General features: G+C 42.7%; 2 protein-coding genes across 2 annotated transcripts; one reads left to right on the top strand and one right to left on the bottom strand.

Annotated features, from left to right (window-relative positions):
* Positions 1-12,179: 12,179 nt before the first annotated feature.
* LYRM7 (LYR motif containing 7) lies at positions 12,180-22,608 on the bottom strand. Its single transcript, XM_066617192.1, has 5 exons — positions 22,513-22,608; positions 20,286-20,358; positions 19,113-19,183; positions 16,989-17,070; positions 12,180-12,283 (listed from the first exon to the last, which is right to left on the bottom strand). The coding sequence occupies exons 1-5, from the start codon at positions 22,525-22,527 to the stop codon at positions 12,213-12,215; spliced, it is 312 nt and encodes a 103-aa protein (XP_066473289.1). The 5' UTR covers positions 22,528-22,608; the 3' UTR covers positions 12,180-12,212.
* A 1,323-nt stretch (positions 22,609-23,931) lies between these two features.
* On the top strand, positions 23,932-29,109 carry HINT1 (histidine triad nucleotide binding protein 1). Its single transcript, XM_066616009.1, has 3 exons — positions 23,932-24,124; positions 27,453-27,557; positions 28,783-29,109. Exons 1-3 carry the CDS (start codon positions 24,014-24,016, stop codon positions 28,945-28,947), a joined length of 381 nt encoding a protein of 126 aa, XP_066472106.1. The 5' UTR covers positions 23,932-24,013; the 3' UTR covers positions 28,948-29,109.
* Positions 29,110-72,089: the final 42,980 nt, after the last annotated feature.

Genomic DNA, 72,089 nt, shown 5'->3' with positions numbered 1-72,089 from the left:
AGAAGGAAGGTCCACAGCCAGGGAGATGCACCAGGGACAGACTGCACTTGCTCCCAGTGTGGAAAGGATTGTCACTCCTGAATCGGCCTTTTCAGCCACACTAGACGCTGTTCCAGAACCACCATTCAGAGCACGATACCATAATCTTTCAAGACTGAAGGTTGCCAACAACAACATTCCTTTCCATTTCCCTTCTATGAAAATGCAGTAGTTTGTTCAGTTAACATTCAGTGCTATTATAAATAAACACTACAAAAAGAGAATGTTGTTATTCAGCATTTGTAGCTCAGTTTGGACACAGCAAAGCCATTCATTTCTTGCAATTTCTCTTGCATCTCCCCAGAGGTGTCAGTAGGGTTCACGTCACCTGGTGTGGGATGCCAGCGCGTCACCCCCCCATGCAGTGGGTGGGGTAACACCCCAGGTGGTGGGCGTGGTGATGTACTATCACTCCGCCCCCACTGGTTTTTTGGCTGTACCTTTTGATAGAACAAAGATAGAACACATTCTGCATGAAATTACACATTGATTGATATATAACATGATGGTATTATTCCTCCAAACTGATTTTAGTGATTTTGGTCACTAGTGGTGTCACCCCCACTACAGTGTCAACTTACTAACACCTTATTGCAGCAGTTCTCAAACTTTTAGCACTGGGACCCACTTTTTAGAATGACAATCTGTCCAAGACCCACCAGAAGTGATGTCATGGTGGAAGTGACATCATCAGGCAAATTAAAATAAATCAGTATAAATAATTAAAGTAAAACAAATAATTAAATAAGCAGAAGCCAGCCCTGTTCCACCAAGTGAATTTCCTCTGTAGCCTGCCTGCAATAACACCTCCCCCTCCAAAATCAGTAAGGTTTCAGCCCTACCCAGTGCCCAGTTCAATTTAAAAACTTCTGTTTAAACCAGATCACAGTCAGGATCCACCTGGCTTTGCAAGTCTCAAAAAGGTTCACCTTATCAGCTGGAGCCTCTGTGTTGATCTTTTTAGGGGGGGGAAAGCTGCCTTCTGGAGCATTTGTTGAGCTCCAGTTCCATCAGATCAGGTCCATTCTGGTGGCTTCACATTCCCCTTTGCCTGGCCTGACCACCAGCCAAGGCATGTTTGCTTACTTGCTAGTAAGTGTGACCCTGAGGATTAGTTTTGCTTTCCATAGGGCTCAATACATTTGTCTGCTTGGAGGGAGGGACTTGCTTCTCAGGTGTTTTTGGGGGCTGCATTCATTGGATCAGGACCATTCTGCTGTCCTTGGATTCCTCTCAGCCTTCCCTTTCTGACAGATTAAGGCAAGGTTGCCTACTCATGAGTAAATGCACGATACGGCTCCTGTTCACTTTGCATAGGGCTTCATGCATTTTTTGTTTTCTGGTTTTTTGGCCATGACTTTAAAAAATTTTTTTTAAATATTTTTAAAAGACAAATATAAACAAACACACATAACACAAAAAACTCAACACATTTCACTACACAAAAAAGGGTGCAGGAAATCATATATCATTATCATATATCACTAAAACTAATAAATCATTACATGTCTTAATCAGTTTCCTCTTCTAAATTTACCTCTTAGTATCATTTTTCATTCATCATTCATCTATCATATCATATCAAGTAATATATATGTAGTACAATCATATAAGTGCCCTTTCATATATGAATGAAAATGAAAACTTCATTTTCAACCAAGTGTAAAAAGATTTCCATTGCTTAATTTGTATCGGTTTTCGTTGATGATCCAAAATTTCTGAAAGTCTGTCCATTTCTGCCACATTCATTATTTTCTCTATGAATTCATCTTTCATTGGTATTTTGAAGTCCTTCCAGTATCTAGCATATAAAATCCTCACTAGTTTTTTGGCCATAACTTTTGAAGGAAAGGAGATATTTCTAGTTTTTTGCATTGCATTCTGCTGGAAATTCCGCACCCACTGGTATATAACATGACAGTATTACTCCTAACCACCACGATTTTAACGTGTCACATCCGAGTGCACATTGCCAGGTGTGGCCTGCACCACCTGCACCCCCTAGCGCTGCCACTGCATCTCCCTGACCTGTGTCATGTGAACTGCAAAACTGCTTCCTTTGACCAAAACTCTCCAGATTAAACTTACAACAAATGTTTTGTTACTGGTGGCCCATTTATTATTTTGTTCTGTACTTTGCAAGCTAGCCTGCATAAGTTAAAATATAAATTCTGAAGCCTTTCTTGGTAAGAATTCCACTGCCAATCCAGCCTTTTCTTAATTCTTACTCTCTAGGACAGTTCCCCAAACTTTTGATACCTCGGGGAACAGAGTTCTCTTTGGTCTGTATTGAAACTGGAGACACACTTCACTCTTACAATTAAATTTTTTTTTTCTCTCAGTCTATTCCAGTACTTATCCTTCTTGAATTGTGGGATAGCCTAATTAATAAAACAGCAATCAGATGAGTACACTGCAAACATGGAAAGTGGGATCACGGTCCATATAATCCTTCCCTTCCTCTCAGGTCAACTGATTGGACCCTTCTGACTGTGCCGCCACCAATAGAGATGAGAGGGATGGCGGCTAGGAAGAGGGCCTTCTCAGTGGTGGCACCCCATTTACAGAATTCCCTTTCCCTGGAATTAAGAACCTCTCTGGAGATTTTTCGGCGGGGCCTCAAAACTTTCTTATTTATGAAAGCTTTTAACTGACACTGAGGGCTGGTGCTTTTTAATGATTTTTGTCAATAACTTGGGTATTTTAATTACTTATAATATTTATCGTTTTATGTATTGATTTTATTGTTAGCCGCCTTGAGTCCCCTTTGGTGTAAGAGAAAGGTGGGATAAATATACTATAGATTAAATAACTAAATGGCTGCAGGTCCTGCCTCAGACTCCACACTCTCAACCACACTGCTGTTCAGAGCTACACATATTCAACGTTAAATGCATGTATGTTCATGTTGCATTTCTGAGGATGGATTTCCACCTCTGCTAGATTCCCGCTTGCCCACATAGAGACTATGTACACATGTACTGTATAGATTTGGCTGAGCATGCAGAGATCAGAGGTGGGTCTCCCACAGAGATTCCACTCAGGCTTACCATTTGTTGGCATACTCTATTCTCTGAAAGAGCCATTAAGCAGGCATTCCACCCCCTTACCCTGTGAGCCACGTCTGAGGGATAGAACTATCCTTGCTGGGCACTAGTGGTGTGTTTAGGATTGTCTTGCATCTAACTACAGGCTGCATCCCAGAATCCTGTGTGCCCTTATGCCCTGTCTTGGGTTGATGTCACTAAGTAAACTCCAAAATTGCTTGCTGCAGAGGAAGAGAAACTATGGATGCTACCTGTTTTATTGTGGAGGGAGGGAGGAGAATATTAATGCTGCATAAGGCCTCCCTACTGTGAAAAAGTGGTGGATGCATCCTCTGTTGTGGCTTCATTTTTCAGGACACTTTCAACCCCTCATGTGGCGCATTAGCGTACTCTGGCTCAGTTTAGGATTCACTGGTTTGAAATATTGTCTTTTGGGGTGGATTCATTTGTCTTTTATGATAAATTGCTTTTCTTTCTAACAGCAGCCTGTGAGATGTAGCGGTTAGGTTGTTAGGACATTGGAAAGCCCCAAATACTAATCCCAACTTAGCTACAAGGCTCACTGGATAACCTTAAGCTGGTCACTGTGTCTCAGCTTAACATTCTCACATAGCTGTTGTGAAGATAAAGTGTGTGGGGAAAACAGGCCAAAACCGATCTCTTTGGAAAAAGAATGGGATAAAAGACTTGATAAATATACAGCTCTGCTGCTACAAGTACAGCAATAAGGAACTTTTCTTTACACTTCTGAGAGCCACAGAGGCAGGGGGAAAGAGGAGGATTTTCAAGTTAAACCTCTATAGCAGCAATTTTCAAATACTGTGCCACAGTACTGAAGTCGTGCTGCAAATAGTCTGCAGGTGTGTTACATGGGATTTTTGGGAAGAGTCATTTATTAGTAGGGCCATAGGGGAAGTGAGCCCCCCCCAGCATGGTGTACTTTGTCAATTGTCAAGAAACAGATGGTGTGCCTTGACAATTTTAGCACCTTGTTGGTGTGCCTTGAGGTTAAAAAAGGTTGAAAATCACTGCTCTATAAAATTGTTCACACTGACAATATTAAGAGAAAAGTGGAGGGAAACAGCTGTCATCAAGTTGCTTCTTCAGTTCCAGAGGGCAATGCTGTATTTTGTGTTCTTTGGTTTGATCTTGTTTTCCTGTTCTCTCAGTGTTAAATGTTCTCATCCATGTTCATGTTCTCATTTGTTTTGCATTACTGTTAATGCCACAGCACTGTTTTCTTTGGTCAACTGCCCATTTTTCGAAGCAACGACTACAGAGCTTCACATACATTATCTATTTGACAGAAGGCCACTGCAAACTAACATTGGACTTGAGCTCATTTCAGATTCAAACTGTGGCTTGTCCCTGCATATCTAAAAGCAAGACTGGAAATCTTGGGGAATTTTTCTTAAAGAACTGCATACATAATTAGGTAGCACAACTGACCATTTATATCAACAAGGAGACATCTTAAGGGGTGATTTCCAGATGCAAGAGTCCTGTCTTTTTTCCCTTCCCTGCATATGTTCTTATGCAAGATATAATTTCTTTACTATTTTCAGTGACATGGTGGCTGAACTTCTATCCTTCGAAGCTATGCAAGGAGAGGTTTGCAGTTTCTGTTTCTGGAAGACATGTTTTGGTACGTGGAAGAACACTGCTACTTATCTCCCTTTCCAATACATTTAGAGCCCAATACTATGCATGTCCACTCAGAAGTTATAGTCAATGGGGCTTACTCCCAGGTAAATGTGGATAAGATTGCAGCCTGAATTTCATACATCATATTTGAGTCATAAGGGTTCACCACAAGAAACACCACTGGTCACTGAAATGGAAACCATACACTATATAGAACAAAGAAAGAGAAAAACAAAGCTACAATACTCAACCCAATTCTGTAGTCTGGTCAGGAGATAAGCAACCACTTAAAAGGCAAATTGCTCATTTTGTACATATTCAGCATCACAAATTATTAAGAATTAAAAGGAACTCAAAACTTTTTTCATTGCCAGTACAGATTTGTTAAGATGAGGGAGGCATAAACAAAGACACTCAAGTTGCTAGGGCCCAAGGGGAAGGAAAAGGGCACTTGAAGTCAGGATCCAGTTGGAGGGGGTACAAGAAGGGCATTTACCTGGACCTTGGGATCCAGTGGGGCTTGGCTGCAAGCCTTTTACAATGAGAAAAATTGAGGCTGTTATAGAAATTAGTTTTTTTTCAGTGATCACGAAATAATACCACTTTCTGCACGTTTACATTTTTGTAAACAAATAAAAACCCCAAAATCTACAAAATCTGATAAAACCCTTCTCTAACCCCTCTATAAGCATGTAGCTGCATCTACTGATATTATCTATACCATCTGTATCACCTACAAAATCACTTTTCAAGTGATTATAATTTAAACTTATAAAAATGCACCATGAATAAAAATGCATAACGCTGCTTTTTGCACTTCTGTGCGAAAAAATAAAATCAAAAAAGCACACCAGGTCATGTTTGAGGATGTCTATGCAAACTTTTCTCCTTATAGCTATATGGAATGTCTAGACTCCAGCTCTCATGAGACTTACTGGACTGAACAAACAACACTCTTCAGTGACCTGTCACTCCATACCTTCCAGCATCTACAGGAAACTCTAGGATTTGCCTGAGAGACAGTACTATGCTATGCAACATCTCTCTGAAAAATGACAAGTTTTCATGACTGTGCATTTCCCATTCATCAGGACAGAATGAACTGATGTTTTTAACGCTAAGCAATAGGAAATCTTTTGGAAAGAGTTGTCTCATGCAGGAAAATGCAAGGACTCTGCTCTTCCTGAAAGGTTGGTTGGCCTTTTTAGTTTTCCAGCCTAATATTTTTTTCCCCTTTTCATAAAGGAAGCATAAGAAACTGCCAGTCCTGCCAGTCCTGCCAAAAATGCCTTATTTACAGATCTACAATAATATGATGCAAACAGTCACCGTTAAGTTTTCTAATGCTGAAAGTAATTCTGCTTTTTTCTTCCAGAAAATAAGACATAAAAGCTCATACTTATACAAATCATATTTTTCAAAGACAATTCTGTAGCATTTGTGCAAGCCGAGACACAATAGGAAGCCTAACTTGATTGCTCAGTAATCAGGGTTTGGTAATCTGTCAGTTATTAAGAACATGATGGTTTTATTGGTCCCCAAATGCACACAATATTGAGAGCTGGATGAGGAAATCTATTTGGCAGGTTGTATCAGAGGATGAAGCCGCTTACTTTTTATTGAAAGCATGAACAGAGATGGCAATTATCTTAGTAATAATTTCATGAGCACATGGATAAAATGAAGCCATTAACAACCATCTCCCCATGATCAAATCATGATTTGTTCAACTTCTTGCCAACTCTGGGGATTTCTGTTTAATCAAACGAGTCCACACACTAATAGAATATTTTAAAAGATGCCCCATAGGTCACACCCATACTCTCATTTATACAAGTATGCACCCAGAGCTTTGCCTCAGGCTAGAAGAGCAAGTTGAATATGGCATAATCTTGACTCCATGCAGGAGTCCAATTACTTTCAATGATAGGAGTGGCACACTTGTAATAACCTATGGCCTGAAATAAAGTCTTTTTTTGCCACAAATTTGTAACCATTCAATTTTTACTTCAGGACTGAGATTTTTAAAGAAAAGTGGCAAACCTTGACAGAAGACTAATCTTCTGTATAACAGAAACTACTTGATTCAGAGAAAGTTATATAAAATATCACATCATTTTTCAGAGGTAGTATCAGTTGGAAGGATAAACATTTGACCGGGAACTGCTTTGACCAAGGTGTCACTTCCCAGTTCAGCAGCTGACAGCAGCACTGGGAGAACCCAATTTTCACATATATTGAATAAAAAGCTTCAACAGGCCATATCCAGCCCAGGGGCTTTATTTTTGACACCCCACCCTAGAACTTAGATGCTATATATATGTTGAAGTTAATGTGGGTTGAATGGGGAATTAGTGTAAACACCAGTTGTGCACATAAACCTGAAAGATAATGTGAACACACACCTAACAGCAGCATGACCCAGAAATTATGTACATTGCCCAGTCAATCTGCATAATCTCCAGGTAATGCTGGAAGATATGAGAATTTCACACATTGCCTAAGGCATGTGCATAGTGAACTGATAATATGCTTAGTGACCAGGCAATGTATGAAAAGTCCATGTGAACTAACCAATATTGTTGGAACACTGCAGATTGTAAACATGTAAAATTTCCCACTAAGGTTGCTCATTTGTGCATGGCTTTTCCAATCCTGTAAATGTGTACTATTATTGGCGTTTATGCACATGCTCCCAGAAACTCACATTAATCACAGCATCTGTAGTTGTGTGCTTCTAGCATGCATGTACTCATGTGCCCTTCTCCCCCTCTGGTGAATATAGCAGAAGCAAAATACAGTCACAGCAGCACGGACTGAATTATTGCAATCTCATTTCCAACTTCTAAGTTCCACAGACCTATTCATTATTTTTCTGTAGCACCAAATTATATTCTAAGTGAACAATACTACAGATGATGAATGCTGGTACAAAAACCTCAAAAAGCTACAATACAAAAGATACTTAAGAAAGTACAGACCTTGACATAGCAGAAATAGGAAACATAATGCACTTCAATATTGAAGTGCCCTTGGATTAATGTTTTCCTTTCTGTGTTTTCTCACTACTGACAAAGTTCCTTCAGAACAAGACAATGCTAGGGCTTCCTCTACCAGCAGCTGTCCCTGATCTTTCCTTGAGAGCAGCCATGTGAGAGAGTCTTCACAGGGGATCAGGAGAGTATACACACATCTCTGCCATTATCTGAATCTTCCAACACTTTTCCAGTCAACAATCCAGATACTCAAAGACACCGGCTATGAAACAGTGGCCCACAGGGCAGAAAGAAGCACACACAGCTTCTGATCAGGGGCTACTACATTTTTTTTCAAATATTTTATGCACGTAAAATATTCTTTAGCGATGAAAAGGATGGAACAAGCTCTGAAAGGTCCATTTAGTACAGCCTCCTAGGCAGGTGGTGTGTTTGTGCTAGATGGTGTGCTCTTTGCCTGTCTCCTGCTATGACTGAGTGGTTAGTGAATATCTTTGTGGACTGGCTGCTGCGGGTTCTAGATCAGCTTCCCTTGTTTTTCGTTCCTGCCATGGGTGTTTCTGACCAGTCACGTGAAAAGCAAGTGCCTTAGTGAGGTGAACTCTCTTGTCTAGGCTTGAACCTGTTTCACTTGGCTCTGAGCTTTTGTGCAGTAAGCCACCAGCACCCTGCTTTGCCCAAGTACTGTTAAGGCTGTCCTTGAGACTTGTCCCCATCCCCTGCCCCTGCAAAAGGGTTCCTTCCAGGCAGCAGATGCCTCCACAGGAGACTTGAATCTTTGCCAGGGAGAGACTTGTGTATTTCACATGGTGCCCTCTTCCAGAGGAGCTCTCTTTCTACCTGTCAACTGCTCAAAAGGTATACCTTGAATTAATGTGTTTATATGGGCACAGGGGTCCCTAGCAGTTCTTTGCTTTTGCATTGTTGTGTTGTGTGTGGTAGCCTTGGGGCACCTCCCCATGGTTGAGGTGATGCCTATGGCTGTGTTGCTCATTTCTAGAAGTTTGTGGGGGGGAGGCTGTCTTTCCCTCATTGGCTGTTCACTGATCCTACCCCCTTCACCCCAGCAGCACTTTCTAGCTGCCAGCATTGAGGCTAACTGGATTCAGTGACTGGTTTCTTGGACATCACATGGATGTTTTAACAATGATGTGCTGCTGTCAGGACACTGCTCCATGGATAACAGGCTGTGTAGGTGTTAAAAGAAAAATAAAAAGATAAAGTTAAAGATAAAAAGGTGCCAAGTTATTGTTTCCCTTTCTGCAACTATTTTGTGAGCTCACATTTTCTCTCAACAGAAATGAGTATGGCTGGAATAATTCCATTAAGTCTGTAATCTCTGCACATGGAACCAAGCCTCAAAAAAAAAAAAAAAAGTCTCCAAGGCAGTTTACTTCCAAGTAAAAATGCATGGGATGCAGCTTAATTAGGTAGGTAAAGGTTCGCCCTGACTCTATGGGGCGGTGCTCATCTCCATCTCAAAGCCAAGGGAGCCAGCTTTGTCTGAAGACATCTTTCTTGGTAATGTGGCCAGCATAACTAAATGCCAGAAGCATACAGAACTTCCCACCAAAGTGGTATCTATTTATCTACTTGTATTTACATGCTTTGAAACTGCTAGATTGGCAGGAGCTGAGGCAAGTAACAGGAGTTCACCCTGTTCCGCAGTACAAGGTCTGGAACTACTGGGCTGCCCACCTTCCAGCTGACAGTCCAGTGTCTTTAACCTGCTTTATTCCATTTGAGCTCTCATCTCCAAGTTTAGTTCCTTAATACAATATGGAACAGCACCATCTGCTGTAGACATCAGTAAGATCTTTTAACAAGCTTTGTCTAACCTCTTTGCAGATACTAAGCATTACACTCTCACATAATACCAGAACCAGGGGACATCCACTAAAATTGAGTGTTGGGCGGGTTAGGACAGACAAAAGAAAATATTTCTTTACTCAGCGCGTGGTCGGTCTGTGGAACTCCTTGCCACAGGATGTGGTGCTGGCGTCTAGCCTAGACGCCTTTAAAAGGGGATTGGATGAGTTTCTGGAGGAAAAATCCATTATGGGGTACAAGCCATGATGTGTATGCGCAACCTCCTGATTTTAGGAATGGGTTAAGTCAGAATGCCAGATGTAGGGGAGAGCACCAGGATGAGGTCTCTTGTTATCTGGTGTGCTCCCTGGGGCATTTGGTGGGCTGCTGTGAGATACAGGAAGCTGGACTAGATGGGCCTATGGCCTGATCCAGTGGGGCTGTTCTTATGTTCTTATGTTCATCAGAAAGAACATGTTTAGGACAATACAATCAGGTTCAAGTTCCAATCTGATTCACAATTATTTGGGTAGGCATCTCAGGGCCCAATCTTATTCAATTTTCCAGTGCTGGTGCTGCTGTGCCAATCAGGCACTGCTTCCTGTAATGGGAAGGCAGGCCTCCTCAAGGTATGGGGACATTTGTTCCCTTACGTCAGGGCAGCATTGAGGCTGCACCAGTGCTGGAAAGTTGGATAGGACTGGGTACTCAGTAAGTCAATAAGTTCTGAATAGTCATGTGTTGGATTTCACTGCTGGCAAATAAAAATCAATGTAATCAACTAATGGTTAAAGTAAAAAACACAAAGCAGTTATTTATCAGTAATAAACATGTAGTGGAAAATACAGAAACTATTAAATGTAATAATAAACCAACAGAAGAGGAAACAGTACAAAAATGTAGTGTAAAACATGAAAGGTCAGGAAAAACAAGGAAGGGCTTTGCCAATAATGCCACTCACCTTTTAAAAGTTTTGCAAAGTCTCTCAAGAAGGAATTTTACAAAACAATTGCAGCCTTAATTCTGGTTTGGGGGCCCATTAGTAGGTATAAACACCATCAGATTACAGTTTTTAGGGGAAGACTTGTACAGTAAAAAGCATTCCCTCAAAGGCTCTCGGCCAACACCAGTTAAGGCTTGAATACAAGACCAGCACCTTGAGTTTACACCAGAAACGAACTAGTAGTAAGTGCAGTGCTTGCAAACTTGGTGCAATGTTCCCATGAGCAGTCACAGATTTCTGCATGTACTACCTCATGTAGAAAGCTGAAGTTTCTGTCTTAAAAACCCACACAGAGGGTATTAGTCAAATGAGGAAGCCACCAGGGCATGCAGCAAACAAGATCAATATCATTTAGAAAAAAGCACAGCTTGCACATGAAGCGGGATGATTAAAAGCACTCCTTGCCACAGGGCCCAATCCTATCCAACTTTCCAGCACCTGTACAGCTGCAATGGAGCCCCAAGGTAAGGGAACAAATGTTCTTATACTATGAGGCAGCCTCTGACTGCCACTCCACCACAGGATGCAGCTCACGTCCCATTGGCATGGCTGCACTGGAAAATTGGATAGGATTGGACTCACAGTCACTGCCTGGGAATCCAGGAGTAAACCCAAACCAAAAACTTTAGGCCCAAGCTATTCGAACCTGCAAATGTGTGCCACAGATGCATGCTTTTAAAAAGAGGTGCCTCTTTTTTCCTAAATGCAGATGGGACTTTGGTATCCACTGATTTAGCATCCACTGATTTGACTCACTGATTTGACCTTGATACCAAGGTCCACCTTTAAATGTCTTATAACAAGGAAAAAAGCACCAAAATCCAATTTCCTACTTTCATGCTGTTTAATTATGATGTCATTCCACTAGATTCCATTATTCACCCCATCTAGTGGCTGAATGTGGTATAGTGTCTATACCAGGGGTGCTCACACTTTTTTGGCTCGAGAGCTACTTTGAAACCCAGCAAGGCCCGGAGATCTACCAGAGTTTTTTTTTTTACAATGGTCACGCCATCATAACATATAACATTTATGTGTACAATGTATGTTGGTGTACCTTGAGCCCCACTGAGTATAACAGGACTTACTCCTGAGTAGACATGCCTAGGATTAGGCTGTGAGGCTGCAATCCTAGCCACACTTACCTGGGAGTAAGCCCCATTGAGTACAATGGGCCTTACTCCCGGTGTTTCCTCCCAGAGGCACCTGAAGGGGGGGTCGGCACTCCGCGATCTACTCATTTTGCCTCGCAATCTACCGGTAGATCGCGATCCACCTATTGAACACCCCTGGTCTATACCAATGCATTCTGGGGTGACAATGGAGGAGCAAGAAACCTGGAAATGGGTCTTTAAAGGCATTTTCCCACTGATTTGATATCCACTGATTTTTTCTATCCACTGGAGGATCCAGAACAGAACGCCAGGGGATGACCTGTATGGCCGGGGTGGGGGGAGAATCTCAGTTGGAACTATGCACTTGGAAAGGAAAAGCAGCCCTGCTGAAACAGGAAGTAAAACTCAAACTGCAATCCTATGCAAGTGTACCTGGAAGTAAGCCCCATTAACTTCAATGGGGCTGTCTGAGTAAACATGCACACATTTTCTTGTACTATCAGTTTGCAAGAAAAAAATCATGATATGACAGAAACATAAAATGTTTATTCCCTCAAATTCATGACTTTTGCGTAGGTATGTCACAGAAAGGGACGTTATCCAACATCAACTCTTTTCTTGGTATAAGCACTGGAAGAGAAGAAGATTACATGTAAGACTTTCAACGTGCAGGATCAAAAAAGCAAAACATTAGATAGATCAACTGTTTATCCTATCAATTTTTACAATCAGCAAAGCTGTAGAATTGGGAGAGGCAGCAATGTTTTTTTTTCTTATGACAAGTAAATAGACTTGCACAGCTTTCTGCTCTTTGTTCATTGGTAAGAATAGTTTATATTACAGTGTCAAAAATGTAAAGAGGAGTTCAGTTAGCACCTTACCATTTATCCACAAGCAACTCTTAAAACTGAAAACAAGCTCTTAGAACAGGGGTGTCAAACTCATGTCATACAGAGGGCCGAATAGCATTCATGATGCCTGCTGAGGGCCAGAGGTGATGTCATTACACAGAAAGTGATGTCATTAAACAGGTCAAAACCAGAAATAAACACTCTGTTCTCGTGTAGGAACTCATAGGCTGCTAATGACAGGAAAGAAAATACACAAATCTTGATCATAATTTCAAGATATGGGAGAGCCCAATTATCATGTAGGCCACCCTTTCAGCAGTGTCACCTCAGCATTGCTCAGCAGCTGAGAGCCTGAGGGACAGATAAAAAGCTTCTGCAGGCTGCATCCGGCCCCTGGGTCTCATATGTTTGACACCCCTGTCTTAGAAGTTACATCAGTTTCACTCTACAGTTTTGTTTGCATGTGTTGTAGAGGTTTTCTTAAAACAAAAAAAGAGAGAAGAGCAGCCAAGTGGGTTTTGTCTAACTGCGCCATTAAGAGACCTCCTGTCTGTATCCAAGTTCTGACCATCTGGCATCTTAAGCACCCTCTTGAGAGCTCTGCTTTTCCAGGCTGTCAGATTAATTGATTGGAGGTGCAATGGCAGAATGTACAAGTCAAAAGAAATCTCTCTTAAGTTCCAGTATCTGATTAAGTTCTATAGGAGTAATGCTGTACATGCATGCTTTTCATATACATGGTAAGGGCCCAGAAGGAGGACCCAGATGGACTGTACCAAAGTCCACGCAGCGCAGTATTCCATTTTGCTCATTTGTAATGACCTCATTGCAAGTTTCCAATCAGATGATCCAAAAAGTCCAAAAGCAAGGACATGTAAGCAAATAGCCCTCTCCTGCTGTTGCTTCTCAGCAGCTAGTGTTCAGAGGCAAACAGTCTCTGAACCTGGAGGTAGCATTTAGCTTTCTGAATGGAGCTAAGATGGGCCAGTTCAGGGACACCAATAGCATTTTGTTTGTCTGCTTTTGTTATCTTTTCTTTTTCTATTTTAAAGTAGAAAAGGAAAAGAAGGAAGTAAAGGGTTGGGTTCTAAGAAATAGTCACAAAATTGTGATGCAACCACAGTGAAAGAGGCTGCTTGCTACACACATCAAGCCAGATTAAACTGTGCCCAGAAGACAATGAAGACTCTCTGCAGATGCTACTGCATTGATTTAAATATATTCCATATGAAGCTGCCTTGTAAAGAATGTGGTTACTTGTCCATTTAGCTTGACATTGTGCATATGGACTGGCAGAGGCTCTCTGGGGTTTTGGACAGGGATCTTTCCTCACCATACTTGGAGATTATTATTACAGGGATAGCAGGAATCGAACCTGGGATTTTCTGCACGCAAATCATATGCTCAACTATTAGGCTACAGCTCCTCCATGATTAGGCTATTTCAGGAGGGGAGTAATTCAAGGGCCACTTTCTTCTATGCGTCCCCCCCAACTTTTATCCAAGGCCTTGCTTAAAGTGTCCAGTTTGTCAAAAGTGAGAGGGGCATCCACAAAAAACAGTGCCTTTTTGGAAATAGCACTGGCTCTTTAGGTCCAGGTAAGATTATTTAAGAAGCCTTTTGTGGTTTGTTTAGCTGCTACTTATCTGCTTAGCTGCTACTTATTGACTATTTATTATTCATGATTTTATTTTACACTGCTATGTTTTGTCCTTTGGGAGAAAGGTAGTACAAAAGCCTTTTAAATAAAAATAAAGGACAGCCTTATGATCCCTTGGAACCAAAGTCTGGTTCATTTTAGGGTACTGCTGTTACAACATAGTTCTATATGACCTAAAAAACATTTTGTGCCTGGTCTTTCTGCAGTTGTCAGAATAACTAAATTAAAATTTGTTCACCAGCCTCTTATTCCAGAGGAACAAAAACTAAAGCCAGGGGGAAGAAGAAGAGATGCATTTGAAATGACGGAAAGGACACTACAGCTAATTCTCCTTTCCCCCCAAATAAGATCTTTGCACTCATGCCATTGTCTTCTGTGGCAGATGTAAAATCAAATGCATCAGGATGCTCTCTGTAATTTGGACATGGCATAAGAAAACTATTTATAATCAGCTGGATTTCCAGAGTAAAAACAAACTGAACTGAGCAAGTACCCTAGTCTGCCAACAGATGACTTGACAAATTATGCAGTGATGTTTTAACCACCTCCTAACTCCTGTTTTATTAAACCAAAAACTGTTTAACAGAAAGCTGTCTAATACAAAGACTCTTCCTATCAAAGCTTTTTGCTATTAAAAAAAGGAAAGTTTTATAGTGTAAACCAGGGGTGCTCACACTTTTTTGGCTCGAGAGCTACTTTGAAACCCAGCAAGGCTCGGAGATCTACCAGAGTTTTTTTTTACAATGTTCGCGCCATCATAACATATAACATTTATGTGTACAATGTATGTTGGTGTACCTTGAGCCCCACTGAGTATAACAGGACTTACTCCTGAGTAGACATGCCTAGGATTAGGCTGTGAGGCTGCAATCCTAGCCACACTTACCTGGGAGTAAGCCCCATTGAGTACAATGGGCTTTACTCCCGGCATTTCCTCCCAGAGGCACCTGAAGGGGGGGGTCGGCACTCCGCGATCTACTCATTTTGCCTCGCGATCTACCGGTAGATCGCGATCCACCTATTGAGCACCCCTGGTGTAAACCTATGCATACCATAAATCCTGGTGTGTTCATTTGGGTCTCAGTCAAGTTGATAATTTAAAAGTTTGTCATATAGTAATGCTCAAATTCTCTTTTTATTAAATAGAACAATGGTTCCCAAACTTTTTAGCTTCAGGACCCTCTTTTTAAAACGCTCTGTCTGGACCCACCTAACATTAAAAGACTTAGGGCACAATCTTAACCAAGTCTACTCATAAGACATGAACAGACCTACTATTTTGTTCAATGGGGCTTACTCTCAGGAAAATGTGGATTGCAGCCTTTAAAAATGTTTCACTTTACCAGTGGCTCAAGCCAATGTTTTTATTCTTTTCACTGTGTGTGTCACAGATCAGGACCATTCTGGCGGCCTTCTGTTCCTCTTTGCCTGGCCTTCCATAAGAGCCGAGGTACTGTCACCTACTCATGAGTAAACGTGATGCTGCTCTATTTCAGTTTCCATAGGACTTAATATATTTTCCATATCAGTTATTAAATTGTCAGTTTCATGACCCACTAAAAATCAGGTTGGGACCCACTGGCCAGTCCCTACCCACAGTTTGGGAACAACTGAAACAGAATAATAGTGCAAGGAAATCTACCCTTTTACCAAGTTAGGTTGGCTACACTATACAAGGAAAATTGTATTTAAGGTAAAATACATACACAGTGGGCCCTCATTTGTGGGCTCAGCATCTGTGGAAGCTGAGCCGGCAGCTGGAGGGTTTCAGAGGACCTTCCAGATGTGACTGGAAATTGGTAGAGATCTGCAGATCCTTTAGTCTACAATGTCAGCAGCGTATAGACACTAATGGGGAACATTTCAAGCACTTAGTCTAATTTATTAACTAAATTAGAGCCCAATCCTATCCAACTTTCCAGGGCTGATGCAACCACAGTGTAGGCCCAAGGTTAAGGAACAAACACTCCTCTACCTTGAGGAGGCCTCTGTGACTGACCCCCCACCGCAGGATGCAGCACATGCCCTGTTGGTACGGCTGCATCAATTGTTGGATAGTTGGATAGGATTGGGCCCTCAATCAATTCACTGGGTTAAGCAACTACTTCTGTGTACATCATATGCAGCATGTGTGAATTATAACATAATATACCTGACATTATAAAGTGTCTGTGTGTTTTCTTGAGACTCACTGTATATAGTTTCAATATTATAGAAATATTTTAAACTTGGTGTATGCATTTTTCTAAGCTCTTCATTGTGTTGTATACACCGGGGTTAACCAATTTCTGCCTGACCCACAGGTGGTGTACATGCAACTTTGGGCAGAAATGGCTTAAAAAAAAAGTATTGTTGTGAGACAGGTCACTAAAGAGGTAATTTAGAAGAACAAGGAATATTTCCTTTGTTTAGTTTCCAGGTGTGACTGTTCAAGATTTAAAAAGAATATGCAGAGGAAACTAAGGAAACCATTTCTATGATATAATTTCAAAGTTATGCAGATGCATCTCAGCTTTTCACACAATTTCAAATCTGAATAACTCCATAACACTGAATCACATTCAAAAGTGCTAGGAATCAGCTGGATCGTGTACCCAGTATTTTCTGAATAATCATTGGTCCTGCACCCTGGTCTTGAATGAATCCAGGACACATTCTGAAGAGAATTTAATATTAAAAATCTCATTTGATCATTAAAGACTAACAAATATGATGAAATCTGTCATAAATGTGTCTGTCCATGCCTAATCACAAGTTTACAGTATTCAGCATCAAGCAGCATGTCACATTCTCTACCTTTCCAAAGAAAAGATTCTTTACTTACATAGTTTGTTGGCGTCTGTATGAACTCCCTGAAGGACAGATGTCCTGAGTATAACTTCTACATCTGAACCTAATTTAATAAGCTGTTGAGAAAAAGAAATAGAATTGATTTAATGGCATAGAATTGTTCTTAGTCAGTTTCTGTGTTTGCCAAGTACCTGAAAGCACCAGATATCTTTCCATTTTATTCTATCTTTCATCTCTGAAGCTTCAAAGCATATTTTCATTTTTAATTGTGAAAAAGATGACTATGTTAAGTTCCACAGGTGCAAAAATAAGACTTTCTAGAAGTGACAAGGCAAATTGAGGCAGCTCCTTGTGTGGGAAGAATTGGCAATTTTTAAGAAAAGGGCACGATACTAAATGTGGGAAGACAAAGAGGAAGAAACCTCAGGGTTGTCCTGACAGGTGGAAAAACAGAACATCAATAGCTTACATAGAATTCAGCTCATGGGTGAATGAAAGGAATTCATCACATAGAGCAGTGTTTCTCAAACTATGAGTCGGAACCCACTAGGTGGGTTGAGAGCCAATTCCAGATGGGCCCCCGTTCGTGTTGATATTTTATTTTTAATATATCAGACTTGATATGTGACTGCATTGGAGAAGTGTTACAGATCTGTACTTTTAACAGGCTACTATATGCTTTTTAACAATGATAGTCAATGGAACTTACTCCTGTGTAAGTGTGGGCAGGATTGCAGTCTAGGATTGTTAAAAGTTTTCCTGCTTGATGATGTCACTTCAAGTCATGACATCGCTTCTGGTGGGTCCTGACTGATTCTCATTCTAAAAAGTGGGTCCTGGAGCTCAAAGTTTGAGACCACTGACAGAGATTTGTTTTTAACCATAAGGAGAGATTCAAATTGTATTTCAGTTTAGCTTTGTTTTGCTATTCAGCTAGCTTTTACTCTAACAGCAAAGAGAGACATTAGTATCAACAATGGTTCAAACAGAAGATTTCCCAACAGACTGGTATATCCCCTCTATAAGCTGCTGAAAATGAGTGTCCATCATGGACACCCCAATACATGTGGGTTGTTGATACTCAAGAACAGTTATTCATGCACTCAGTGCAGGTGCAAATATAAAAATAAACCCAGGTAAGTCATTCACACAGAAATGCATACCCAGGTACAGACTTGCAAACTGCCCTCAAGAGGGGTGATGCAGGGGAAAGGAAACCAACAGGCTGTCTCTGGCAAACACGACATTTGGGATTCTTTAGGAAGAAATTATTCTTTCCTAGCCTACTTGCAATATTATTTGGGAATGTCTTCCTTCTAGCTGAGCTAAGGACAACAATCACAGTGAGGTGTGCATAGTCTTGCAACACAATCCTAAGCATGTCTGCTCCGAAGTGTGTCCCAGGAAAGCGTGTATAGGATTGCAGCATTACATGTTACCACTTGGTTTTCCTTTGCAAACAGATAATAGCACACGTGTTCTCAGGCTACATCTATACTACAGACAAAGGGCCAGACTAGATAATATGATTTAGCAAGGCTTTGTCACACGCATGAGATTTTTGCTTTCAAGTGGACACTATGTGCAAATCAAACCAGATCAGGACCACAGTTCAAATGGCGGGAGCTCAGATCCTTGTTAGCATCCCTGCTGCTTTCCTTCCAAAAACTGCTCCCTCTGTGCCCCTAACAGTGCCAAGCAAGTAGTACTTCAGAGTAGATATTGTACTACCAAGTAGACACTGCTGGGGGAGAGGGAAGGAAAGTGCACTTTTATTTATTTACTTATGTATTTAACAAGAAAATCACAGGGGTTCAAAGGGTCAAAGTCTTCTCCACTTGCACTGCAGCCTCCAATCCAAGACTATTAGAAGAAAATAAAAAACCTTTACAGAAGGGGATACGTTAAATGCCTTGTCCAGTTTGACCATTAAATTAACTTAAACCAAGTCTAACTGCCACAACTTCCTCTTTATAGGGGAACTGTGAGAACCACAATTTTCTAAGGGTCCTCAGAGTTCTCTGCTAAAAATCCTAGCGCCTGCCCCACTCCCACACAACCTGGGAAGGGAGGAAAGAGATGCTGTAATAAAAAGGTTTAGCTAAGCTTATAGAGCAGATATGCCTGCTATGGTAGAAAGAGAATCATAAGAAAGTACCTCTGCTATTCTTTCAGAAGAAGCTTCATCTTTATTATTTTTGAATTCTTCATTGATCTTAAGCCTTGCAGCTGGGTAAAAGGGTAAAAAAGAGAAAAGCAGGTTGATTTTTGTATTAATTTATTCTTTGCAAGTAGAATCTGAAAACAGCAATAGCAGATGACTTCTGTCACTGACCCAGTGCCCCTAACTGAGAAAACTTCAGCTTCCCAATTCTATTGCCAGAGCCATACGTATGGGCATCACTAAGAGAAGGGCAATAAATGATGGCATTTGCCCTCCCAACCAGATAGCAGCACTAAACCGCTGACTTCAACCCCACCCAAAATTGCTTCTGCCTTCAATTCCATGACTCCAACTCCACAGCCCACTGGAGTCATGGAGTTTGAGTCAGAAGCAATTTTGGGTGGGGTTGGCAACAGAGTTGGAGGTTTTATGTAAGAAGTCCGCAGTCCTGCTCCTAACAACATATTTAGAATATAAGGTACCATAATTTGCTCAAAATGATGCTCTTCACAGTGAAGCAATTGTGCAAGTTTGACTCTGGTTTATGGGATGATAATTATGATGGGATGTATGAGACATTTGTCCCCTTACTCTGAGTAAAGCCTCATCCTGCTCAACGGAACTTCTCAAGCCTGCATCAGCCATTTCGCTGATATAGACTCGAGAAACCCCATGTCAAGTTTCCGCCCAGTGCATAGGATTCAGCAGAGAAGGTCTCCATGGGTCCCACGCCCTCCTGGGCCTATCCCTCTCCCCATTACATCCTCTCTCCACCCTCCTCCATGTCCTCCTGCCACCCTTCCCAAATCTCTGTATCCTTGGCACTTATCTGAGCTTTGGTGGAGACCAGGGCTCCCACTGCAGCATCAACGGGACAATGCAGGCCTCCCACCAGTGCTGCTTGCTCTCTGGGTGGCACAATTGCGCCTTATGGCACATTTGCAACACACAGCGCCAGCACTCAGGTACCATTGGATTGTGCCACTTGTCTGGAAATCTATGAGGAAAACCAGAATGTTTACACTGTGGCGTTAATGGGGCAGCAGTGCTGCTTGCTCTCTGGGTGTCAAAATTGTGCCTTATAGCACAGCGCTCAGTACCAGCGCTCAGGCAACAATGAATCAGGCTGCCTGTCTGGAAATCTATGAAGAAAATCAGAATGTTTACCTTCTAGGGCTTTGGAGTCATTTTTGAAAACTTGTCGACTTGTCCTGTGCAAAGATTTGAAAAGCTTCAAGACCTATAAATTCAACCAAATGTTAAAAGATTTTACACTGCTGTTATCAAAGTAATTCTTATGTACCTTACATCTTGGAAAAATGAGTAACCCAGCTCATTGCCATACCTGGGGGGGCGGGGGAAGCTAAAAAAGAAAACAACTTGCAAGAACAATGTTTACGTGGTTTAAGGGGTAGCCATATGGAGCACAGCCACATGGGTTAACCCCTGAATCCCCAGTAGTGATGTTAGCAGTAGCACCCAATGTACCATTAGTGGAAAAGCAGACGGCATCATTGGGGACTTGATGCAGAGCTTTGCCCCAGGAACCCCAGCAACGCCAGTGTTGGTAATTTTCCAAACCAGGTTTCAGTAACATGACTGTAAAACCTAAAGGACAGTGTTACTTTCTAGTACAAAACCACAGAGATTATGATGAACTGCATCTCCAATTCTGTGTATGCACACATATTCCCATTTAAATGGGAATAAGCACAGTGCCAGAGGTGTAAACATAAATAAAAGAAAATTTGTGACAAAACTTGCCCTTTCAAACTGGTGGGAAAAGGGCATGCCTCTGGAAGTGTACAATTTGGTTTCTGGCTAAAAGGTTGCTACCTATTGCAAGAGCCCAGAAATGTCAATCCAAAACAGGTAAAAGTAATATAATTTTATTTTTTTTAAGGGAGGAGAGAAAGAAAAGAGCTCCCATGAATTGGAAGAACTGCCCATTGAAGAACAAAAAGATCTCTGTCCAGAGCAGAAACAAAATAAAGAATAAATGTTACAAATTATATTCCATATAGTTGCTTATACTCCATACACTGTTGAACCCTCAGATTCTTGGAATAGATACTGGTCTTATCTCAACAGGTTTAGGAAGGTGTAATTAGCCTACCACTTTTTACACAGGCTATCAAAAGCACAGCCCTCATTCACACTGCGCTTGCTCTGAAAGCAAAGTGTCAGTGATTTCCATACTGTATCTTTTAAACATCAAGGCAGCTCAAACTGATGCAGGTTATAAGCCTTGCTAACTTGGCACCTTTTACAGTGGTTTCCTCTTATATTTCACAGGGGGAAACTGGCGTTCTTCACTCCAGCATGGTGACTTTTCCAGTGGCTGTTGCTGGTCAGTCTCTTTTGCATCATTTTCAGATTGGGAATTGCTTTGTGAACTATTTTATATTGAAAAGCAGTATATAAAGATGCTTAATAATTATAATAATCCTCACTGAGGTAAATGGAATTTACTTCTAGAATTATAGAAAATAAGCATACAGGATTTAAACCTTTACTTAAGAACATAAGAAGCACCCTGCTGGATCAGGTCAAAGGCCCATCTAGTCCAGCTTCCTATGTCTCACCATAGCACAGCAGGGAGCACACAAGACAAAAGACCTGCATCCTGGTGCCCTCCCTTGCATCTGGCATTCTGAGGTAGCCTACTTCTAAAATCAGGAGGTTGCACATATCCATCACAGCATGTAACCTGTGATGAACTTTTCCTCCAGAAATCTGTTCAATCCCCTTTTAAAGGCATCCAGGCCAGATACCATCACCACATCCTGTGGCAAGGAGTTCCACAGATGAATCACACTCTGGGTAAAGAAATTTTTTATTCTGTCTGTCCTGAACACTCAGTTTTAGTGGGTGTCCCCTGATTCTAGTGTTGTGTGGGAACATCCCTCTATCCAACCTCTGCATGATTTTGTATGTCTCAATCATGCCCCCCCTCAAACATTAAGTGAGCCAGGGAAGAATAAGTTCTTGCTTTCATCTAATTGCAGTAAAGCAGAGAAGCAATTTTAAACAGTCTGCAGCAAAGGGAAAAAAAAAGGTTACAACCAAAAATATAATTCCTACAACACAACCCCATGCACATTTACTCAGCTGTTAGTCCCACTAAAGTCAGCAGGACTTACTCTCTCTAGTAAGTGGGGTTAGGATGGAAGGCTAAAGGTACAAGGGATCTCTAAGCACACCCGAGTTCCTTCAACACAGTTGGCTGAGCCAATGCATTAGTCTGAATTGTGCTGGAAGAGCCCAGCCTTGCAAGTCTACATCCCACCACTGCACTACACAACCCAAGGCCATTTAACGCTCCACATGACCTAAAACTAGCCTTGGCTACCCTGGCCACCCTCTGCGCAGGCGCAAAAGATCAATCTCGTACCTCCAGACTTCTCATTGCAAGAGCAACTTCTCTAGAAACAAGCTGAGTAGCAGTCCCTCCAGGAAGAGAGGAGACCACGCCCAATCTTGATTTCACCGGAGCCAATCAAACACCTCGTCGTGACGAGAACAGCCAATCAGCGACCTGCTCCCTTTTCTCCTCCTGAGGACTATCGAGCGGGCGTTAGAGATAGAAAGGCTTATTTATGCTGGTGAAGCCGTGGAGAGAGAAAGGCTAGAGTGTCCAAAGAGTTATAAGGACAGAGTACAGTTCAAGACAGTCACAGGTCACTTCCGAGTTCGTAATGAGTGCGACGCCTTTTTTTTCCTCGCCCAGAGCCGAATTGAGAGCTGCTCATAAAAACCACGGCGAATACGAAACAATGGTGTAGGTGTGTGACTGTGATGTCCGTGCTGATTCTGATTCAGGTCTGACGTCATCTGCAAAATGTAATTGTCTTGCATTTGGTAGCTTGTCTGCAGGGAGAAGGGTTTTGCTACCAGATTTGGCTGGGGGAATATCTGAAGAGATTATTTCAGTTGCAATGCTAACCACACTTACCTGGGAGTAAGACCCATTGACTATAATGGGACTTACTTCTGAGTAGACATGCTCTAAGGTTGCCATCCTAACCTGGAGTCGCTTCAGGCAAGCACATTTTGCATGTCTTTATGTGCATTTTTCTGGGGAGGGGGTGGGGGGTCCATACTTTTCATCAGATTCTCAAAGCTGTCTGTGATTCCCCCCAAAAAGATTAAGAACCACTGTCCTAATGTGTAAATTGCTTTTAATACAGCAGGAATAATAGGCAGAAAGGCAGGGACTAAGCCCAATTCTAAGCATGTCTACTCAGAAGTAAGCCCCATTGCAGTCAATGGGACTTACTCCCAGGAAAGTGTGGATAGTTTGTTTGCATTAAACACATTTTTGGGTCCCATCCTATCCAATTTTCTAGTGCCAGTGCAGCTGCACCAATGAGGCATGCACTGCATCTTGTAGCGGGGCAGCAGTCACAGGGGCCTCCTTAAGATATGGGAACATTTGTTCCCTTATCTTGGAACTGCACTGTGGCTGCACCAGTCCTGGAAAATTTAATAGGATTGGGCCCTTTGAGAGATTAATAATAATAATAAAAGCACTATAGCAATTCATGGTTTGCTTGATTTCTTTACTACTCCTTACACAGCATGTCCCCCAAGTTTCTAAGGCTGCAATGCTGTGCAAACTTTCCTGGGAGTAAGCCCAACTGAACAGCATGGGGCTTACTTCTGAGTAGACCTGCACAGGGCTGTGGTGGTGCCACGCCAGCTCGCTCTGCTTGATTTGCTCTGGTTGGAGAAGGCGGGGAAAGAATGATGGACAGGAGAGAGAGCCAATAGGGCGGGCGCTGGCGAGCTGCACTCAGCAGACTGCTGCTGGCTTCCTTCCCCAGCAGGCTGGCATTGGTGGAGGGCTGGAGAGGCAGGGGGTGGCTGTGCAAGGCCATCCAGGCTCTGCGGTGATGGCCGACGAGATCAGCAAAGCCCAGGTGGCCCAGCCAGGTGGAGATACCATATTTGGGAAGATCATCCGCAAGGAGATCCCGGCCAAGATCATCTTTGAGGATGAGCAGGTAGGTGGCAGAGGGGGCTGTGCAGGAGGGCAGTGACTGCACCTTATATGGACTTTGAACTGGGTCCTGCTGGGCTGTGCTCAAGGTCCATGCAGTCCACCTTTCTGGCCTCAGCAGAGCTGGGAAGCCCAAGTAGGCAACAGCACTCCCAGGTTGCTTGCTCTGTACCTTCTTGCACTTGGAGATAGACTGCCCTTGGACTTGGAGGTTTTGTTTAGGCATCCTGGCTAAAAAACGGATACACTTACAGGCATGCACCGCTTAATGACCGACCGGTCAAAGCACAACAAAGAGGCTCTTAATGAGGCAGTCAGGACTCCCATAACCTGCAGCAGAGTGTCTGTTTACACAACAGAGAGGCTTTTAATACAAAGAGAGGCAATCTCTCTCCAGTAGCCTGTGCAGCCAGCTTGTGACTGGCAGGGAGTGTCTGTTGATACCATAGATTGGACTGAAGGTTCACTTAATGACATAGGGTGCAATCCTAACCTCTTATGTCAGTGCTGTGTACTGGCATAGCGGTGCCATTGGGACATGTACTGCATCCTGCAGTTGGGTGTCACTCATGGAGGCCTCTTCAAAGTAAGGGAATGTTTGTTCCCTTACCTCGGAGCTGCATTGCCCTAATGTCAGTGCTGGAAAATGCTGACATAAGGGGTTAGGATTGTGCCCATAATCGCATAACAGGGATAGGAGAACGTATTCCCATCGTTAAGTGGTGCACACCTGTATTCCCCCCCCCCCCAAATTTCTTTAAACCATTTCTGCCCAACCTTGCTGTTGCGTATACACAACAGGGATCAAATGTGTGCAGCTGTGGGCTGGGCAGAGATTCACCTCACCACAAGGGGCCCTGCAGGCTATGCTTTCTTTTCTTATTTTGGAGGGAAGGGGAAATATACACAAGTAATGTCTACCAGCATAGACAACTTTTTTTTAAAAAAGGTGGGGAATTAAAGATAGGGTGGCCAGATACAAAGGGGACAGAGTGCCTATACTTTAGATCAGCGGTCTCCAAACGTTTTGCCCAGAAGGGCCACATCAAATATCTGGCAGTGTTGAGGGCCAGAAAATTTTTTTTAAATATAAAATTTATTTAAGTAAATTAGAGATGGAACTTAGATGAGTGAATAAATGAGTGAATGGGATCATTCATTCAACATCTCTGGTCCTTGAACACCCTCCAGATGCAACCAGAGCATAGTTCCAGTTATGTTTGGCCAAGTGGGCCAGAGGTTTTCAGGGAACAAGAGGCTGGCCACGGGCTGGATAGAGGCTTGCCGCGGACCGCATCTGGCCCCTGGGCCATGGTTTGGAGACCCCAGTTTTAGACCATTGTACAGAAGAGGAAATTTTGGAAAGTGCAGCTTTTTAAATCCTTCCATTTTGAGCTTCCACAAAATTATGCAGGGGATGGATAGAGTGGATAGAGAGATGCTCTTTTTCCCTCTCACACAACACCAGAACCAGGGAACATCCACTAAAATTGAGTGTTGGGAGAGTTAGCACAGACAAAAGAAAATATTTCTTTACTCGGCGTGTGGTTGGTCTGTGGAACTCCTTGCCACAGGATGTGGTAATGGTTTCTGGCCTAGATTCCTTTAAAATGGGATTGGACAGATTTCTGGAGGAAAACTTAATCACGGGTTACAGGCCATGGTGTGCATGTGCGTCCTTCTGATTTTAGAAGTGGGTTACCTCAGAATGCCTGATGCAAAAGAGGGCACCAGGATGCAGATCTCTTGTTTTGTTTGCTTCCTGAGGCATTTGTTGGGTCACTGTGAGATACAGGAAGCTGGACTAGATGGGCCTATGGCCTGATCCAATGGGGCTTTTCTTATGTTGATTGTACAGTAGTCAGAAGGGTATCTTTGCTTTACTTTCTGCCAGCTGTAATAGCAATAAATAACCTAGAATGAAAAACTAGACACTGGATCTCAGCGTAGCCTATAGTATTTCTGGAGATCAAGTGGCTCTGTCATAACTATTTTGCCAAGTCTGTTCTAATCTGGTCAGGAGGCAGGCAGGAGGTCTGGTCCAGAGGGTAGAGCCTCCGTTAGCCCGAAGATAACATCAGAAAGTCGCCGTTTTGAGGACACTGGCAGCTCCCTGAATGGCTGAGAATGGCGAGACCTTGAAGCAGCTGACAAGCCCAGCTGAGTGATTCCACCTGCTCTTGGTGTGAGCAAGAAGCATTTTGGTTGCCCTCCGTGTGAGAGATGAAGCTGCTTGTCAGCCTGCGTGGGAGAACTGGAAGCCAGAAGTGAGACCAAACCAGGAAGATCCATTCTGAAGTGTTGTTGGTTCTTGAAAGAGAGAACCTCTGTGATTGTAAAAATCCCCTTGAGGGATTTAGAAATGCCTGCCTATGTAAACCGCCTTGAATAAAGTCAGAGGAGTAATCCGATGGCCAGAAAGGTGGTATATAAATACTGAGTTATTATTATTATTAATAATAATTAAAATGTGAAGCTTCCTTGTGGGTCTTTTGAGTTTTTACAGCTACATGTAGTGAAAGGTTTCTTTTCACCAGATAGAAATAAATTTCAGAGTGAATTGCCTAATTGTTCATCTGTGTCAGTATAATGTGGAACAGGCAGTGCAATTTGGCATTCTGGTCTGTGAGTTTGATTCATTTTCAGCGCATACATTTTTTTGAGCTCGCTTTGGATTCTGGGTTTTTATTTAGAAAAGCATCTGAAAATTGTTAAGGTTTGGTTAGATTTTGCAACTGTATTTTTAGTTTTATTCTGGTATTACTAGGCAAACAAAAGGTTTACTGGCTCTTCTACTTCTGATCCTCTAGCTGGAGTTCACAGTTCACAGCAGAGGCCCTGCCATTAAGCTACTGTTCTTCCCCTTGACTGCTGTTTGCCTTGTAGAAGACAAGCTAATGATCTTACTTTTTGGGTATTGCACATTAGAAACAAAAAACTACCATTCTTTCTATAACATTTTTTAAAATCTATTTTTCTTTATACTGCAATTCTATAACACTTTCATGGAAATAAGTCCCATTGAATTTGGTAGAACTTACTTCTGAGTAGTAATGCACAGGATTGTTTCGCTAGTTTGTAAGCCCATATTCCAGTGGAAAAAAATGTTCTTAATCAAATTGTCGTAAAAGAAATTCTACTACATCATGAAGAAACTGCATTGCCACATAGTGAGCTGAAAGAACCATTCAGGGAACCAACACACAAAGAACCACATATGTAGAACTTTCTAGTACAAATTATATTTCAATAAAATCAAGAGTGGTTGAAAACCTTCTCATCTTTGGTTATACAAAAAGCTACTAAACAGTGACTTTCTTGTCCCATTTCAGTGCATTGCGTTCCATGATGTTTCTCCACAAGCGCCAACACACTTCCTGGTGGTTCCTAAGAAGCCTATCTCTCAGATATCTAAAGCAGAGGATTCTGATGAAGCTGTAAGTAAAATGTACAGTGTTTAACTCAGAAACAAACACGCAAATGATTTGGGGTGCAACATGTTTTATTATACTTGTTTGGTATTAATGTAAGAAATAGAGAAGTGATATTAAAGTTTCCTTACCAATAACATGAAAAGTTGGAACTGCTAGAGCCCATATTTCAGCAAGAAGATTAGAATAGGGGAAGGGAAAATTTTTGAAATAACAGAAATGGTTCTTTGTACCAAAAGCTTATATGAAATATTATGGCATTTTGTTTAAAAAAAATTGATGTAACAGTATCTACTGAAATACGTATGTTCCAATGCTCTAATACGGGGTCTCCAAACCCTGGCCCGGGGGCCAGATGTGGCCCACGGCCAGCCTCTATCCAGCCCGTGGCCAGCCTCTGATCCCCTGAGAACCTCTTGCCCAGTTCACCAAACAAGAGATGTGCTTATGGGGGTGGGGGAATGGGGGTCCATTTAAGTGTGTAATTTATTTCTTGGGCTGTTTTGGTGCTTGGAGAAATTTGAGCTGATTCATTCATTTATTAATTCATTCATCTAAATTCCATCTCTAATGTATTAAATTTTATATTTAATTTTCTGTTTCTGGCCCTTGACACTGTGCCAGATAGTTGATGCAGCCCTTCAGCCAAAAGTTTTAGAGACCCCTGCTCTAATGGCTTAAATGCATAAACGTGAGAAGGGTACAGGAACTGTTGAGCATGTGTATGTTTGTGCTGAGACTTATGAGAATTAACCGAGCATCTCTGGAAAAATTAGGCACTAAAATGTAAAAAGATACCTTGTTTGTTTTTCAGACATTTTAGCGTGGATGGCTTCTTTATTTTGGGAAGTAAAAGAGTCTGTGGGATGGTTTAGTCATTTCTTTAAGCTGGGAGTTTAGAAACAGAAAAAACATTGTGAGTCTTATTGATCAATTTGTGGGGAAGATCTGAGGCTCATGGGTCAAACTGTACATTCTGCTTTGGGCATTATTTGAAGGGGGAATTTGCCCTGTAAATCATTAGCTCATTCTGCCGTATTCCCCATTTCTGATGAATATGGAGATCTGCTATGAAGAGAACTGAGAATCTAAAACTCCTGTTGACTAAAATTATGCTACAGATGTGTATGTACTTTCCAAATAAGGCTTATTTTTATTTTTTTTTGCTATCCCACTCAACTTAAATGTTCAATGGTTGAGGATGATTTCTTGCTTTTCCTTTCTTTTTCAGCTTCTTGGACACTTAATGATTGTGGGCAAGAAATGTGCAGCTGAGTTGGGCTTGAGCAGGGGTTACCGAATGGTGGTGAATGAAGGGCCTCATGGAGGTCAGTCTGTCTACCACGTGCACCTTCATGTTCTTGGTGGCCGTCAGCTGGGCTGGCCTCCAGGTTAAGAACTAGGTGGGGGAAAAGTATTGCCCTCAAGCCAGTATCATCAACCACTGAATGAAAATCCAACCACTACCGATCAGTTCAGCCGCTTAAACTTTTTTTTGTACTCCACCAGAAAGGTTAAGCAAACCTTGTTCAATAAAGTTACAAGCATGTTGGATCAACGTTTGTGGTCTCTTTTTCACTAACTTGATGGTTCCTTAAATGTAATATTTGTAATGTACGTGGGGCTCTCTGTGGTCTGGCATTGTCCAGCCCCGGACCTGCTTGCCTTCAGACAAGTTGCTGCATCCTGCATTTTTAGCTCATAGCCCTGATCCATATGTGGTACTACTTAACCCTCAAACTTTAGGATTTTCTGTTCTTTTTTATTTATGTATCATCCTTAATATGCAATAAGATTCTCCTTGGCAGCAGGCTTATGAAATGGTTTGTGGATTCATCATACAATGGATATTTAGAAACAGTGACCTGAACAAAGCTGATAGCTTTATGTAATGAAAGAAAAGTGATTTGGGTACTGGACTAAAAACAGAAGCTATATAGGCTGTTCTGAAGCTGTTGGGTTTCATGGTTGGTTGTAGCGGTGTATTCGAACCATCCACTTATCTGGTAGCATTGTTTCCTGGCACTAGAAATGTTTTCCAGTTGCCCACCTCTCATGAAGAGGTTGCGGAATGCTTGCTTGCAGCCCTGTATGGCACGGTGTGGGGTGGTTACATAAAAAGATGTCAGTGGAATCTGAGAAAACATGGGAGTGAAGCCTTGCAGCATCCTCCACTAGACAGCCATATGAGAACGTGGGATCAGTGAGTGTGTTGGCAATTAGAAATTTTGTAATCAAAGAGGTGTGTAATTGGAGAGGATAACAAACATTTATTTACTCTACCCCATTGTTTACTTTGCCATGCTGCCACTTAACTTGCAAAACTCTCCTCAAAATTGGTGACCCCTATATACAACAGTATTAATTCTAAAAGTAATATAACTAGCACTTGTATGTGCTTTTGAGGGTTCAAAGTATTTCATGAACATTGTCTTGCTGTAATTCTTATAACAGCCCTTTAATCACACTAAATATTTACATAGTGCTTTCTAGTGTACAAAAGATGTTGCATGCATTATTTTGATGTAACCCTTTACAACAGTGCTGCAAGGTTTTCACAAACTTAGGGGGGTTTGGGGTGCTCAGAGTTCTTAGTTCTCAAACCCTAAAGCCCTCAAGGCCCCTCTGTTCAGTAGTACTGCCACCACCCTGTATGTGCCAGTGCCTCAGTCCAGGGATGCTGAGAGCCTCTAGGCGCAATTCTATCTCTTGCAGGTACTGAGCTCTTTCTCTAATTAAAGCTTCAGTCCTCAAGTTACTAGACCTCAATGAGCACTTGGTAGCTTGCTGAATGGCTAGGCAGGATTCTGAACCTTTGTCCCCAACAGACAATGAAACTACTTATATAGTTCCTATATCTATATATATAGAAACATATCAGCAATAAAATAATAAAGCTAGCTGGCTATCTCTATCTCTCACCTGGATCAGCTTCTTGTAGATCCTTTAGCTCCAGGCTACCTGTGAGGCCAGATGCCCATGTTGGACAATGGAGCTCACAGCATGCAGGATGTTGCACCCAAAACCTCTGTCCCAGAAGGAACCGGACATACCCCTTGGGCACTCATTATTATACTTCTCATGCTAATAGTACTGAGGTGACTTCATACTAGACTGTCCAATCAGAAACTTTTGAGGACAGAACCTTCTTAAAGTTAGCTTGGTTGCTAGCCCTCCTAGTTCTTACCCCTCCCAACTGGAGATCCACAGCTATTCTTCATCAGCTTGATAAGGTGCCTTTCTGTCAGCAAAGGTGCTACATTGCAATGGGCTGTAATTCTTGATGTCTGTCCTTTCTGGCCAGCAAAGGAGAGACAACAATCTTTTTGTTTGTTTACTCACATTCTTGCAGCTAGGAACTGCTAGCTACTTCTTTGTTACTGACTTAGTTTGGTTCAGGCTCCACATGCTAACCAAGGCCTAACATGTACATATTCATGACAAAGGTAAACAAGAACTACACTCGTACTGCAGCTGGGCAACTGAGACAGAGAGATTCTCTCGGTGGCTTGTCAAATATAACTTAACAAAGAATTATTTCCATGTTGCAAATGGGGAGCAAGTGGAAGCCTAAGCAACTGTCATGCGCCAAAGGCTACAGTGTGAGTTCATAGAAGAGGCAAGATTCAAACTAGGAACTTTACCATTCAAAGTGTAGTTTTTTAGCATCTGTGCTTGTACCAATTTTCTAAAAGGGATACTAAACTTCTGCTGAACTCTTAGCAAATTCTAGAACTCTAAAGTGAAAGAAGAAGAACTGATTAGGCCCTCGGTAAAAAGGAATAAGTGGTTTCTGCAGTGCCTCTGCTATTGGGAGCCTAAGGGCCCAATCCTATCCAACTTTCCAGCACTGGTGCAGCCGCAATGCAGCGCCAAGGTAAGGGACCAAATATTCCCTTCCTTTTGAGGAGGCCTCTGTGACTGCCTCTTCACCACTGGATGCAGTGCACACCCCATTGGTACAGCTGCACTGGCACTGGAAAATTGGATAGGATTGGGCCCTAAGTCCTCTGTAGGATAGTCTGCTGCTGCATTGGGCCTTCACTGGACCTGCTGCAGGGCTGTCAGAGAAAGCCTGGGAGTGAGCAAAGAGCCAGAGTACCTGCTTTTGACACACAGGAATGCAGAGCAGGCTTTCTAGGAAACCTCATCTTGAAGACAGTAATTGCTGTGTATAGTCTCACAGTTCTGAGGTAGAAGTCGCAGGATTCTAAGAAAGAGAATGAAGAAAATCGAAACAAAATACAGTACATCTTTTGAAATAGCCAGCTATTGAAATCTTCCTGCTTGATTTTCATTTCCTTTTTCTCCACTGTAATGGAGTACTCTATCCTTGAAACAGACCAGTTCTTCTTTTCTGAAACTATTCTTTTGAATTTGAACTCTATTTCCAATACAAACTTCTTTTATTCAGTCTAGCATGTCTTTAATGATTTCAGAAGAGCAGCACAAGCACTCTAGGCTTTTGAGCAGAAGGGGGAGCTACAACACTATTAATAAAATGCATCTTGTTCTAATGTATTTGCCATCTTTTCACTCTATATTGTACATTATAGAACAAATACGTCTATTTTATGCAACCTTCTATAACATACAGTACTGTGTGTATTTATCTGTATTTGTCAAATACAAATGTCTGATTGTCTGCCTAGGGCAGGGGTCGGCAACCTTAAACACTCAAAGAGCCATTTGGACCCATTTTCCAGAGGAAAAAAAACTTCGGGAGCCACAAAACCCTTTTGACACATAAAATGAAGATAACACTGCATATATAGCTTTTTTTTTTACCTTTATGCTCTTATAGGTCCCATTTTTATAAAGTAGCCCCCTCTTGTAGCTTTTAGTTAGTTTTATCATACATTCTTGTCCTGTGTTTTCAGACACCTGGTCTTCTATGGCAGGGGTGTCCAAAGTTTTTGGCAGGAGGGCCACATCATCTCTCTGACACCGTGTTGGGGGCCGAATTAATTTACATTTCAAATTTGAATAAATTTACATAAATGAATATATTAAAGATGAACTTATATGAATGAATGAAGGTCTTGCAGTAGTTCAAGGCCTATAAAAGGCCTTGCACAAAGCAAGGCTGGCCTTTCCTTTCCTGCTGCTACTGCATCACAGACATGAAACAACAAGCAATGGAGGGAGCCCTCATCCCACAGCTCACTCGAGAGGCCAAACAGTTGCCCTCACGCTGAGAGCAGTTGCATCGGGCCAGTGTGGGCTCCAACAAATCTCTGGAGGGCCAGAGGCTCATTGGAGGCTAGGGGCTCCCTGAGGGCCACATAGAGAGGCTTTGAGGGCCACAAGTGGCCCCCGGGCTGGGGTTTGGGCACCCCTGCTCTATGGTGTTTTGCCTGATTCCAAGGCCATTCTCTGCCTGGAGAATTATGCCCACTTTAAGCAAATTAGCTCCCCTTTCCCCCAACAAATGACCCTGGTTCTGCCCTGCAGTCCTGCTGGACCCCACCTCCAGGGTAGCTCCCCTGTTCAACCTGCAGAGATCCTCTCTCCTGCCAGCAGCCTCCCACCACTACAGCAGACACTGGATCATCAGCAGGTCTTGGGCACAGCAGCCGCACTTCAAACTCCAATGTCTCTAGCAGTCCCTTAGTCACAAAGTCAGTCAGAGTATCCAGGGCAGAGTCCAAAGTCAATAAGCCAAGTCACAGTCCAAGGTCAGATTCCAAAGTCAGTCAAATCAGTCAGAGTATCCAAGTCAAAGTACAAAGTCAATAAGCAAGGTCAGATTCCAAAGCCAACCTGCACTCCTTCTACAACCCACAAACCCTTCCTGCCTCAGGTGCTCTTATATCCCTGAGGGCCCTATTGCCTTCCAGTGGCTGCAGCTGTGCAGCACACTCTGCTGGATGCCCAGGCTTACCCTTAAAGGGGCCACTGCTGACACCACATCTACCTCCTCACCAGATCTTCCTTGATTCCAATACAAGTGGGGGGGGGGGGGGGAGCAGATCTCTATACAGACCAGTGCAAAAACAGGGAGAAGGTGCGGGGAGGGGGGGAGGGAAGATCTCTATATAGATATCACAGCAAGACCATTGCAAAACCCCTTGCACACAGAACCAACAGATGGAAGTTGGGGGGGCAGATCTCCATACATACCAGTGCAAAAACAGGGGGAAAGGTAAGTTAGCCCCAGTAGAGTCAACGGGGCTTCATCTCAGGGATGCATGGACAGGAGTGCAGCCTGCGAGAGGCTCCTCTCCCTGTCTACTCAGAAGTCAGCCCCAGTAGAGTCAACGGGACTCACTCCCAGGGGTGTATATATACACTGCATATATAGTTTGCGCTCCCCTCTTATAGGTCACAGTTATATAATACACTATATATATATATATATATATATATATATATATATATATATATATATATATATATATATATATATATATATATATATATAATACACTTTATATTATATATATATTATAATATATATAATCAGGTCCAGACCCACAGTTGGAGAACAACTGTTTTAGATTGTGCACAGGTGAACTGCTTGTGAAGGATACTGTCATTCTTTACTGTCATTTAGTTCTGTACTTCTGTAAATGCCTTTCCACACAATACTACCTCTGAACAAGACCACTTAATACTACTTAACACTGTTCACAAAGGTGCTCCTGAACAAACAAGCTAAGAGTTCAAAACTACATAAAATAAAAGGCATACTAATAGTGATTACTTCCAAACAATGAAATATGCTTTGATGCTACATATACAGTATGTTACACATACAGTATACAAACATATACAGAATACCATCTGGTGCAGGGGTCTCCAAAACCCTTTCAAGTTTCCAAGTGAAGGAAATGGAGCAGTGAGCGTGTGAGTGAGTGACGGGGGAATGCTGAATGGGCAGCTTGAAGGCTGTAATCCTGGGCACCCTTTCCTGGGAGCAAGCACAATGGGACTTACTTTTGAGGAGACACGCACAGGAGGACTGAGCAGCTGCACTCAATTGCTTGCTTTTGCGCTGTGGCTCTGGCAGGAGGGAACGGGCGGTGCGGGCTCTTTGGGCAGGAGCTGCTCCGCCAGCCCGTTCGCGCCCTCTACTATGGGGCACAGCCGCAGGATGCGTGGGAGCTGCGCTAGTGCGCTCAGGCTGGTGAGGGGCAGGTGCATTGCGGGAGGGGTGAGCCCCTCCCTCCCACGGGTTGGCCCCGCACGGAGCCGCAGCAGAAGGCTGAAAGAGCCGCTTGCGGCTCCAGAATGGCAGGTTGCCGACCCCAGGCCTAGGGTTAGACAAGAATTCTGACTATCAGGAAACTTACAACTTCAGAATTGTATGTCTGAAAGGAAATGATATCATTTGGCCTTGTGTTCTGAGTACTCAATGCTTAAACTTATTGTAGATGTTTCTATTATGAATTGTCAAAAATAACAGAATCCAAAGCTTATACCTTTCTAGTACAACTAATAACTTTGGTTTCAAACTGCTTGATGACTCTTGTGAAAACTCTTCAAGAAAACTTCTGTGGTAGAAGATGTGCACTGGTCTGTGCTTACTTCCCCCCCTCCCACGCACAAAAAAAACTTGCCAACATTTCCTTTTAGACAATGAGTAGTATATTTTTAAAAATCTACAAAACCGCTGCACTTCAGATGGATTCTGAGAACCACCCCTCCTTTCATCGTCCAAAAAGATTGAACACTTACAGTTCAATCTTATGCATGTCCACTCAGAAGTCAGTCCCTTTTTAGTCAGTGGTGCTTACTCCCAGGATTGCAGCCCAAGTAGAGAAGTATGGCACTAGACTTAATCCTAAATTGTTGTCCCAGATCTGGGGCAAGATGTTCCTTCTGGGAATATAGTCATCACAGAACAATCAAATTCAACACACATGTAAATGGAAAGTTGCCCAGAAAATCCAGTGTGATTTAATCCTATTTAACTTGAAAAGATGAAATGTCAGAAATGAGATTAGTTGAAAGGGTGACTAAGGAAGGCCAGATCTGTTCAGGGTGCTTGGAAGTTATTTAGAACACTGACAACAGAAATCCAAATGCAACATCTTTATCTTTTGGAAACTGTGGTGCCACTCTGCTAAAATTGAGTGTTGGGAGAGTTCAGACAGACAAAAGAAAATATTTCTTTACTCAGCGTGTGGTTGCTCTGTGGAACTCCTTGCCACAGGATGTGGTGATGGCGTCTGGCCTGGACGCCTTTAAAAGGGGATTGGACAAGTTTCTGGAGGAAAAATCCATTATGGGTTACAAGCCATGATGTGCATATACAACCTCCTGATTTTAGAGATGGGCTATGTCAGAATGCCAGATGCAAGGGAGGGCTCCAGAATGAGGTCTCTTGTTATCAGGTATGCTCCCTGGGGCATCTGGTGGGCCGCTGTGAGATACAAGAGGCTGGACTAGATGGGCCTATGGCCTGATCCAGTGGGGCTGTTCTTATGTTCAATTCAAGAGGATACTAAGATGGTTAATTACCAGGGCCAGGGAAATTATGCATGCAAGAAATTTTCATTTAATATATGGAAACAAGAACAAAAAAGAAACACAAATTCTGACGAAAGGAAAAATGGATTGTAAAAGGTTATCAAAAAGAATTTGGAGTAGCATATTATCAGAAACATTAAGGTAAAAATATCTTTAGTCTCCAACAAAAAGCCAGTCAGGAAGGTTAGATGACAAAAGTATGAAAAGATGAGCAAAGGAAGATGCAGCAGAATTTTTTTTTAAAGAGGTGTTAAAAGTTCTAATTAACAAGTTTAAACATTTAATGCTACCCTGTCCAGGTGGTAGACACCTGAAGGATCTTAAATGTGAGATTGTTGACCTACCAAAAATGTGTAACAGAAAGCACCTGCTTAGCAGAGGATTGCAAATAGAATACTCTTTTTAATGTTTAAAAAAGGCTGGGGGGGGGGGTGGAGTCAAGAAACTGCAAATCTGTTTACCTAGTTTATGTTCCAGGTAAATTTGTTGAAATCATGCTAGAATTATGGAATATGATTGTGGAATAAAAGAACATGCCTTGCCAAGGAAAATTGGAATGGCTTTAGCAAAGGCAATTTCTGCATTTAGAATTTTGAATCATGACAACCCTGTGGATGGGGTAATACAGTAAATGTCAGGGGAAAAAGGTGTGCTATATATGTTCCTTTGGACATCTGGCCCAGCCTAGCCAAAATGCACAGCATGGTTTGCCAGTCTCTACTACTCATTTGTGGTAGAAAGAGAAGGCACTAGGGTGACTGCAAGGTGTTGGCAGATGTCCTGAGGGCACAGGCAGGTCCTCCAATGCATGGTGGAGGACTGAGCTATGAGCCAGGGGCTTATGGTGATGGCAACATGGCAGACAAATGAAAATAGCTTTATGGGCATTGTATGTTTCATGCAACATCCTCCACATGCTAGGAATGATGCCAACACATCAGGGAGGAAGTGACAAGGGTGATGGTGGCAGGGAGACTTGTGAATGGATTACAGTGGGCAGGAAGATTGTGAGGCACTTTAATTATCTGTAGCATGAAGGGCAGTCAGCTGCAGTGGGAGAAGCAACTTTCCCCCTCCCCTTAGCTGCATTTTGTTCAAGAAAAGTTCACTGATAACTCCAAACTCAGAACTCTCATATCCTCTCTAGCTTGCCTCTTAGTGAAAAGGGCAATGCACAGCTTATTTTCCAAATAGCAAGCACCTTTGAAGACTGGTTCATCTTTTATAATAATATCACTCTTCAAGCCACTGTTAAATGGGGGTTGGGGAATTAAATGGTTGCTGGAAACTATTTCATATTTACCATACAAAATTCATCTTTTGAAAGACTGCAAGCCATTTTCAAGACTGGATAAATATGAGTGAGGGGGGAAAAAAGGCAGATCATTCAAGAAGAAAAAATGAAGATGACTACACAGACAACCTGATTCTGTGTCTCACACAAAAGGCATGAGAGAGGCTTATGCTGCTGTATCTAAAGAGGCATTTTAGTACATTAATGGAATGGCGGTGAAGTTCCATCAGAAGAAGACCCTTTTTTCCTTTTAAAATGGCTACAAACTGTCTTACTATTCTCTTGTTCTAGCACAGAGTAGTATGATAGTCTTGGCTATTTACACTGAATTGCATTTCTGTACAAGGTGGTAAGCTTTCTGCTATTGTCTTGACCTAATTTGTTAGGATGTGGTACTTATTACTTTACTATGCCTTTGTAAGGTTGACCACATGAGGGCACCACAAGACTATTGTTTGTAATTATGAGATATACTTTGATCTACTTTGCCTCTCAGACTCTGTAGTGGCATGACTTTATTGGACAGATTAAAGCAGGTGTCAAACTCGTTTCATTGGACCAAGTAGTATTCACAGTGCAAGCTGAGGGCTGGAAATGATGTCATTAAGCAGGTGATGATTAGATACAAGTGATTTTTTTCTCACTTAGAACTCAGCTGCAAAAAACAGAAAAACATGCAAATCTGGATCATGGGGGAACACAATTATCACACAGGCTGCCCTTTCAGCAGTGCTGCTTCTGCTAAGGTGTCACTTCACAGCTCAACAGCTGAAAAGTGCTCTGCAAAATGATGCCTCAGTAGAAGTGTTGCTGCTGGAAGGGTGGTCCACATTATCATTGAGCTGTCCGAGCACCTCAGCTGCGTCACCCTTTCTCATTCCTATTTGCTGAAAGGGTGGTCCACATGATAATAAGGCACTCCCATCTCAGCAATGCCACTTTTGCCGCTGTATAACTGCAGTTCAGCAACTGAGAACAGCTAGTGGTGCTGGAAGAGCCCAATTATCATGTGGGGTGGATAAAGAGCTTCCACAGATCATATCTGGTCTGTGGACCTTCTGTTTGACATCCTTGGGTTAAAGGGCCAGAATTGAAGGTATGGAAGGAGCAAGCCTTCATGTTGAGAATTATCACTTCTCCAAAGCTGAGGCTGTGTTCAAGGCTGGCCCAGGACTTTCCCAGGTTTGCTGCTGAATCTGTTTGTTGTCTGCCTCTGTTCCTCCAGCTCCCTAGACTGGAAAAGGGGGACAGAGTGGAAAAGGAAGTATGGAAGAAAGAGTCTGCCATTTTTTTCCGTGCTTCCCTTTCTGTTCTATCTCCTCCTTACTTTTCCAATCCATGGAGTGGGAGGAGGAGAAGCAGGTGGAGTACTCGTGTACGTGAGGGGTACAAATGCTGCACGTGACACAGGGGAGGGGGTGCCATTGCCCCCGCTCTCCCACAGAGTCCTGCACGAAGACTCTGTACTGAGACCTCCAGAGGGCTGGAGAAGGCCATGCACGGCCTCCCCTGACCCTCCAAAGGCCTTCTAAGGGCCTAAAAAGTTACTCCTGGTTTCCCCCCCAAAACATAAACATATCCTTGATCCTTGATACAGAAAAGATGTGGTTGCCCCACCAGAAATGTGAGGATGGACATTTTTAAAAACCATTTTTGCATGTACGCAACAGAGATCAAATGTGTACACCTGTGGGCTGGGAAGAAATGGGTTAAATAATATACGAAGTGGCCTTTAGAAGTGGCACTTTCTGCTTAGGAAAGATTGCAAAGAATAAACTGTTGTAACCCCTTCCCTAAAGACACAGCTCAAGGCAATCAGTTAATCTTGCTCCTCACCAAGCAGAAGTCACGCCTGGCCCTTTCTCTTCTATTGTCTTGAACTTCTCTGTCTTGTCTCCTGTGTTCCTAATGACTCCTTATACTGTGACAGCATGAAGGCAGACAAATCTTTTGCTTCACAGACCTTGTATTGGTTACTGAAAAGTGCCATTATCCTTTCAAATTCCTCCTCTGGCAGAACCAATGAATATACATAAATACCTTGCTTGAATTGTTCTTTAGTGTTTTCAGAAGTGAACGTGGTTGTCTACACAGCATTGTGATAAAATGCATGTCCTTTATTTAATTTTTTTTAGTCAAAAGATATGAACAGATGGAACTCTTGTCTTCACAGGGCTTTCAATCAAAGTTGCCCTAGAGTCAGACACTGAATACATTTGGAATATCTGAGTGTTTCAAGGAGCAGATTTAGTTAGGGACACACTTCAACCAGCATGAAGCCAATGGGTGAATCAAGCTGCAGTGCCACCATGTGAAGACAGACAGGCATCAACGTATCTCATCTAGTGTTTGGGAGGAGTAATCTTAGGGCCAGTTTGCTTAAAGCAATCCAAAACTGCACATTCACATTGACAAATGTAATGTGTGAACCAGATGGTCCTCATGGGTTCTGTATCACAAGCACAAGGTCCTTGGCAATGCTGAGATATCTTTTGATGTTACATCAAGAATCACAGCATGCAAATTCGAGACAACTCACTCAACTTTTGTTTTTGTTTTCAAATTCTAGCTGCATTCTCACATAAGCAAACAATGATTCCTATGGTTGCAGCACTTAAAAGTCCTACTGTGACTGCAAACATGAAGATTGCCAGGGATGGGAACTCAAGTCTGAGTTGCAAAAACACGTGTTTTTTGCTGACTCATGCAGACTCAAGTCACCTGTGTCAATGACACTGGCATGGACTTGAGTCTGAGGCCACTGACTCGGCACTCGGTTCCCATGCATGCAGACTGGAGTCTGGCTGTGTCTTGGCATGCTTGCTTACTTTTTTCACAGTGTGGAAGACCTTGTGGGGCCATCATTCAGACTGGGTGAGCAGCAGGAAAGTTCCAGCCAGGAGGCAGGGAAGGGTTAATGTTTTGCTTTTGCATCTAGCAGGAGGGGGTAGGCTGGGCGGGCTCTTTTGTCCATCTCTGAAGGAACTGATGGTCATTGGACAGATGGGTAGTTTGATTTTTTTCCTTTGGATGAGGTAGAAGGAGGAGGTTCTTACCTTATAATTGACCGGAGAAGCCCAGGAAAGGGGAAAAAGGAGGTGGGGAACTTGAGATAAGGAGGTTCATAGCAATCACACTTTCCAATTGCATTGTTCCTGTGGGCTCTGTCGGGAGGAGGAAGCCTCATTGAATGACTGGTGCAAATGGAACTACTTCTGAGTAGAGCTGCAAAGGATTGGGTCATACTGGAAAGCCTCCCTACGGCTGCATGTAACTCTCCTCCCTCTTGCCGCTTCTGTCCTTGCTCTCACACAGTGCATCCCATCCCCTTCTGCTTTGTTTACAGATGGGATGGGGACATCAGGGGAGTGTTTCAAGAGAACTCCCACACACACACACACACCCCTGGCAGCAGCTCTGTTTTTTTCTGCAGAGCCACAGCTAGCTTTTTAAAGGGGAAAGACTTGAGACTTGAGTGTTTTCAAGTTGCCAAAATGTTCTGAGTGACTCAGAAAGTGCCCCCAATAGGACTCATTTTCAAGTTGAATTGCAGGGGGCAGAGATGCGTGGTTCAACTCATGTCAAGTTGCACTGGATTTGCCCATCCCTAAGGATTGCTGGATCATAGTACTTGTGATCACATGGTTAACACATTACTTGCCCATGTGAGCAGGTAGTAACTAGGGACTGCTTGCATTTCAAAATAATGTATTGTGTGAATTGCTTTTGGTTGCCTTAATTTTCTAAGCTAGTGACGAATATCCTCACTAAGCAATATTGCAGCATTCTTGAGGACCTTGCCATGTCCTTGGGGGAGCTGGCACAAACTGTATCTGGATGCATTTATTTGATTAGATCATCCAGAATTACTTTTTCGACCAACAATCAATTTGATGTTGCTACTACTGGGTGCAAGCCAGTACAGATTACGTGTGCTTCAGCGCATATCCACTGCAATTTTTAGGGGACTGGACAGGATGGAACTGAAGGGAGGCAGGGGGCTTGCTGGCCTAAGGATATTCCATGTCCTCCCCAGAAGTATTGTGCTGGTTGCTTATTTCAATTGTAATAATAAGTAGTACTATAATCATAAGGAAGAATGCAGAAATCAGAAGGGTTATCAGAATTGTTCCAGGAGGCATGGAATATTTTGGAGGCCTGTTTTTTTTTTTTTTGTCTCTTTCAGTACAATCCCAGACTGGGTGTGCTGTTTCAGCTGGGGGACACACAACATTTAATCAATAAATTAGAGCCCAATCCTATCCAACTTTCCAGCACTGATGTAGCTGCAATGCAGCCCCAAGGTAAGAGAACAAACATTCCCTTACTTTGAAGAGGCCTCAGTGACTGCCTCCCCATCACAACATGCAGTGCATGCCCCATTGGCATGGCTGCATCAACGCTGGAAAGTTGGATAAGACTGGGCTTTTACAGCCCAATCCTATACTGCCCACAGTGCAGGTCTGCTGTGGCAGCCTGAGTGCTAACCGGGCAGCACTGGCACCACCTCGGGAGAAGGGGACTTTTGTTGCCGTAGAATCAAGAGCCTCCATGTCAGGTGGCAGAACCAACATGGAGGCTCAGGATATAGTGGAGCAGAGCTCCACTGGTCCCGCCTCCCTCCTGCCCCACTCCCTTCCCCCAGCATGCCTCCTCCCTGCCCTGGAACGTCACCTCCCTGCCTCCCCCCACGCCTCCATTCACCTCTCTGCTGCCCAGCAGTCCGTTCAACCGCTGAGCCACAGAGCACTGGTGATCCACCAGTGCTGACCCAGTACTGGAGCTGGACTGACTCTGAGGGCCGCAAAAGTGCTTTACGGCACATTTGCAACACTCACCGCTGGTGATGTGAGCTCAGGATTGGGCTCTTAGGGCCCAATCCTATCCAATTTTCCAGTGCTGGTGCAGCTGTGCCAATGGAGTGTGCACTGTATCCTGTGGTGGAGGGGCAGTCACCAAGCCCTCCTCAAGGTATGCAAACATTTGTTCCCTTATCTCTGGGCTGCATTGCAGCTGCACCGAGCTGGATTGGGCCCTTGCAGCTGGAAATCCGAGCTGGATTGGGCCCTTAGAACTCAATTCTTTACCTGTCTACTCAGAAGCAAGTCCAATGATAGTCAATAGGGTTTATTCCCAGGAAAGTGTGGATAGGACTGTAGCCTTAGGGCCCAATCCTATCCAATTTTCCAGTGCTGGTGCAGCCATGCCAATGGGGTGTGTGCTGCATCCTTCCTCCTCAAGGTAAGGGAACATTTGTTCCCTTACTTCAGAGCTGCACTGTGGCTGCAATGGTGCTGGAAAGTTGGATAGAATTGAGCCCTCTGTCATTTACAAATCCTTGGTCTGGCAGTACAAACCTATGCATGTCTAACTTGGAAATACCATTGTGTTCATTGGGCTTACTCCCAGGACAGTGTGCATTGGATCTGTTCTTTCTTTAATAAAGGGCTGATGATGTGCCCTAGCCGGCAATATAAACTTGAAGGTTTTTCTTAGCTTTCACTAAAATGAATGCCCTTTAGTTTTTAAAGAAACTTGCAATTTTGTGGGAAGGGAGTACTTTTAGAAATAAGCTGCTTAGTGACCTGCAGTAAAAGGGGTTGCAACCCTCTCCTGCTTTCTCTGATTGCCAAAATGAAAACTGTAGGAAACACGATTCCCACATTTATCTTCCCGGTATACCTTCTGAACAATTTTTCTAAGCTACTGGACAAAAACAAGCTTTCTTTCAAAATCAGTCACACATTACCTTCTAGGTCTATGCAATACATACATTTTAAGAATGTAATTTTTAAATATCTGCATCTACTTCCTTCTGAGTATCATGATAGTAACTGGGACAAAAGGAAGTAGTTTCTCGGGAGCACATTTCTTCCTTGCTTCTTGGTTAAATGGAAACGCCAGCAGCAATGTTAACCTCTAGGAAATTAGAAACAGAACCCTCCCATCACAGCTCTGGAATGTCACCTGAAGTGAGACAACAAAACTGCTCAGAGCAAGTGATGTGGTTGCAGGATTTCAGTCTGATCCTGTCAGCTCCTGTGGCATACAATGAAAGTTGACAAGCCATAGTATACATTGAACATTGTGCCCGAGTTAATATATGGAGTTGCCCTGGTTCAGAGTGACCACGTTCCTCCATAAACGTGACTTGGGTCGACTGGATTTGAACTTCCTGTTCATAGATTTGAGTAGACTGGATTTGAATATCCTGGGTGTGTCATTTTGCCTCAGCCTTAGTCCCACATGCATAAAATGTGAATAACAGTCTTACTATGAAGACCTTGTCAGCAATTTATTTATTGCTATCAGTGTACATGGTATTTTAGTATAGAGTGAAAAGATGGTTTCCTGCCCCAGGGGGCTTACAATCTACATAGGGACAGAAAGCAGGTGGAGATTGGGTTGAACAAGGGAAGGCTATGTGATTATTTCACTTACACATACTTGAACTTAGTTATTGTAGAGAATGGGGAATTTTCAAAGGCTCCACAGGGATTTGGAGGAAGTGGGTGGTGAAACTTTCCATGGTATTCTGGGAGATAGTTCCAAATGTTGGAAGGCTACTTGGACAAGATACTTGAAGTGTGCATGGAACAGCGATGGGCTCCACCCTCCAGCAGTTCTTTAGGCTCTTCCTACGTGTGTAACCTCTCAGAGTGACCAATGGGTTTTTTTTGATGTGGGAGCCCTGTAGTGGAAACCAAGACATCAACAACTAACAGCAAGGTAGATGGGCATGTTTGACAGTACACAGAGGACTGTGAGCTGCCCAGACACTGCTGAAGGCAGGGTGCTGAGCTTTACCCACATGCCAGTTCTTATGTTTTATAAAGCTTGTAGGAATTTCAAATGGTCTATACATGATATATAATTTTAGTAGAATACCATTCCAATTTTGTGTTGCTGTGGTGGCAGTCCTACAACCAGTTGTACCATAGTGCAAAGCTATTGCCTTGCATAACAGAGAAGTGGCTTGGTGAGTACAGATTCATTTTTGTCATATGAAACTCAAATGCCAACCAGTTCTCAGTCACATACGGTATTACAGTGATATTGTCACCCTAAAAGCTCTTTAGGCATACATCCTGGCCATTTTGTAGCTGTGTAGTTTTTATTTATTTATTTATTTATTTATTTATTTATTTATTAGATTTGTATTCCGCCTTTCTCCCCGAAGGGCACCCAAGGCGGCTCATTAGTTTTTGTGAGTATTATTATTGCTCTACATGTACTGCTTTATTGTACAGTTTTAATTTTTCAATAGTTTTATTATAATTTTATTATATTTGTATTTTATGCTTGTAAGCCACCTTGGGTGCCCCATTGTGGGGGGGAAAGGCAGGATAAAACATCTCTTATATATCTGTAGATCAGGACATCCTGCAATAAGCAACAAATCAGTTAAGTCAGAATACATTCTGATTTAATTCACGTTCCCAGTGAACAGGCTTAAGTGGGTTTTTAGTACAGGTCTTCTGATCAACAGTACAATCCTCTGTGTGTTTACTCAGAAGGAAGTATCACAGTGTTGCGTAGGCTTTACTCCCTTGTAAAAGAGCACCGGATTACGGCTTTATGGCCCAATCCACTTGTTCCACTGCTGGTAACTGACTGATGGCAGTTGTTAAGTACACTTCAGCAACACACAGAGTAGCACACTGCAGGAGTGCCAGTGGGAAGGCTGGAGCTTTCCCACACATGTCAACGGTTCCATGAGGACCTGCCAAGGCAGGTAGGACATTGGTGGTGGCGGGATGGGGTGGGGTGAGGGCAGAACAGGTCAGCAATGGGCAGGGAAAAAGTGGGTGGGTCTGGGAAGGTTCTAGAGTTGGTGCATGCCAAATTCTAGCCTCCTTCTTGACCCTGATCCTGTAGCACAGGTCCGTGTGGACCTACACCAGTAAATTCACTAGTGCAGATCTGAGTAAACCCCTTCTTGTTACGGATATTACCTTGGATAAGGAAACCCCTACAACTTCCTCCCCCAGGATGCAGCGCTACATTGGTGGTGGGGGGAAGCATAGGATTGGGCCGTTAATTGATTTCTGAATCAGATAAACCGAGGCACACTCACATGAGGTCAACTTCATGAAAATCAACGGAAGTTGCTTCTGTACAGTGTATTTAGGCATGAGTTATCAAGAGTTCTGAATCCCTGCAGAACAACTGACAGCCTGTCATTTTCTTTCTCACTTCTGCTTTCCCTTTGCCTAGAATAAGGTCTAGAATAAAGAACTGTTACTATTTTGGTCTTGGAGAATAAGACAAATAATAGGAAGTTCTTTTTCATGAAATACATAATTAGGAGGCATCGTGTAGTTAAGCTCTATCCTCCAATGGACCGAGTTATGGTAAAATAAAAAGCAACCTCATTTCTTTCTTTATAGATGTATACCCTGCTTTTCCCAAAGGTGTCAGAAAAAACATCTATGAAATACAATATAATTATTGGAACTTATGATTCTTATGTTTGGAACACTCTCCTGGAACCCCTACAAGAGGCTTCCACATCCACTTCCTTTAAATTTAAACCATTCTTAAAACCTACCTTTTCTATGAAGCCTTTGGCACTACGAAGTAATCCTCTCTCCCACGGAAACAAAGCTAGGCATCCACCCAAGAGTTCTTGAGGAACTCAGGCATGAAGTTGCTGATTTCTGACAAAAACCTGTAACTTGTCATTGAAATCAGCATCTGTGCCAGAGGACTGGAAGAATGCCAAGGTAACACCAATATTTTAAAAGGGATCCAGAAAGGATCCAGGAAATTACAGATTGATCAGCTTAATGTTTGTTCCAGGTAAACTGGTGGAAATATTAAAGACAACATTATTAAGCATCTAGATAATCCTTGCTGAAGGATGGGTTCTGCAAAGCGTGGGTTCTGCAAAGAGAGATCCTCACTTCTAGAGTTCTTTGAGTGTGTCAATGGCATGACAATGGCCTTGAGTGTGTCAAGGGTGATCCAGTTATACTTACAAAGTATAGTCGGATTTACAAACGTTTTTGACAAAGGCCTTCACCAAAGATTTTTGGAGTAAGGATCATCATGGAATAAGGTTATTTTATAGATTGGTTAAAGAACAGGTACACATATCCACAATCCACAGTGGAGAGAAGGAAGAAGTGGGTCTGACAACGATGTGTACCGAGACAGGTGCTTTTTAACTTGTTCATAAATGACTGGAGTTTGGGGTAAACAGCAAAGTGGCCAAGTTTGGAGATGACAGCAAACTATCTAGAGTGGCAAAAATCAAAGAAGAATCTCATAGGACCTCTCCAAACTGGCGGACGGGCAAACCGATAGCAAATGTGGTTTGATGACAATGTCTAAAGCAGTACATATTGTTGTATTGCCAGTTTTTAAAAAGGTGTTGTTCTATGTTGGTTTTATGCTGCTGCTGCTGCTGCTATTTCTAGAGTCTCATCGATGTGTATTTATCCAAAGTAAGAAGACTGGTTTCTGCCCACAGTCTAGATACTGACACAAATACCAAGAAGGTAAGAAGGGTTCTGAGGTGGAGGTTAGGCTGCACAGTGAGTTGGAGTGAGACAGAGAAGAGGTTGAATGAGGAGTTGGAGGGTAGAATGGGGGAGGTGGTAGACTGAGGGTGGTGACAGGGACAAGGAGGAGGGAAGGTCAGATCCAGGATCGGGCAGGATTGGCAGCTGTGGTGCACACCGAATCCTATCTCCTTTCTGGACCTGTTCCACTTTCATGGAGCAATGTGAACATGCACTGGTGATTGAGCTGGTACAGGTCCGAATTGCTCCATAGTGGCTGCTGGAGGTCTCCTTGGGGTAAGGGGACATTTGAAAATCCCCCATAGGATGCAGTGGAAGCAGTACTGGTGCCGCTGCATCACCACATGGGATTGGGAAGGATTAGGCTGTTTGAGTCTTTTCAGCTTGGAAAAATGGTGATTGTGGATATGCTTGAGGATTATAAAATTAGGCATGGTGTGCAGAGAGTAGAGAAAGATAATGAAATGGATCCATGGGAGATTCAAGACAGTCAAAGGAGGTACTTCTTCATACAGTGCATAGTTAGTCTGTGGAATTCATTGCCACAAGATGTGGTGCTGGCCAGTAGCTTGAATGACTGTAAAAACATGGTGGACAGGTCTATCAATGGATACTAGTCATGATGCCATGTGTTACCTTGAGATCTGCAGCAGCATGCCTCTGAATCCCAGCTGCAGGAGAGCAATGATGGGAGAGGAGTATGCCTTTCCTTAATGCTTTTTGACTTCTGAGAGGCAGCTGGTGGGAAACAGAATGCTGAACTAGATGGGCCTTTGGCCTGTTCCAACAGGGTTGTCTTCTTCTTATGTAAGCTATACAGTATACATATAAGACTGCAATCCTAACCACACTTTCCTGAGAGTAAGCCCCATTGAATAAAACAGAATTTACTTCTGAACAGACCTGGTTAGGATTGTGCGCTAAATAAAACAATTTCAAATGTTTCCACTGTTTATCTCTTTACCTCTGAGAATACCCTTCTTAGCGGACCTTGTGTCCATATTTAGACTGTAAGCCCTCAGGACCGAGTCCAGTGCATACAGGTACTCTGTAAATTGCTGAGGTTATATAAATATTATAATATTAATATAGTGATATATAGCACTAGAAACAATGCAATTGTTAAAAAATTGACAGTTCAATAAGGAGAACACAAAATGGCTTTCCTCTGACATCAAGTTAAGAATGTTGGCCGCAGTGGGGGGCGGAGCTAACTTTCAGTGAAGTTGCAGTGAACTTTGGGGGTTCCCGAAGAGACTGCGAAATAGATATGTTTTCATGTGCCTAAACAACTAGGGCACGCTTCGGTGCCAGGAAGACGGTACGAAGAGCTGAGAGCTTGAACGGGGGGGGGGGTCCTTAGAAACAGGCAATTTCAAGGATTTCTCTCTGTTTTGCTCTGTGCTGAAGCATATCTATCCCGGGCGCCATCTTTGAGAAGCTCAGAAAGCTGAAAATCCGTCCTCCCACGGCCTAGATACAACAACATCGCAGCGAAAAAAGCTATTAAGAGTGAGTGAACTTGGCTCGTTAAAAGGTTTTACTGAGAACTGTAAGTAAGAAGTCTGGAGGAGGAGGAGATAATTCAAGATTATTCACGCTGGCCGTTAGCCACCCGGGGGGGGGGGAATAGGTGAATTGGTATTTCCCCTGCTGGAGTAAGTGCAAGATTATATTTTTTTTAATGGTATGTACCGAAGAGAAATAAATAAGTAATCTTCAACGAAGGAAATAAAGTTTACCTTCATTTTCCCAGCAAAAAGCCTTTATTTAAGCCTGGACACTGCTACTTTCGGTTTCAGTTTCTCAGCAAGAGGCTTGAATTTTCTCTCTCTCTCTTCTTTTGGTCATTTAAAGGCATACTAACCTAATTTGACTGTGGATTTAATTGACTTTTTTTGGATATAAAAATCTGGAAAGTAGCCCTGGATACAAAATTAGAAAGTAGCCCTGCAGGAAGTGGCTCGAGTTGGTGTTGATAAAAATGGCTTTTGAAAATCTAAAAGATGATCGTGAAAGCCAGGCCTTGTTGGTGGACTTTCTGATGGATTTTAGAAGAGAAATGGAGCAACAAGTCAGAGAACTCTCTGAACAAATTGGGCAAATAAGCTCCTCTCTTGTAAACTCGCGGGAACAGATTATAAACAATAGAGAAGAATAAAGAATGGATCAGATGTCGGGTGAAGTTAAAGAAGTGAGTATTTTGAAATGGGACATGAGATGGAAGAATAAACTGTCATAATAACTGAGAATCTTAAGGAAGAAAAAAGACGAAATGTTCAGAGAGCAAGCTGTCTCAAGAAGAGGAAGAATTTATGGATTGAATTCAAGAATAACAGAATGAAAAAGAAGAAAGAAAAACAGAGGGGGGACTTAAGAAGAAAAAGAAGAAAAAGAAGAAGTGGAAGAACCAGTAGGAGGACTAAGAGGGAACACCAATAAGATAGTGTACAAAGTAAACAATAAGAAGGGCAAAATGGTTGAATAATAAATAGAATTTTTTTAAAAAATATATTAAATTAAAATAGATGCAAATGAAAATTTGAAATATATTGAGGAAATTAAGTAGTATTAAGATAAATATTTTATTAATTAGATTAAATTAAAGTGGATGAAAAGGGAATTTGGAATATAAGTATTGTGAAAATTAAAGTGGTAAATATATGAAATAAATTAGATGGAATTGTAATTTTGGAATATAAGTATGGTGTAAATTATAGTGGTATTAAGATAAATAAAAGGGTTATTTTATAAAAAAGAAGGTAAATAAAATAAATTATAGATGTCAATTTATTTTGGAGAAAATATTAAACCTGTATTTTGGGTTAATAAATATATGGTGGATAAGCGAAGTATAATATTTTTGTAATTGGAGATATTTGTTTTTAGATGTGATATTAGAAATTAAGAATCAGATAAGAGATTGTATTTTAGAGGTTAGTTTAGTGGTAAGAAGAGTTTATAAGTAAAAATTTGAAGCCATTTTTGATTGGATAGTTATGGAAAATGATGTATAACATGTTATAAGAGATATTGAAGGAGGTAATACCATTGTAATTGGAGACTTCTTTTTTAGATGTTATATTAGAAATTAAGAATTAGATAAGAAAGATTTTATTTTAGAGATTAGTTTAGTGGTAAGAAGAGTGTATAAATAAAAGTCTGAAGTGTATTTTTTAATGATGGGATAGATAAGGTTAGAGGAAAAATATGGAATGTTAAAGTATTAACCAGTTGGGTTAAAGAATATGATAATTTTTGTATTGATTATTAATTTTGTGTGGATTAATGTTTGTTGTAATCGATGGCCACCACCCTCGTGTGTAACCTATGTAGTCCTAGCCCTAAGTCTATCCAATTTTCCTTACCTGTATCTGTAATAAATAAATAAAGCATTATTAAAAAAAAAAAAAGAATGTTGGCCGCAGTGAGAGCCTCTACTTAAAAGGTATGATCATCACATTCTAGGAAGTGATCAAAAACTCACAGCAGCACACTGTTCTGCTCTTCAAACTTCAAGTCATGTTTTCTTTCCCATTACTGTACATTTAAGTCCTTGTTCTAGTAAGAAATACTGCAAAGGCTGCTGATTATAAAAACAGCTTCAGGGAGAAAAAGGATTCTTAGAGCTGCATTTTTGCATGCAGGATCAAGATGGTTAAATGGCACTGTGAAGAGGATTCAATCATTCTGTGATGCACCACTGTCATCTCTGTCGGGTTTCAGAGGTTGAATGCTAACTCGATTACATATAGTATGCAAAAAGAGCACACATGTAGTGAGTAAGAGCAAAAGTTGGTGCTGACATGATTTACCACACTCTCCAGTAAGGTCAAGTGCTTGAAAACAAAGCTTTCTTAATACGTGCAACTAACTAGAATCCCACTGACACTTCTTTCGCTGACAGCAAAATGAACAGAAAGAAACTCCTCCTGCGATCAGGAAAGGAGACAGGTAATTATCTCCGAGTTAGATGTCTCCACTCTGTTTCTAAAGTGGGAGCTAAAGCATCTGTTGTAAGGAGCACTGTCGAAAGACTATAGTCTGTTTGCTATACAGTACAGTTTTCATAGAACACGCCAGCAAAATATCTGCAAGAGACTGCAAATGATGCACTTTTGAGCAGATGGAAAAAGTGAGAATTTTACAGATTCAGGCTGCAATTCTTGAATTGCTTGAGGGTTTTAACATATTCTGTATGCTGTCTCCCTTGACAGGAGAGCTCACTTTGCACACTGTTCTCCCTCCCACTGCTACATTTCCCCCCTGTGTATTCTTACCTCTGACCTATAGGGAAAGTATATGTCAAATGTATAGGGAAGACACTACTTAGAACACCTGCAAGCTTTCTCTTTCACTTGTTCAGATGTTTGCCCTTTGTTCTAGAAATGGAGTGCTGGTAAACAGAGGCACCATAGGTGATGGTGGTGGTGGGGAGTTTGCTTCCTGTACTTCACATATGGATGTTCTTCAGAAGTTTGTAGTTTGTTGGTATACCCAATGAAATGGGCCAGGTATGCATGCATGGCCAAAAGCACAAATTCCTTTGCTTGAAGCAAAGGTACACAAGGATAGTGTTAGGATGTAACTATGGGCCCATGCCATTAGATGTTCTGCTCAGCTTGGCCAACCCTGAACTACCCAGTACCACCAGCAGTGGTGGTACAAATTGACTAAGACACAGACACTGCACCTAGCATCCCATTCTACAAATGGGAGTGCTCACAGATACCACTGCATCATCACGGGACCTTTAGGGCAGCCATTTTCAACCATTGTGCCATGGCACAGTGGTGTGCTCCGAATGGTCTGTAGGTGTGCCACAGGAGTTTGGGGGTGGGTTATTTTTTAGTAGGGTTACTTGCCCCCACCAACAGCATGGTGTGCCTTGTCAATTGTGAAAAAAACGATGGTGTGCCTTGGCAATTTTAGCACCTTGTCAGTGTGCCGTGAGACAAAAAAGATTGAAAATGTTTTAGGGGATGCTCTCATTGTCTGGTGGGAAGGGAGGGAGGGAGGAAAAGGAGGAGCTGTGTGTTCTACTTCCCATCCTTCCTCAAACGTGGTATGGGGGCCAGGGCTCTCACGCAGGAACCCCATGCAGGGCAGTTCCCCCCATGAAGTGGTAGGAGAGCCCAATGCAGGGCTTTGACCCAGGGTTTCCAGAAACCTAGGGCCAGAATTGGTTGTTCAAGGAGTCAATGATTTGGGGAGAGGTCACTCTTTTTTGCTGCTATTGGTTATCTGGGGAGGAGATCAAGGGAGCACACTACTACCATCCAATCACAACTATGCTAGCATTCTGGACTTCTCCCTTGTTTTCTTCAAGCAGCTCTTGCTTCTTTTCTGGGGGAGCAAAAAAGGAGCCTGAAGGAACCAGAAGTTTGTCAGGCTGTAGAAGTCTGTGATTTGAATCTATAGTTGCAAGTAGGTGAGGCATAGAATGGTGAAGGTGTCCGTTGCGGGAGGCTGGACCCAAACATGGGACCATGGAAGCCAGGCAGCAAGGGAGAAGTGGTCTCCTTATGGTCCTAATAGCTTATAGCAATTATTGCAGGGGGGGATTAGATTTGGGGGGGGGTGTGCTCTGCAAAAACTCCACTCCATGCCCTGTACAAGAATGTTTCAGGAGGAAGGAAAATAAGAAGAGCATTTTTTTTTTTTACTTTCTCACTCAGCTGACTGCCCTCCCCAATGCTAGATATAAAATGCTCAGATTTAGGGCTGGCAGCCACCCCCAAACCTGATACTCAAATCCTATATAGCGCAGCAAGAAAAGGCCTCAAGGGAGTGGAAAAGTAAAAGGAAGTCCCCTTCTTGCCTCCCCCCACCAGTGCCAGTCTAGGTGGAGTACTGAACAGGTATACTCCCTCAGTAGCTGATGATCTAGTGCAGGGGTGTCCAAACTTTTTGACAGGAGGGCCACATCATCTCTCTGACATTGTGTCAGGGGCCGGGGAAAAAAAGAATTAATGTACATTTCAAATTTGAATAAATTTACATAAATAAATATATTAGAGATTGAATTTATATGAATGAATGAAGGTCTTGCAGTAACTCAAGGCTTATAAAAAGCCTTGCACAAAGCAAGGCCAGCCTTTCCTTTGCTGCTGCATCACAGATGTGAAACAGCAAGTAGCGGAGGGAGCCCTCATCCCACAGCTCAAGCAAGAGGTTGAACAGTTGGCCATCACACAGATAGTGAGCAGTTGTGTCGGACCAGCATGGGCTCCAGCAAGTCTCCAAAGGGCCAGAGGCTCATTGGAGACTGGGGGCTCCCAGTGGGGTGGATTGGGAGTCCTCGAGGGCCACAAGTGGACCCAGGGCCAGGGTTTGGGCACCCCTGATCTAATGCGACATTTTGTGGTCAGTCCTACCTGTACCAAAATATAGCCGGTCCTCAACTGCATATGCAAGATAATGGAACAGTTAAATCTTTGTGACACAGAACAGCATACTAACTGGGGGAAAATTAAAAAAAAGAAAGAACAGCACCAAAACAGGAGGTGGATTTGTCCAAGTGTGGTTGAAGAGAGCATTCCATTTACAGGAGGTAGGTAAATCAAGACTGTACTGTAAACCTTTATTGATTCTTAAGTAAAGATTTCAGAAACCAGAGCTATCGGATAAATAGTGGTAGTGTTTGCCTCTGCCTTCGGAGCATTAATGAAATGACTTGTTAATAGTTCCATGCCAGGCAGAACAGCAGACCAGAAAACACGCTCATCACATTTCTACTTTAACTATGAGAGAATTCACTTACATCTAGCTCACAATATTAAGAATTTAGGAGTGCTGAAATCTTTGGACTTACCAGTAAGTTGATACGAGTCCTTCTGCAGACATGATTATGCACTATCTGAAAAAGTACCTCTTTTTGTCCATCTTAATTTTCCTGCCAATCAATTTCATTGAATGTCCCCTAGTTCCAGAATTGTGAGAGAGGGAACAAAATGTATTTCTCTCCACTGGCTGCACACTATGCATTAAGTCTCAATCATGCCCCTCCCTTAACTGCTTTTATTCCTGCCCATGACCTTTTTTCCTCTGGCTCCACCACCCTCAGCCACCCAAGTAGGGCAAGGCCAAGACCTCTTGATGCTCGAGGAAGAATGCTAAATAAATGCTGCCTCCCCCTTACTCCATGATGTGTCAGCCTCTGGTCCTCCCAATTCTCCAGAGTTCTAGATCAGCACTCCCCTCCCCTCCACATTTCCTCTTTCTCCTATCCCCCTTTTCCTTTTCCAATCCAGGAAGTTGAAGGAACGGATGAGCAGTAGAGGCAAGTAGGAGGACAGAGATGGGCACCCCTATCAATCTGCTGCCTGAGATGACAACTGAGATGAGTAGTTGGCTTCATGGCCAGCCCTGCACTCAAGAGTCTCCTACATCCTCAAACAGCTCCAGCTTCCTGGCTGTCCCTTATGCCTGGAACCCCTTCTCCAATCAGATGAGGGATGCCTCCTACAAACCCACCTTTTCTATGAAGCGATTTGGCACTGCCACCTAATCCTTCTTCCTTTCTACAACATAACCTAAATATGCGTGCATGAAATAATAACATATTCTTCTCCATCTTTCCTGTCGCTCTCCCCCTTCCTCTGTTGCCTCCCTTGTGTCTGTTTTAGTTTTAAGCCCCTTGGGGCAGGAACCTGTCTTCTCTTTTATTGGAAAGCGTCATGTACATTAATGGTGCCGTAACAACAACAAAAACTGTTTGTAAAGAAAACTTAATGAAAGTTAACTGAACCAAAGGTGCATATAGAAAAAATAATGTTTTAAAAACCTGGTTAGAAGCATGACTAACCAAACACTGCATGCCCAGTACATCAAGAAAATAAAAGGTAAAATTGACACCAGCCTGAAAGTGGTTATGAAATGGAATACTGAAAAAAGAAACAGAAGGGCTTATATTTGCTGCCCAAGAACAGGCATTAGAAATGAATGTAATGGAGGCAACGATCCATTGTAAATGAGAAAATATAATGATCTCAAATGACAGCAAATGTAGACTGTAAGGAAAATGAAGAGACTGTCAACTGTATTATTTGCAGGTGCAGTAAGAACGTACAATTGGATTACAAAAAAATCCAATTGACAAAGTTGCTGCAATGTTATGCTGGAATTTATGTCAAAAGTACACAATACCCTGTGTGGAAAAAAATGGTGGGATCACAAGAAAGAAAAAATGGTAAAAAATGACTATGTTGAATGGCTGTGGAACTTTAAACTTCAAACAGATAAGAAGATAGACCATAATACACTGGTTGGGAAAAAAATGAAATGTATTGATGTGGCGATCCCTGGAGACAGCAGAACTGAAGAAAAAGAGCTGGAAAAGACTACAACGTACAAAGATTTAGAAATCAAAGTTCGGTGTCTCTGGGAAAAGCAAGCAGCAACAATCCCAGTAGTAATCGGAGCACTAAGCACAACTCTGAGGGCCCTAAAGAAACATCTGGGCAAAGCTGGCATAGATATAATAATAACTGGACAGCTGCAAAAACCACACTACAGGGAACATGCCACATATTGAATCGCTACCTCACTATGTCCTAAATCCTTGGCTAGCATTTAAAGTAGTTGGAGTCCAAAAAATGCCACTCCAAACACCTGGTGGACTGGGAAAGTTTATATAATAATAATAATTAATAATAATAATAATAAATAGCAGTCCTGCCCATTCTTCAGGTACATGCTAATTGTTTTCTTTAAAAAGCAAGTGATCCTGATCATAGATTTCCACTCCAGTGTCTTGTCAAGTTTGTCCCTAAGGCTGCACCGAGACCATCAGTATTTTTGTACGCATGGATGAATACCATTTTTCTTCTTGAGCCTAAAGCAGGTATCTGAGGACTCCATCTAAATAATGACAATGCTGTGGTTTTGGAGGAGTAAGGTTTTCCCTTCATTCTTTTCGCATGAAAAATCATTCCCCAAGCTGCTATTTGCCCCCAAGTATTTGCAGCAAATTGCAGCTTTGCGGCAAATAGCAATTTCAGTGGGGTGATTTTCAGTAAGCAGGGAAAGTAGTGCAGACAAAAGGAATAAACCCTTTTCCTCATCTCTTTGTGGCTCAGTCTGTATCTGATCTGCCTTTGATAAAAGAAAAACAAATCCAAAAATAGGAAATCTAAAGGATAGGATTCACCCATGCATTTAAAGTAGCATCTACCTTAGCTCTTAATTCACTTATGTGGTAATAAGCCCAATTAAACACAGTAGGGTTGCTTCAAAGTAAAACTCTTATAAGATTAGCTTTCACATTTGGTTAAAAACTAAGCACATGGGACTTGTCTGAAATGTGACTGGGCTGAAAAGGCTTTTTGAACCTCTCCTGTACTGAAACCAAGCTATTAATTTCAATGGTGGGTCATGGGGCTTTTGGTCCACATCAATTTGGATAGATAAGTACAGTAATTGAACTTCCTGCACTAGACTCTTATTGATTTTGGAAAGGCTGGTGCTGGAGTTCAGCATACCTCCCCAAACACAGCTTTTATGAAGATCATTTCCCATGCTAGTGATTTTACCAAGTGCTCCAGTGTTCATAGTAGGAAAATTGCTGAGCAACTGAGATCTCAATATTTATTACATGCAAGCTGTTGGGGTATAGATATTTTGCGAGGGTTCCCCCCCCCCTTGCTATTATGTGCGCTTGGAGATAGATGGTTTTGTTACAGAATGCTTCTAAGCAGATGGCTGATTAAGGGTGAAACTTCATGGTGGTGTTTTGATGAGATGTGTGGAAATTTATATTGTAACATTGGTGTCATAATGGCTTTATGATATATTTATAGTGAAAGTTGTTTGTCTGATAAAGGTGCAAGGTGCTTGTGGTCTGGCACATTTTTGCTGAGATTTGGTCACCTTTCCAAAGTACAGCATAGTTATGGCTCATCTATTGTGACCGCTATATTTTCATGTGCTATGTGCAATCATCACAAATATACACACTATAACCTCACTTTTCTTTTTCCTTTTTGTTACCTCTGTTTAGGTTTCCAACTGAATCACAGCTATTACGTTTCCCAGCTCGCTTTGGTACTTAAAACAAAAGCCCCAGGTGCAGTATTGGCATCATGTTATTGCTTTAAGAGCAGTCAGCCACTGAACTTCTGAAATATTGATTTATTTTGTATATAACAAGCCAGTTTTCAAATGAAAAGGGAAATTAAAATCTTTATCAAAGACAATCATAGTGTCCTATGGGAAATTTCAATGAAGGATTTTTATCTGAAGGAAATGTTTTGGATTTAATTATTGGCTTCCAGTCCAGTCCAGAGAATTGCTGTGCCAGCATATAAATGATTCTGTTGGGCTATATTGATCGCTGAGCCACTGCAGTGCCCAGCCCAAGTCCAGAACACAAGCATTTGGAGGGAGAAGGCAGGCAGGAGTACTGAAAGAGCACTCGCGGAGGGGGGCTCTTTGCTGTTCTTTGTGGGATTCACCATGCTGGGTGTAACATGAGGAGAAGTGCTTGAAGTGAAATGTCTTTTTGTGCAGTGAAGCAGGAAGTAAAAGCAGTTGTCTTTTTACAAAGGACCTCTTAGGGTGATGATTGGAATACTCTGCAAAGAGGCTCTGGAACTTGTGGCTTGTAGCATATCAGACTTTGGTACAATCATGGGCAGGGTTTGATAGTGCAGGATCTGTTCCGTTTTTGTTTTTTTACAGCAACTGTTTTTATAGCAACTGTTTTTTTAACAGCAACTGTTATCCTGCACATGCCTAATCTCGGCTGATCTCAGAAGCTAAGCAGGGTCAGGCCTGGTTAGTACTTGGATGGGAGACCGCCGGGGAATACTGGGTGCTGTAAGCTTATACCATAGTCTTTCGAGACTGAAGGTTGCCAACCATTTGTTTTTTTAATTAGAAGTTTGTGATCCACCAACTGGAATCAGGTTCAAAATTGTGGCTGGGGTGGATAATCCAACCAGCTCCCTAAAGGGGTGGATAATCCTCATAAGGGTCCCTGCAAGGCCACAGGCACTTACCTGGCTAGGCCCCATCATGGTCCCGCCTTTACCTCACTGCTCTACAACAAATCACCCAGAGATCTACCAGTAGCTCATGATCTATCCTGCCCACTGCTGTTCCAGTGTACCCTATGGCTACTGACTAGTAGCTCCACTCTCTCTTCTCTTTCTGGGAAAAGATACCCTGCCATGGCTTAAGAGGGCAGAGGTAGTGCAGGGCCAGCCCATCCATGGAATCATTCACCTCAGGCAGCAGATTGGTTGTGGGATGCTCATCTCTGTCTGCCTACTTGCTTCCATTGCTCCTCCTTCTTCTTCCACTCCCTGGATTGGAAAAAGAAGAGGGGACAGAGGAAATGTAGAAAGAGGAGAGTGCTAAGCTAGATCATTGGAGAGGCGTGGGAGGAGCAGAGGTCAGCACATTATCGGGTAAGGGAGACAGCATTTGGCATGCCTCCTCAGATGTCAGGATGTCTTGGGCCGGCCCTGAGATAGTGCCATTTCTATCTCAGGAAGAACAGCGGAGATAAATCTGTGAATCTGCCTTCTGGTAAATGAGCCCAGTGATCCATCTAGCTCAGCATTGTCTGCACAGGCTAGCTGCAGTTCTCCAGGGTTTCTGATTCGGTGGGGGACTTTTCCTAGCCAGGGATTGAAACTGGGCCCTTTTGCTTGCAGCGCAAGTGCTTCACCCCTGAAATGCAGCGCCATTCCTGAGGGAGTAGGAGGAAAGTGCCTACTCTGCTGTATACTTGTGAGAACAAAGACTTGCATTGTCCTTCAAACTATATTAGAGTGTACACAAGGAAAGAAGGGACTGAGGGACTGCACTTTGGTGTCCACGACACTCTTTTGTTTATTTCTGCCACATACAATAATATCCTTATTAAGTCACAAACAAAAGAGAAAGAAAATGTATGCATTATGTATTAAGTAAAAAATAAGAATATACTTACAATTGTTGCTTAATGCGCAGAAAAAGATTAGTGTTTTGGCCGACACTGACAGTGGTATGTAGTTTTGCCTTTTTGCTGACTGCAGTATGTAATTGCTTGAGCTATTGTATTTATTTTCAGTGACATTCTTGATACAAATAGCTAACAGTAAAGACGCAGGATGACAGTGAGCTGGTAATGTTGAATGACGGTTGAGACTTGGCCACTATTTTGGAAAACTGAGGTATCTGTGAGACAGTTTCTGTCTTTTCCTGATCCTGTAACACAACTGCCACATCCTTCTCTCAGAGAAGAAAAACTCTCGCATATCAATCACATCTCATTGGCACAGAATATTTTGGATTGAACCAATTTCACTTTCAGTTTCAATTATATTGCATAATTTTGTCACAGGAGTATCACTTTATTTAGCTGTTGACTGTGTGTGAATGTGTTCAAATGCACACACACATGGTCCACACAGATGGAATGACAATCTACATCAAAGAAACTGTGGCAATTTCCTTAATTAAAATGACACAAGGAGGTTCTATGAATGATGATGACAATTTGTCCTTTTCCTCACTTTTTCTCTCCTCTTCTCCATAGCAACAGGAGGATAGCATGACAACATCAGAATCTATGCTGAAAAGGGTTGTTTGCCAAACCTTTGTGTAAAAAAAACATGCAATTAACTCAAGGGGGGAAAAAGCGAAAAGAGGTATGTGGGACTTGGTGGACATTAATGAGGCTTGAGCCTCATTGCTATCACTGAACCAGTTTAAAGTCTCCAGTTCTGGAAGAGGCAAGAGATTTGCCAATAACAAAGACTTTAAATGAATTTGTGACTGCTTAGCAACTTTCATGCTAAATCCCTAATGTCATGCCACTATCCAGAGTGCTCCTCTCTGTGCTGGAAATTGCCAATTAACAGATTGGCTGCAGGCTTTTGCCCTGTTCCTGAACAAATTTGCTTGGAAGTTAGTTCCACTGTCGGTAATGAGACTTGTTTCCAATTGCATCTGTTTAGGTGTAGGGTTGCTACCTCTTTTATTGGCCCTCCTCCTATGCCTATAACAGCAACTCAAAACATAAAAATAAAGCAAGTGAAACTTTCCCCAGCATTCAGAGAAGTAGTAGGTAAGATGAGAATTTAAATATAAATGCTGGTATGGAATGAAATGGACTGGAGCAGTAATTCTATAAATGAAATTTATAAAATGAAATGGACAGTGGGATGTGTAAAAACAACAGAGAACAATGTTTTTAACTAACCCAATCACGATGTATTTAATCAACGAAGCTAACTCAGAATGACTGGTTTTGATGCAACTTGTAAACCAAAATGGCATTCCGGTCCACAGAACTTGATGACAATAATGCAATGCTGTAATAAACTCTGAAGTATCTGCTATCCATGGCCCATTGTGGAAATAAATGATTAAATAGAACTATAGCATTGCATTATTGCCCGGTTGCTAGTCCCAGGCATGCAAGCCACCAAAACACAGAAAGGGGTAATATGGGACTGTACCCTGTGTGTGTGTGTCTATGTTTGTGTGTGTGAGTATGTGGACAAACTCATTAAAAATCTCATTCCGTAGTTTAGAAGAAACCCTGCTGCAGGTCAGTATTAAGAACCCTCCCAGGTGCTGTATATATAACCTTGGGAATAAATTAATGGGCAGCCATTCCTAACTGGGCTGCCTGAGCCACAATGGAATGGCACCGAAATGTCTGCTGCTGTTTCTTGCACAGGCAGAAAGGAAGCTAGAGGTCTCCTCAAGATAAGGGGACATTTGTTCCCTTATTCTGTGTTGAGGCCCAGCAGCCAGCATGGGTTAACTCAGATCCACACCAGCTAAATTGCTGGCTTAGAACCAAGTAGCCTTGTGTAGGACAGAGGATAGGATCTTGCAGCAGCCTCTGCTTCACAGCCACCCCCTCCTGGGCCTAGTCTGCCCACCACTGTCCATGTGCCACCCTCCCCTCACCCAGTTTCACTCTCTCCCTGCTTTCTGCCACCCTTCCCCCACCTCAGAACACTTCTGTGCCATTTGCCGGTAAACTTGCCGCCATCGGCTTCTGGGGTGTCTACAACTGGCACTGAGGCCCAGAGCCTGCCCATGCTGGCCTCCGTGCTGGTGTCTGTCTCCTACTGGTTGCCATGAAGTGCTTTTTGGCACTTTCATGATGGCTGTTGCCAGGGTCGTGCACCTGAGACCAGCGCTGTGGCCCTGGAGGACTGAGCTGTAAGTTAAGGTGTGTGAATCTTCATATGTTCAAGTAAAAGTATGTACATAATGCTTTGAACCATTCATGAATCATTATCCTATCAGACCACTGGTCCAGCTGTATGACATCAATATTCAAGGTTCAACACAACACAGGAAGGAGCAGCCATGAGACATCTGACAATGGCCTCATGGAAGAGAGGGATATGCAATCATTACCTTTCCTCCTCCTTGAGGCTCATCTTTCTGGTGAGCCACAAAGCTAAGCCACAATGGCATTTGCTACATTTTGTTGTCTTCTAGCCCTTAAGAGTGTCTCCTAGGAGTCTACATGCTCCTTGCACTTTCCCAGCCAGGTCTTGTGAGCTAGGGGACTATGTCCCTGTCATCACAGCAACTAAGCAAACTCTCTCTGTCCTGCCAACCCTTATCACAGGAATTGTGTCCCTGGCACCAAGTTAACTGGGCAAGCATCTCTTGCCACCCTTCGGTCATGGGTCTACAGCCATTATCTCTTTGGCTGCATCTTCAGCTCACCAAACCACTCTGTCCTGCCCTGGTGGAATTGCAGCCAACGCCACACACTCTCATGCTGATCCACACTCTGTTTCTTCTGTGCACAAGACATGCCATGGCTGTCTTGTGCCTCCCCTCCCCTCTCTGCCACTTGTGTGCTTGCTGCTATCTCTGGCTCTCTCCTTACCAGGCTGTTTTCAGCCAAGGTTCACTGCCACAAACACAACATAAGATTTTGACAGCTATGTGCAGTTGTGGACATGTGAACTCTTTCTGTTCCTGTATTCTTACTTGTGTTTTGGCAGTGTGTCAGAATATATAACATACCCACCTACTCCCTTGAGATGTAGTTAAAAAAATACAGCTTGAAATTATATTTTATGTGCCAGAATATATATATTTTTTCCCCCAGACTGTCAGACTGCATGATTCTGGCAGGGCGCAGCAGCAGAAAACTGAAACATGGTTTGATGCCCAAAGGAGTAGGTGAGAGATGCTTTAACAAGCAAGAGGAAGTCCCTGCAAATGTTATAGCCGCAAGTAGGCCAAGAGCAACAAGCACCAGACTGAGTTATGGCAGCCAGTCATCCATCGTATGTTGGAACAGAGGTACAAGTTCGTGAACACAGCTGCATGTGAGCACCTGCAGCAAAGTATCTTCACAAGAATGGTCTGATTTACTCAGTACATAGAGTTTTGAAAGGCCATTGGAAAGGACATTTCAGGCAAAGATTATACTTATTAGCCACCTGGACCAATAATATTAGTTAAGATGTATATCAGGATGGTTACCTCAACTCATTAAAAGAATATGCTGATAATTGAAAAGAGGAGCAGTCGTATGAACATTTTAAAAATGCCCCTCTCTTGTCTAGATAGATAGATCTACCAAAGACCATGCCATTGGGCAGTCAGTGTTATTGACACTAGTAATGTTTGTTGGCAAATGTTATTCCATCACCAACATATCTCTGTTATCATGGGGAGGGTTGTTAGGGATGGCCCAAGACCTCATGGCAGCTGGGATGGTGTGCCAGCAGCGACACGTCCTCCCAATCCCTGAATGGGAAAAGGAATGAGGAAGTGAGCAGACACTTCCTCTCCTCCTCTTCCAGTTCAGGGAGTTGGAGCAGCAGAAGGAGGGTCCAATCCAATCCAACTTTTCAGCACCGGTGTCAGGAACAAAAGTTTCTTACCTTGAGGAGGCCTCCATGGCTGCCCCTCCTATCGGCTGGTGTGGCTGCAGTGGCACTGGAAAGTTGGTTAGGATTGGGCCCGCAGTCAGGTGAAGGTGGGTAAGGGACACCTCCATCAGCCTGCTACCTGAGTTGACTGTTTCAGTTGTTCAAAAGGATGGGCCAGCCCAGGTGGCCCTTACACTCAGGCCCATTTATTGTGAGAAAAAGAAATTTGAAAAATAATTCAGAAATAATGGTGGTAAGTTCAATTTATTTTCAGCAACTTTAACCACTGTTGTCAATTTCCAGCAGAAATAAAAAAAAACACAAGGAGCACCTCCTTGTCTTTTGGATCCTTTCCTCAGCTTTCTCATGAAAGCTGGGCTTTTCTGGTAGTATAGCAGAGGTAACTGTTCCTAGTTCTACAGCTTCCTGGTTCTGCTGCCCTCCCAGGCTGCAGCACTTATCTATCCAGTCACATATCAAGGCTTTTTCCTCAGGTGAGCCAATTACTCAGGCAAAGCCTTTTCCTGAATAACACCAGACAGCAACACCAGCCCATTTCTCCAACCCCCCCTCCATAATTAGTGCCCCACTGCCATCAGCCCAAACTATATTAATTGGCATGACTGTAATGTATACCGCTTAATTTTCCACTGAGTTGCTGACAGCTCTGTTTCAAATTATTGTGAAGGACAATAAAAATCAGCAGTGAAGTGACAGCAGGCAATAAATAGTGTTTGAATTCAACAGGTATCACAACCAAAAAACAAGAATGCCGGATGCTGACTGCAAGCAACTAATAAATAGTCTTTTGACACACAGAAGTACATCTAACAGAACCAGGGGGAATTCTATTGGGCACCAAACGTCATCTTGTAGAGAAAAGGGCCATGACCTGCTGTTCTTCACATATTGTACCTGAGTGCCAAACTAGACTAGACACGATTGTCAGCTTTGCAGAGACATGGCATGACTGAGATGGGCATAAGAAAAGACCTGTTGGAACAGCGAAAGGCGTATCTAGTCTCACATCCTGGTTTCTACACGGTGTACCAGTCCCGCTGGGTAACCCATAAGCTGGTGATGAAGGCATATCCTTCCACAAGATCCTTCTAGACAAATTACATTTGATTCTCTAAAGGACCATTGGCTAGAAATGAAACCAGATATAACCTTCTGTCTAGAGATGGAGTCCTTCAAAGAAATGGCACGATCTATATAGGCAATTGCAGCATCGACCAGTGTCCAAATTTGCTCCTGTGGCATTATCCACCTCTCAGAAATCATTACTTTTAGAAATACTCCTAGAGTCAATGGAAAAAAAGAAGCCTGCAAGATTTTTTTCACAAATACTGAACAAATATGACATTCAAACACTTAGAGCAAGGTGGAAAGGAGACATATATCTACAGCAAACCCAACGAGTGAGAAAAAGAAAAGGGTTTGACTACTGAGATCACTGCTTTGATTTTTCCAAATGAACAAAGACCGTAACACAGAATATTATGTGTAGTACAACATAATTGTAATCTTTTTATCTCTCATATTTATAGCCCTATCCTATCCAGGGCCTACACCTGTAGATCTTGTGATTCGCTGCCATAAGTTCTTGTCCAATGCCATATAAGCTGTGCCACTGTTGTGTGCTTTGCGGCAACCAGCGCAAATGGCTGGAGGCTCTGGTTGAACACCAGCAGCTCATACAGCCCATGCCAGAGCAGATAAGCTGGTGCTGGGGTAGTTCAGAGACAGAACAGGGGAGGATCTGAGTGGGGCCGGGAAGGGGAGCATCTTGGCAGCAGATCTGCATACCAATATTCTATCTTCCTGGACCAACATACCCCCTGAGGCTCTTGTATGCCAGTTACATAGCTGGGGAGACCCGTGGGTGACCAGGTAGCTTACAGGCAGGTAAATAAAAATGATTGTTATTTATCTCTCCCGGGCCATTTGGTCACCCTCCCCATTGTAGCATGCAGTGTGCCTTTTGTTGGTGCAACATTATTATTATTATTATTATTATTATTATTATTATTATTATTATTATTATTAACAGTACTTATATACTGCTTTTCAACAAAAAAGTTCACAAAGTGGTTTACAGAGAAAAATCAAATAACTAATGACTTCCTATCCCTGTCCCAGAAGGGCTCACAATCTAAAAAGATGCAAAAGAACACCAGCAGACAGCCACTAGAACAGACACTGCTGGGGTGAGGTGGGCCAGTTACTCTGCCCCTGCTAAAATGAGGAGTACCCACTTGAAAAAGTGCCTCTTACCCAGTTAGCAGAAGTTATGCATAATATGCAGGCTGGTGAAAGATTTGATTGGGCTGCCCATCACATCTTCATTACAGTAACATTCAGGAAGGATGTACTTCCTTTTACTGAACTACTTTTACTGATACTTCATTTTTGTGCAGATATCACTGAAATGTTAGGCATGTTAAAAAGTTCTCACATTTATGTACTTTTGGAAGTATTACCACATCATTGTTTAGTGTGGGAGAAGCTAGGAACTCAGCATGAGAGCTTGGAGGTAGGTTTTCTCTGAAAGATAAGTGGAAATTATCTGCTGAAAGTGCCCATCCTTTAAAAACACACAGATTCACAGGAATATAAAAGCACAACTGCACTCAATCACTATAATTAAATAGCCACTTTTCAAAAAACTATCATTTGAATGAAAAACGTCTACTTCCCACATCACAGGCTCTATTCTATCATATTCACCTGACAGTAAAATAAAATAAAATCTCATGTTGGTGTTGTGTACAAAAATGTCATCTTTGTATTACTTGAGAAAGCATTCAAGTGTTTTTGCTTTCTTGGTAACGCGTTGCCTGGCACCCTAGCTGAGTCTCTTAGAGTTTATTCCTAATATTTCTCTTTATCTGTTATGTCTGATGGTTATTGATTTCTCCTCCTTTATGAGCATGACAAATGACAGATTTGATGACAGGTGTACATGTTGGGATGGTTTAGGGCTTTCCTAAGATCTTCCCAAGTGTGTAGACTCAGCAGAGATGGCTTTTCTTATCCTGCCTTATAATTGTTGAGCACTAATTAGGGTCAAAACAGATGTGGGGTTAAATATGTGTTTGCTTCCCTAACTCATTTCTTGCCTTTAACCCTGCAAGTCTTTTTCCCCCCCTCTATCATCAGACATGAGATGTTTCAATCACTCTGTATTCAGTAACTGGTTCCCTGCTGACTTTCCAGTCATGGATCAGCTATCAGTTAAATTAACCTTTAACCACAAAGACTGCTGAAATGCAGGAATGCCGATGTACTCAGGAATGCAATGGTCTTGGTAAAGGCAATGCACTAAAGGGGTGATGATTCTGTCAAACAGTGGCACACACAGAAAGAAAAAGACAAGTCATTTTTAAAACTACAGGAAAGTAAAGGTATGTGCCAGAAGACAGCCAGATGGTTTTGCACTCAAGCAGACCCCATAAGTAGAGATGGAATCAACACCATGTTTGTTTTGCTTCTTGAACAAAGCAGGGAACTTTGTTAGTTTATTGTCCCACCCAGCATCTGTATCGTGGTAGTCTAAGCGTATGTGTGCTATTGAATTCTGTGTGAGTGACAGCCAATCCTATTGGCTTTTCTGCTGTTGCAAAATGTTGCAAAGTGGCTGCCGACAATGCACAGCGCTGCATTGGTGGCCATTTTGGGAGTTCTGTCACATGAGGTAGCAGTACTCCCAGTCTGCTGTCAAAGCTGCTGACACCAGCCAGAGCAGGTGAAGCAGTGTTGGGAGGAGGGAGGGAGGGAGCAAAACAGGGTGGGGAGGGGGCCTTACAGGGATGGGCAGGCTGTGGTGGATCCAGCAGTGATGGTGCATGCTGGACCCTATCTGCCTTTTCGGCATCATGCTCACGTTTTTCTTTATTTCTGCCTGCCTGCCTGCAGACTTGTGCCAGTGATTTCGGAAAGCAGGAGGCTTATGGAGATATTATGTAGATTTAAATCTCCTTTCACCTGATCTCCTGATCCTCTCCCCACTGGATACAGCACATCTGTTTTTGGCACACCTGAACTGGGGCGCGGGGAGGTTAGAAATCTGTTTATATGAGCAAGTTAGCACAACCTTTGATATGATGGAGAGGACACCTAGCGCCACATGATATGGTAGTTTTGGCTTACATATGTCAAAAGACATTGGTTACCAGGTTTGAGGATAAGAATTGCTACACATGACTACACGTCATTTATAACGTGAAAGACTTTGCTCCTCTGATTAATATGCTCTCCTTTTGCTGCTGAAGATAGGACATTGCTTTGCCACAGAGGGACCTGCCATTAGTCAACCTTTTAATGAGCTCTTTATGGGAAGTAATTTGGACAAAATATCTTCAAACAACCAGCTTGGAAGCCCCATCATTAGCAGGAGGTTATGCTGCTTAGCAGGGTCTTGTTTGTATAATGCAAAAGCAGTTGTCCTTCCCTTCTTCTTTTCTCAGAAGAAAAAAAAACACAACCGATTATCCATTTAAATCAGAACATCCCTGCTGTTTCCAGATATAAACAGGGAAGATTAATTATATAAGGGATCTTCACTCTTTATATATGTTATATTCCATGTCCACACCTCTCTCATATACCCCATAGTTGTTTCCAAAACCTACAGCTATGCAACTGGGCCAGACTTCCACAAGGATGGATGGGCAATTGGTTGGATAGGTAAAGATGTCTTTTGCTGTCTGTTTTGATGAGTCAGGAAATATAATTTTGGAAGCTACTTGCATTAGATTTTTTAAAAAATACAAATAAAGACATGCTTATCTATAGGAAACTGCCTTCACAGTTGAACCTTTAATCCATGTAGCAGAGTATTGTTGACACTGATGCTCTAGGACAGGGGTGCCCAAACCCTAGCCCTGGGGCCACTTGCAGTCCTCGAGGATTCCTAATGTGGCCCTCAGGGAGCCCCCAGTCTCTAATGAGCCTCTGGCCCTCCGGAGACTTGCTGGAGCCCGCACTGGCCTGATGCAACTGCTCTCAGTATGAGGGCAACTGTTTGTCCTCTCACGTGAGCTGTGGGATGAGGGCTCCCTCTACTGCTTGCTGTTTCAGGTCTGTGATGCAGTAGTGGCAGCAAAGGAAAGGCCAGCCTTGCTTTGCAAAAGGCCTTTTATAGGCCTTGAGCTATTGCAAGACCTTCATTCATTCATATAAGTTTATCTTTAATATATTCATTTCTGTAAACTTATGTAAATTTATTCAAATTTTAAATGTAAATCAATTCTTTTTTACCCTGGCCCCCGACACAGTGTCAGAGAGATGATATGGCCCTCCTACCAAAAACTTTGGACACCCCTGATCTAGGGTTTCAGTTAGGAATTTTGTCTGCCCTACCTGGAGTCTGAACCTGGGACCTTCTGCAGACAAAACGTGCATCCTACTGGTGCGCTACAGCCCCACCTTAATGTCACTTGCTTCACTGTGATCATATCAACTTATTTTGTACTGCATTGTTTGAAGATGATTGAGGGCCAAATCCTATCCAATTTTTCAGTGCCAGTGTAGCCGTGCCAATGGGGCATGCACTGAATCCTGTGGTGGAGGGAGGAACATTTGACAGAGGAACATTTGTTCCCTTACCTTGGGGCTGCATTATGGCAGCACTAGTGCTGGAAAGTTGGATAGGATTGGGCCCTAAGTCCGGTGGTTGACCACTGTACCTCCTGGATTTCCTAACATGCCATGGGTGCATAAGCTGGTGCATTATCGAGGGGGCAACATTTGGCACTCTGCCTCACGTGCTAGTATTTCTTGGGCCATCCCTGTTCATTAGCACTGCAGGCCACATGGAGTGGGGTCATGGCATCATTACATCTTATCCAACCAGAAAGCTTGGGCATACACGTCATTGCCCATGAGATCAGTGCAGTTTTCCAGACCATAGCAGGATCCTTCTGAATTATGGTGAGTGCTTGATCAACTGAAATTTCATCATGTGCTGATAAAAAACAGAATATGATGACATCCCTAGAAATGTGATATCCTCCCAAAAATTGTGAGTGTGAATGTGTGTGTGTTTGTGTTTTATATTCACTGTAGTGGATAATCCTAAGAATGTACCTTCTGCAAAAGTATTTAAACTCAGAAACGTTTTTTGACCTAGGTGTGAAGAAAACTTATCTTTCTAATAGGTAAACACAACAGGGAAGTAAAAAAAAAAAAAAGGTGCCCTTATCTTCCTGCCTTTGCCCACCAAGCATAAGCAGCAAATTCTGCCTTAGTTCACATAGTTTAAAAAGGCAGTCAGCAAATGCTAAGAAAGTCTAATTAGAGTTGACACAGAACTTCATATTAATGCAATAAATAAAAAAACTACTGGAGAGCAGTCAGATGACGCATGGAAATAGGAGGATGTCTAATTTGGTCTGTGGACCTGAGGATTGCCTGCCCCTAATTTGGCTGAAATATCCAATAAACGAGGAAAAGCAGCTTTGCATGCTAAATAAATTTCAGATTTTTTTCTAGTTCCACCCATTTTGGTAGCAAAACCAGCAATGATGCCAATGCCATGCTGTTAAAAGACTGTGGTTATCGCCCAGAGGGGGTGGACTTCATAGTTTCCTTCTTCCACTGTTGCAAGGAAGCTGCTGATTCACAGTGGTTCAGTCACACTGCTAAAAGGGTCACATGGCTGGGAATATGCTTTTTATGGTAACGGTCAAGGTTATGCACCACTGAGATAATGCATGCATTTACCATCATAAAAGAAGGCTTGTGTTCTTATTATCCATGCTAACAGCACATTAGTAAAGAGGGCAAAATAACTTTGGTGGCTCACGCAGCCTTCAGTACTGATTCTGAAGGCAGCCTACCATACAGCGGCATCCTGGAACAAGGTCCCTTACAATGTTCCTCTTCACAAGTCTTTTTGCCGCCTCTTGATGTGAAATGGAGATGCCGTCTGGTGCTGTAACACTTGCAATTTGCTATAGGCACGACTATAAGTGAGCAACGTGACAGTAACATTCTGTGAGCAACAGTAAAATGCCGTTATTCTGGAGCCAGCGAATGACTAGGCCTGCTTTAGCCCTGACTAACTGTGAAGAAACGCACCTCGGAAAAGGGGCTTTGAAGAAAAGAGGCTGCAAGCTGATGAAGAAAATCTCTGTGCATGGAAGGAACAGGTTTTCAGTGTCTGACGTGTAAATGGGTTTTAAATGTATGTGATCTCAGAGCTTCTGTGGATTGTCAGGAATTGTGGCATAAGATGGCAAACATTCAGGCTGTTCTGCACCAACATGTGCATCACTTAGGCCCAAATCCTAACCAACTCTCCAGCACTGACACAGCTGTGCCAATGGGGCATGTGCTGCATCTTGCAGTTGGGTGGCAGTCACGGAGGCCTTCTCAAGGTAAGGGAATGTTTGTTCCTTTACCTCAGAGCTGCATTGCCCTTACCTCAGTGCTGGAAAGTTGGTTAGGATTGCGCCCTTAATCACTCATCATTCAGTGAGTTGCAGCCAAGGATGTGAACCCACTCCATGAAAAGTTACAGAGTTCAAATTCACATAGACTGATAGGATTTTGATCTTTTCTTTTTCCTCTGTGGTTTTAAACCTGTGATGCCTCAGGGCCCAATCCTATCCAATTTTACAGCACCGGTGCAGCCACAGTGCAGCCCCATGGTACAGGAACAAATGTTCCCATACCTTAAGGAGGCCTCTGTGAATGCCTTCCCACCACAGGATGCAGTGCATGCCCCATTGGCACAGCTGCACCGGCACTGGAAAATTGGATAGGTTTGGGCCCTCATTCAGTTGTGCAAGCCCTCTACGGATGTTCCATTGCTTAAGCCTTCTTGACAACTTGATAGGGTAGGCCAATGTTTCTCAATGTCTGTCCTCCACTGTACCTCTTCATATGGTCCACCTCTTCGAAGTACTACCATGTAGAGAGAAAAGCAGCTAGTTCTGAGCTGAAAGAACAACAGGAAGGTAACGGCTTAAGCAACTTCACACCTCTCTTGCACTCCTAATGAGATTTGAAGGCTGAATTTGTGTTTCAGTCAAATCAGTCAAACCCAAATCATTTGGGCAGCATGCAACATGTCGTTTGGCCCTGTGATAATGAAACCGTCCTTGCAACAAGTGCAATGCGGCTATCTCTCCTTGCAGCAGTGAAGAAAATTTTCCCCAGAAAGGCTCAGAACTATATCTATGAATCATATCTATTGAGTGTGACTGGGAGGCCACTCTGCCTGAGAGACTGAGATTAACTTTTCATTAGGAAGTCCTGTCATGTAATGCATATTTGGCTTTTCAGATAGAAAAGGCTAGAAGCAATATCAAAAGGCTGGGATAGCTGTGCAGGCAGTCAATACTAGATTGGAAGCATGAAAAATGTTTCCTTTATGTCGCACAACAACCAGATTTCTTGCCTCTGTTCCCATGGCTATAGGGAGGTACGTACGTACTATCCAAACAGCAAACTGTGGCCTGCTTTTAGACAAGCTCATCCTTGCATAATATCACTTCTCTACTCACTGACTCAGGGTGGGGGAGGACGATTTGCTTCCCCTCCCAGAAAGAGGGTTGAAGGGACGTGGTTTTGTGGACAAGGCCAATGGGAGAAGGGCATGGGTTTGTCTTCTTTAAAGATGCCTCACCTCTTCTCCCATATTGTTTGAACTTGTAGGAGTCATGGCAGCAACCAGAAGACTGCTGGTAGATGGGAGGAAATGTTGGCTTTGGAGAGTGGCTTTGGAGCTTCAGTAGCATGCCCTGGGATCGAGGGGTTGTCTCATGGCGATAGCTGAGCCCAGAATTTTCTCTCATCCCTGGTCGTTGTTGGGAAGAACTGATGGCAGTTCCATTCATCCCCTCTCTCTTCTCCCTTCTGCCTGATGCATGTGCTATTTCTGGCAAGGCTTCACTACCACAAGTTCAATACAATGTAGGATAGCAAAGAGCTATCAATACACACTGCTTTCACATTATTCTCACGTTTAGAAGGCTGTAAGGGCCCAAAGTAACCTGTAGGTGGCACCATTTGTCAAGACTGTATTTGGTCACATTGGTCCATGAGAAAGAAGAGAAATCCATTATCCAAAATCAGGTAATGCTTTCTTTAGAACTGTCAAAACAGTGAACATATCATACAGTGAACTTATGAGTGCTACTCAGAACTCTTCATCAGGCAGTTGACAGGTAACAGGATGGGGGGGGGTGTACAATGGCAGCTCTGATTCTGAGGGGTGAAATGCCCTGCACCGCTAGGAAAACCATAAGAACATAAGAACAGCCCCACTGGATCAGGCCATAGGCCCATCTGGTCCAGCTTCCTGTATCTCACAGCGGCCCACCAAAAGCCCCAGGGAGCACACCAGATAACAAGAGACCTCATCCTGGTGCCCTCCCTTGCA

This window comes from Tiliqua scincoides, chromosome 2 (genome assembly GCF_035046505.1).
Source record: "Tiliqua scincoides isolate rTilSci1 chromosome 2, rTilSci1.hap2, whole genome shotgun sequence".
Taxonomy (NCBI): Eukaryota; Metazoa; Chordata; class Lepidosauria; order Squamata; family Scincidae; genus Tiliqua; species Tiliqua scincoides.
This window is presented reverse-complemented; position numbering and strand designations above follow the sequence as displayed.

What these genes read in the sequence shown, in the direction of transcription:
- LYRM7 (XM_066617192.1), bottom strand. An exon ending in CTTCTGAAAGAATAGCAGAG is followed by an intron (nt 17,071 to 19,112) that starts GTACTTTCTTAT and finishes TTTTCTCAACAG; the next exon opens with CTTATTAAATTAGGTTCAGA. An exon ending in TACAGACGCCAACAAACTAT is followed by an intron (nt 12,284 to 16,988) that starts GTAAGTAAAGAA and finishes CTTCTCTTCCAG; the next exon opens with TGCTTATACCAAGAAAAGAG.
- HINT1 (XM_066616009.1), top strand. Translation starts at nt 24,014, where the DNA reads ATGGCCGACGAGATCAGCAAAGCCCAGGTGGCCCAGCCAGGTGGAGAT. An exon ending in TCATCTTTGAGGATGAGCAG is followed by an intron (nt 24,125 to 27,452) that starts GTAGGTGGCAGA and finishes GTCCCATTTCAG; the next exon opens with TGCATTGCGTTCCATGATGT. An exon ending in CAGAGGATTCTGATGAAGCT is followed by an intron (nt 27,558 to 28,782) that starts GTAAGTAAAATG and finishes TTTCTTTTTCAG; the next exon opens with CTTCTTGGACACTTAATGAT.